Below are 72,089 nucleotides of genomic sequence, written 5' to 3' on the forward strand. Positions count from 1 at the left end.
GTCACTGTAAGAAAGATACCTATTAATCAGGCTTATAACAGTGTAGTGACTCAGTGTGGTTCATGTGGATTTGCCTACATAAAAAATATGTAGCAAATGTTGACTGTTGAAAACCGATAGACCTCAACACGTGATTGTAAAGAAGAGCTCAATATCAAACAAGACTTTGCTACTGCATGCCAAAGACAATTGTTCTTGGCACAATGCAATTTAGTATATTTATCAGTGACCTAGAAATAGATGTAGAGCCATAAGATAAGTTCAGAAGGTAAAGTAAGCTTTAAAACAGACTGGTTACTGACATGAATTTAGGATCCTGAAGAACTAGTACTGAATAAAGCAGTACAACTGGACACAAAAAAAGTGAGTCATGGCCTTAGAAGAAGAACATGCTCTCCAGAGAAGCAGAGATTCTGAAGAAACTCTAAAGAGAGGAAGAGGCTGTGGCACTTATATGAGTTCCCAGTGTAATGTTCTTCCCAGCAGAATTACGGCAAGCTAAGTTGTATGCATATTTCACACTGCTGTGAACAGCACTACCATACCCAAATACAATAGCCACAGCTTAGAGCAGGTTTTCCTGAACTGAAGGAGGCTAAAAGAAGGACCTTGAGAATGACTACAGCCTTGAAAAATAAATGCTTACATAGGTACAAGGTTTTTATTGCCTTTTAGCCTCCCCCCCAAAAAAGTTAGAGTCATGTGTCTATTATTTGTAGTTTTACTAAGTAGGAGAAAAGGTGGCAGATTCTTCAGACTAGCAGGCAAAAGATTAATGGAGTGTAATGGCTGGGCATAGCAGCTAAATGAATTCAGACTAAAAGCTGTGAGTTTAAAGCAGTTAAGGTTACTTATTAACCTTATTACCAAAGGCTGTCATCTCTTCCCAAGAAATATTAAAATAGTGATTAGAAACCTTAGAAAAGTCTGTTCCAGATAGGGAAAAATCAGAGAAGTCCAATGGCATCATTACACAGTGGATCAACTTGACTATTTTGGGTGTGAGCACATGGTCCCTCTCAAGCCCAAACATACGCTGACTCCAACACTGTCTGCACACTCTTGCACGTACACCTGGAGTCTCAGTTTTAAGACATTCCCATTCACAGCAGGGGAAGATGTTCATGCACAAAGCACCCCTTAATGTCCATCTGCCCTCTCACTGCCTGGTACATGACAGACTGACCACATTAGAAGGTGGCAAAGCTGACGACAGGATGACGTACAGAAGCCAAAGACAAACACGGTGCTAACAGTCAGCCTTCCTTTTGCAACACCAACCAGAACCTTATGGCAATTGCGCTGGTCATTTTTCCTGAATGAAAAAGATGGGGTTTTGTTGGGAAAGGTAATGGGTAGGAGAAGAAGGTTTGTTTTGTTTTTTACTTTGTTTAGACATGTTTTCTTTTAAAACACATCACCATATGGTTTCTGTGTTTTGAAGTGATCTGTGAGAGAATGGTTTTCCTACACAGGGGATGGGTGAGTTTTATGAACCATAGAAAGTCATGCTGTTCATTGGCAAGGGCTTGATTACACACATTTTTCAGTTCATATTGGAGAATATAAAACATAGCAAATGCCAAAGAGGAAAGGAGGCTGCCTGGTGTGGTTATGATCTGGACCATGACATGAACATTTCAAAATGTTCTCTTGGGAGAAAAAAAAATCTGAAAAAAACAGGCAGGGGAGCAGAGACGCAGAAGTGTTCTGAGAGAGGGTAGGTTATTTGGGAAACAGTCTTGAAGCTTTCTATAACTCAGATTAAATAGAAGAGCAGAGATTTGTGTTGCCCTTACTCTAACTTCCTAGTTTTTATATTGCATTTAAAGATAAGCTGCCTCCATGGGTGCATGTCTTTTGCACACTGCTTTGCAAATCTGTTCCAGGTCAGTTGAGGTAGGAATGACACTTTGTAGAATGATGCACAGTGAAGTTATGCTTGTTGTCTAGAGGATCTGCTCTGATTTTTCACTTGCTGGAGTTCATAATACATGGATTTTTATAGGACTTGTTCTTCAGACCAACTTAAGATTAAGTTATTCTTTGCTTTGTATATATGAGATATTTTCTGGGCACATCATTGGTTTATTTATCTGAAAATTTCTTTGCAGCATAGCAACTGAAGGTTGTCAAGACTCACATTTGATGATATTCTGGGTGTCCAGCAGAGTGGGAAATAATTTCCTGCTGCACATTACAGTATCACGTATAACAGCTCCAGTGAGATTTGCCCACTCCTTTTACACCCCACCCCCGATCCCCCTGGAGCAATGGTGAAAATGGAGTCATGATACTTAGGGATTTCCACCATTTCACTTCCTGAAATGGAAACCATAATGAAATACCATGCACTCTATAGTACTGTATGAGCAGGAAAACCAGACAAAGTCTTCCATTGTACCAGTCCAGTTGCTACTGGAGGGGATCTGCCCACTTTGGTGTGACAGGATGTACTGCATATTTTGTAGTTTTGCCTAGTGCTCCAACCCCTGTGGGCTAACCCTTTTCAGCACAAGCAATAAAAGAAGAAAACGATTGAGGCCCTTCTCTTATACCACTTTTATTTTAGGGGGATATTAAATACAAAGAGTTTCACTCTTGGTGGAAATTGTCCAACTGACTCCAGGATACTGTGTAATCATTAGGAACTGGAAAAACTCAAACTGCCTGACTGTAGTGGCTTGGATAAGACCTGCTGGGTGCATTCCAGAAATGAATATTGCAGCTGTGATGAGACTTATGTTAGGTCTCTTCTTTCAGGGTGAATTGTGCCCTTATGCCCAAGGCCAGTATAAGCCTTACGCACCTCTTGAGACCTATCTAAGCCCTCAAAATAAGCTGAACAAAGCATTTAAATGTTACATGGACCTCCTGGCCCTTTTGATGGAAGTATGTGCATTACAGGATATGTGCAAATCATTAAAATGTATGCTTTTCACCATTAGAGACTGTAAAATATATTCAAAAAAAAACTACCTCCCTGTCTTACAAATGTGTTCCCTTATAGTTTCTTTGTAAAGCATCCAAGCCCGCAGAAGTGTCTAAAATATTTGATCAGAGAAGGGATATTGTGTAGCATTTGCCTGGCACTGCAGCTTGTTTGTGTCCTTCTGGTGTTTCTCAACAGTAGCAGTATGACTGTTTGCTTCTGCAAGGAATGCAGTTGGAGGAGGAGCAGTGCAGAACAGGAGGCAGATAGATGGACTCTAGTCTGGACCTAGTGAAGTCCTGCACCTTGTACACTCAGCAAAGCGTATCTTCTGTTTTAGTTTTGTCCTAAAGAGATCCCATTTGTGTGCTCTACTTAGTAAGCATCAGTGTTAGTGGATATTTTTGGTTGAGTAACTCCAAAGCATACTCATGACCCTACCACAGATGCACCACGTGCAATTTCTTGTCTCTTCTCAGACAAAGGGCAAAACTAAGTTCACAAAATGCTCCTACATGTGGGTTGACATTACAAACGTATGTGGGAGACGAAGCAGGCTCTCCAACTTTCCCTGCTGTGGCTAAGGTTGTATTTTGAGTGAGGACAAGTAACAAAAGTTCTGCACCAGGCAGCAGTGCCACATGACAGGGCTCCCAACAATTAATGCTTCAGAGGACCTGCTAAAATTCTGTCTCCCCATGTTCAGGGCAACCAGGATTTAGATGGAAAAATCTGTGCACACAGCAACCAGAACTTGATATCTTAAGTGGTGCCGTGTATGTATTAATGCCAGGTGAGATCTGGCAATTGAATGTTTGTTTTAAATTTCTCTTTAATCTCTCTTTCAATTTTAACTTTGAAGTCTAGGTATGTACATTTTCTGGTTTATTCCTCAGATGACATGGAAAAAGATATTCCACACACAGTACTGGAATATCATTTATAGGTGTGTGAATTCATAAAGCTGTGCCTCTAACAGTTTGCCCACATGGAACTATCCCAGTCTGCATTAGCTGAGAACTTGATTAATGCTTATTTATATATATATATATTTATATATAATAATAACAAACTCATTTCATACATTTATTATATCTGCCTCAGAATTTCAGACCCAGCTATTTCAGAACACATGCAATAGTATATGCATAGCCTATGCACAAAAAAATAATGAACAAGATTTGAGTAGAGAGGAGGAGGGGGAGGTTATTTGTCTGCTGAACTGATACTGATGTGAGTTTTGTTTAGACATGGCTCATTAAAGCAGAGAGGACAGGGAGAAGCTGAACATACAGATCGTTGGGAAAATATTTAAAGGAATAATGATAGAAAGGGGTAAGGTTTAGAGGGGTATGAGTATACTCAGATTTATTTAAGCTCTGTTTTTTCTACTACAGATGTTCTTCTAACTAGAGCAGAGATGTTCAGAGACCACATATTGGCTGTAAAATTCTAGGTCTGACATTAATTAAATGTCTGCTGCTCTTCATATGAACTAGACTCCAGACTTTTTCAGGCCTTCTAGTCTTCTGAAGGAACAGCTGTAGAATACATCATGTGCATATTTTGCACTCTCAAAATGTGGTATTTTTATAGCAAGTGTCACTTTTTTATAAGGAAAGTTTAACATCTTACCCTTCTGATTATTTTGCTGCTGTTCAGGAAAGGAAAATAAATAAATAAATAAAAGGATAGTCTGATAGTATACCAACATCTGATGCTCCCTGCAGAACGCTACCTCCATTCAACATGTGTTTTTAAACAACATTCATGATAGGTTCAATGGTCACAATTACTCATTTATGTTATGGTTTCTCTGAGTTCATTTCTTGCATCAGTGAGGGACCCCATTCCACCTAGGAAATATCATTTGTCAATTGTGTCTTCTTTTCCTCCTGACTGGACAGTGTCACAATTCTTGATCAGCAAACGTGCCCCTCCACTGGATCCTGCTGTGAAGGCAAGAGATATACTTTTGTTATGTGACACATTTCTATATACTATTAATCTTACAGAATTCTCACTAGCTCCTTCTTTTCCTTCCTCCTAAGTGGATAACCTAACAGTCCGATTTCTAACCAGGGTCCAGTTTTCTTTCTTGAGTTGATACTGTACCCGCAAACTCACAAAACTCTTGTGTTGTTATACTGAAACGTCACTATTTAAAGCGCTTCCAACCCAGTTTTAACACCCCTTAAGGCTGCCTCCTTAGTCCTCATAGAATAATGAAGCTGATGTCAAATGTAAAATTTTTAGCCTGCTGGAACTCTTACGTACTTGATACATTACTTACACATGCCACTTATAAAAACATAAACCCCAAGCCAAAGGCGTCTCCTTCTCTCCCACATGGCTGTAGTTGAAGATGTCATTATTGACCATAAAGAAGCAAGTAAAACATTTGCCTTAAAGCTACATTGTTTCACACCCAAATAAATAAATAAATAAGACATTTTTAATAAGCACAACTACTTTAGGCTCATTATTTTATTGTAATTAAAGACATTTTTCTGTAAAACTGACCAGTTAAAGCAACCACAGTTGGTGGTCATAAGTAGTCATGACTTGTCAAGGACATGAAGGTATGATCTGGATACTGCCACTCAGGAGCACACCTGAGAATACCAGTCTCTGTCTTTCCATAGAATCGTAAAATTAGAGAATCACAGAATCACAGAATGGTCTGAGTTGGAAGGGAGCTCAAAGCCCACACAGCTCCCCACCAGCTCAGGCTGCCCGGGGCCTCATCCAACCTGGCCTTGAGTGCCTCCAGGGTTGGAGCACCACAGCTTCTCCAGGCATCCTGTGCCAGCACCTCACTGCACTCTGAAAAAATATTTTTTCCTAACATCTAATCTAAATTTCCCTTTTAGTTTAAAGTCATTCTCCATTGTATTATATAATTGTATAAAGTTGGTCCCTCCCCTGCGTGTAAGCTCTCCTCAAGTACTGGAAGTCTGCAGTGAGGTCTCCCCTGAGTCTTCTCTTCTTCAGTCTGAATAAGCCCAGTTCCCTCAGCCTATCTTCATAGGAGAGCTGCTTCAAACCTCTGATCATCTTCATGCCCTCCTTTGGACCCACTCCAACAATTCCACATCTTTGCTGTGCTGGGAGCCCCAGAGCTAAATGCAGTAGTCCAGGTGGGGTCCCATGGGACTAGGGCAGAGAGTGGACCTCCTTTGCTCTACTGGCCACTGCTCTTGTGACACAGCCCAGGATACAGTTGGCCTTCCTGACTGCAAGAACATACTGCTGGCTTCTGTCAAGCTTTTCATCCACCAGAACCCTCAAGTCCTTCTCCACACAGCTGCTCTCAGTGATCAGCTGTACTCCTCCCAGTCTGTCTTCACTATGTATTTTTATTAAGAAAATACTTCTTAATTGTTTGGGTTTTCTGAGGTATGCATTATTTGATGCTTAAATAAATAATTTAGGGTCTCCAAAAGTTCGGAACTGAACTCCATAGAAAAGATAATCTGTTTAGAGGAAATGACAGCCCTGAAAATGAGAAAATGTGCAGCCAAGAGGAAGATTCTCACTACTGCCTTTGCCACTGCCACATCCAGAATGAGAAATATGAAGTTAGCTCAGTTTCCAGAATCACTCAATTCCTGATTCATTTGGTAAGACTGGTGGGAAGGATACACCAGTAACGGTGATGTTGGCTCACTTATCAACCACAAACACACATCAGTGTCAAAAAGCAAGAGATAGACTCAGTCAAAACAGCTACCAGGAGATCTCCATCCTAAATGGGTTTCCAAGAGCATTTAAGCCACATAAATACACACAGTCCAAAGTAAGGGACAGTGTTCACTATGCTGTTTTTCTGGAGTGGGAGTCAAAGGCTGTACAGCTTAGCCCAAACACTGGCATATCTAGACTTCTCCAGAAAACTAACCAAAAGTATTCATTTTTAAATGTTCTTTGCAAAATGATTTATAATGAGTATTTAATTTAACAATGAGCAGTTGAGAAATAAATGTATTCAGTGGTTTTAATGCATCACCATAGGAAATCTCTAAAACGAATAGACTTGAACATTATAATCATAATGTCTGGAGTGCTAAAAATCCTGACAAGACCAAGGTAACGTGGTGGATCTGAAAGATGGTAAAAAATATCACTGATAGTTTTGTGGAAGACAAAGATTTGAACAGCTTCCTCTTGCAAGTGAGCTTGAGCCTGCTGAATGGGACTGAAAATGTCCCATAAACAAAGCCTTTCTATTCTCAGCAGAGACCAAGCTGCCCCATGTTAGGAAGCATGTTGCAACAGGTAGATTCAAAGTCAGGAATTTGCCAAAGTCTGCGTCCAGTTCCCACCCTTTGGCTTGTGTTGATCACAAGCTCATTCAATGCTGTGTTCTTGGTGCTATTTTAGAATATAATGGTGGATTTCTTGGGTTTGATTCAGTCTTCCTACACTATTATAGAAAGAAAAAAACTAGATATCCCAAAGCAATTCATCTCCTGTGCAATTATATAGAAACATCAGGAATTCCTAACACTCAAACAACAAATCCTGAAGAGGAATTAGTTCTCCAGGAGTAAGAGTTAAGCTTAATTAAGAGTTAAGTCTCATGGACAAAACCAAGGGCTGAACTGCAGACTTAATGTGAGCAGCATGCAGGTCTGGAGACTCAAGGGGACTGCATCTTTTTACATCAGGATTGAATTTGGTCCAGAGAGCACAAAACTCGTGTTGTGTCTTTAAGATAATTGAGGATTTGTGACTCTCTGTCTCTCAGTTGGGAAAGGTCAGATTTGTGATTTCCAGGTCAGAACTGTTTGACAAGGATTTAGTGCCATCCACTACTTGGGACATGCTAACAGGCTTTCTTGTTTAAAGGGAATGCTGTGACTGTAAAAAGGGTCTAAGAGGGCAAACTTGGGAGGAAAAAGAAGACAACTTGTTTAAGTGATTTATCCTTCAAGATTCTCAAACTAGAAGAGGTTTCCTCTTGTTAGATGAGGCATGATTGACCTAACTTTCCACTCTTGCACTAATGAGTTACTACATCCATTTGACATCTATACAGGAAAGACTTCATAATCCATGGGGTGATCGGCACAGGTTAATTTGCATCTTCCTGGAAAGCCTAGATCCTTGCTTAGTGAAACACAGCACTGTGGATGTTTAGCCAGCTTTTTTTTTTTTTTTTTTTTGTCTCATTTGGGAAATCAAGGACAAGACAACAGGCAAGCAGTGAGGTGCACCATTCAATTACCACTGACCATTCTAAGCAATTTTCTTTTTCCTAGGCTATCTAGCTGGACATTTGGAATTACGCTATAGCAGAAGAGAACATTACACTGGCCTCTTGTGTGCTTTATGCCTATTCATGGACAAACTAACGCATTTTTAATGAGTTTCTGAGGTTGCTATCCAAACTACATTCCTTATCCTAGATCTCATCCTTAGCACAACTCCCAAAGGCATTTGGGAGTTTGGACGCAAACATATATGTGAACCCAGGGCTTGATCAAGTCTCATTGAAGTCAATAAAAATATTGCTGTTGCTGAAGAGATATCCATGAGGCTCAAATGAAAAGTAAAAGCCATCCGTGAAAAAAGTGAGAGATGAATTACAGGTTCTTCTTTTCATCAAAACACACCTTACTCTTCTCACTTCCTCTCCCTTTTCAAATGTTATAACCACTTTAAAATAACCGAGAAAAATATTTAAATTTGAAAAATGTTGAAGAGTTCTGGATCGATGCCCAAAAAACATCAAGTGACCTCCCAAATATACGACTGAATTTTGGAATTCACCGACTCTAGTGAAGAATTTTTGGTGATGGTAAAAAGCTGAAGTGCAGAAAAACAAGCACCGTGAGTCTGAGCAATGAACTTTTGTTTGCACGTCTCCCCGTTTCCGGAAAAAAAGGGGAAAGAAGAGAAGAAGAAGAAAAAAAAACCAAAAAACCGAAGAATAAAGAACACCTGCAAACCTTCGGTGCGTTAAATATTTCATAAGCATAACCTCAGGGTGATCTAATTACAGATCGGGCGTATGTTAATGTGTAATTTACCCGGGAATATTAATTTGTGAAGCGCCCGTGGTGTGAGTTAACCCGTTCTTTGCCGAAGCGCGTTGGACTCTGAGCGCAGCCGCTGTCCCATTCAGCGCGGTGCCGGTGCGCGTTGTGTGTCCCGCGGAGGGCTGCGGTGCTGATTAGCGGCTGGGAGGAGGGGAAGCCGCATCTCTCTGTGCGTCCCGCAGCCAGAGAGCACCTGCTCCGGTCACCCCGTCTCCGCGGGACTCAGAGGCACGCGGAAAGGAAACAACGGGGATTTCTGCAGGATTTCTGTGCTGTCCCCTCTGCCTGCGGGCAGTCTCAGCGTGGAAAGAGCCGATGACAAAGTGCACCCAGACGTCTGCCCTTTGTGGTGTCCCCGTCGGGCGAGGGGATGGGGAAGGATGGAGAGGGGATCGAGCGCGTGGGTGCGCGTGTCGGTCAGCGGGGGGGTGAGCTGAGCATCTGAAGTCACTCGTAAGGTCAAAGGGAGCACTAACTCTTCCCCACCCTCCCTCCTCCTCCTCCTCGGGGGCTCGGGGTAATGGCAGCCCGCCGCAGCGAGATGACAGCTTGCCGGCCCTTAATGACAGGCTGGGCTCTGCGGGCCGCGGGGACAAAGGGAGGAAGCCCGGTGCCTCCGCTGCTGCCCCAGGGCGGGTGCAAAGCCCTCGGGCAGCTCGGGGTAGCGAGGGGCCGGGGTTCCCCTGGAGAACTGCGGGACGCTCCCACCTCTCCGAGCCCCTCCGCCCCCAGCCAGGGCTGCAGCGGAGGGGGAAACTTGGCAGGACGAGAGGTGATCGCTCGCGAAGTATTACACACCGTGCGGCTCTGCGGCTTTAAGTGATCCAAAGGAAACGCGGTGTTTTTCAGACACAAACACTTTCTGCCGGTCTCTCCCCTCCCCGGCTTCCTCCCTCCTGCCTCCCTCTCCCTCGCTCCCTCTCTCTCCTTTCTCCTCCCCCCGCCCCTCAAGTTTCTCTGTCTGATTAAATGAGAAGGAAGTGTGGGAGTGGTGGTTTTGAAGCTCTCCCTTTAAGAGGCAGCCTGCAGTGACGAATTGTTGAAATTGCCATTGCAGGATGGCATTCCGCTATAAATTCATTGTTCCACCTCCTCTCATCTTCACATTTCTCTCCCTTCTCCTCTTGTTCACATCGGCAGAGTGGGGATAACAACAACAACAACAGAAAGGAGAAGGGGAGGAGAGGGCTCGCACCAAAATCCGGGACGTTTTCCGTTTCTTCGGCTTTTTTTTTTTCCTTTTTTTTTTTTTCTTTCTCTTTTTAACCATCATCTCACCGGAGACGATCGAAGCGGTGTTTGGAGCCTGAATTTCTCCTCTCCCCTTCTCCTCCCTCTCTTCCAAACCGAAGTGGGCAAAGGAAGGAAGGAGCCGCCGGAGCCGGGGAGAGCGGAGCCGCAGCAGAGCTGCCCTCGTCCCGATGCTGCCGCTGATGGGGATGAGCCGCTGACTCCAGCAGAGAAGTGCAAGAGGAGCGGGAAGCGCTCAAACTTCTCTGCACGTCGGCTCCGAGCCTCTCTCCTCCTTCCCCTCTCTCCCCCCACCTCCGCGCCTCCCCAGCAGCGGGAATTTGGGATTTTCGGCTCTCTCTCTCCTTCCATGTGCTCCTGGCTCTTCCCTGCAGAGAAACACAAAGTTCACACGCGAGCGGCTTTTGTTGACATCCTTCCCTCTCCCGCTCACACTTGACTCGCGCTCGGGAGGCAGAACTTTCTTCTCCTTCGTCTTTTCTTCCCCCCTCCCTTCTCCCTTCTCTCCTTCCCCTCTGCCCTCCGCCGCCCGGCTCCTTTCCCCCCCCCGCTCCCCTCCCCGCCGCGACCATCACCGCCGCTCATCCCTGCTGCCGGGGGCATGCTCCCCGCGCCGCTCTCCCTGCTGCTGGCCGCCCTCCTGCCCCTCGCCCCGGCCCATCCGCCTCCACCTGCCGCCGCCGGAGCTCCGCCGCCGCCCCCCGGGGCCGCCCCGACTCCGCCGCCGCCCCGGCCCGGCCCTCCCCCGGGGCCGCCCCGCGGGGCCATCGGCGTCGTGCGGCGCCTCGACCCGACCTACGCGGGGGGCGGCAGGGCGGGCTTCGTGCTCTACGCCGGCGGCCGCCGCTTCCTCCTCGACCTGGAGCGCGACGAGGCGCTGGGAGCGCCGCGGAACGGCGGGCCGCCGCGCTGCTACTACCGCGGCACTGTGGACGGCAGCCCGCGCTCCTTGGCCGTCTTCAACCTCTGCGGCGGCCTCGACGGCTTCTTCGCCGTCGGGCGCGCCCGCTACACCGTGAGGCCGGCGCGGCGCGGCGGGGAGGATGAGGATGAGGACGAGGAGGAGGGCGGCCCGCGGATCTACGGCGAGGGCCCGGCCCGCGCCCCGCACGTCTTTCGCAGGGAGAGCTTCAGCTTCGAGACGCTGCCGGCCCGCCCCAGCTGCGAGACCCGCGGTCCTGCCGGCACGGCGGCGGCGACTGAGAGCGGGCGGCGGAAGCGGAGGAGGCGTCGCTCGGTGTCGCGGGCCCGGCAGGTGGAGCTGCTGCTGGTGGCCGACGCGTCCATGGCACGCAAGTACGGGAAGGGGCTGCAGCACTACCTGCTCACCTTGGCCTCCATCGCCTCGCGGCTCTACGCGCACGCCAGCCTGGAGAACCACGTGCGGCTGGCCGTGGTGAAGGTGGTGGTCCTGGGCGAGAAGGAGAAGGGGCTGGAGGTCAACCGCAACGCCGCCACCACCCTCAAGAACTTCTGCAAGTGGCAGCACCAGCACAACCGCCTCGACGACGACCACGATGAGCACTACGATGCCGCCATACTCTTCACCCGCGAGGTAGGTATCAACTGGAGCCCGGAGACCCGTGTGGCTCCTCGCGGGGCAGTGGAGACACGGCCGCTGTCCAGCACATGCTTGGCTTGGTGGCTGCTGCCTGCCCATGTCCTGGGCCCTGCGGTTGGGTTGTGCTGTGGCCCGGGGACCAGCACCCAGATGTGCAACTGCTGGGGTGGGGAAGCAGGGCTGGAAACCCAACATGTCATGTGCTTGTTGGTGTGTGTCCCCTTCCCTACGAGTCTGTCCATTTCGGCATGATGCTAGGACTGCTGCTGGGGCAGAGTGGTGGTGGTTTGCCAGATCTGCCTTGTACCCCTTTGGGAGGTCACATTGTGTCCTCTCCCACTGAGCTTATCATATACAACCCCTCTCAGGGAGAGATTTTTTCCACAAGCTGACCATTCTCCAGCCCATGTAGGTCTCCCAGTTAACCTGCTCAGCTGCTAGCAAAACCATGCAGGACACCATAAAAGCACATGAGACTTCCTCAGTGAGGGGGTTGACGGGCTATTTCCAGCACGACAGGCCAGCTCTACTGCTCTGAAATCTGGCCACTGCTCTGTGGTTCAAGGGTAGGGCGCGAATGGAAACCACAGGCAAACAGAGCTGCAGAAGTGGAGTGAGCTGGGCTGGTGACGAGGGGATGCAGTGTCCTGCTCTGCAGTGAGACATGAGTGTCCCAACCAGCCGTGGGTCAGAACCCACCAGCCTGAGCCACACGGAGCTGCACCTCACTCCCTGCCTGCTCACTAATTAATTGCATCGCCAGAGGTCGTTAAGGGACATTGCTGTAGTAGACATGTGGTAGAGTTTATGCAGCAAAGTTCTTCTGTAAGGCTCTGCCCTCAGCGGTCTGGGTTTGGTGTTTTCTTTTTTAATTTTTTCTTCCTCAAGTATGAAAAAAATAACGGCATGACTTTCCGTTGGTTCGAGTACTCCTGCTTTTCTACATCTCCAGAGCCTGCCAAAAAGGATGCTTTGGATGGTTTGTGGAAGGAGTTGCTCCAGAAGAGGGGAAAAAAAAGTGCCTGGCTTGCTTTTATAGCTGTAAATAGTTGAAACATTAGGTTCTGTGTCGGTCAGGCGTCCCTTGTGTAACTGGAGCCTTTTTTAGCAGTTTAAAACCCATCATTCCAATTTGCAAGCTTTCGTTTTTTTATCATTACAATCTAAACGAAAGCAGGCTACCTAGGGTGGGTCATACTGTTCTTGCTTTTTGCTACAAACATCCTTTCCTATGGCTTAGTTGGTTAAGCTTGGGCCAGAATCCATCACTCTTTCACTAGAGGGTGTGTGTCTTTGCCAGAATTCCCATTTATTTCTTTGGGATTTACTGTGGTTCAGAAACTCTTATGGTGGCAGGCTGTAAGTCCTAGCTTAATGATTTAACTTCTTTGGACTAAGGTAGGATAGGATGTGGCTTTCAAGTGCACTTGCTTTACAGATGACTATCCATGATTTTTGCAGGGATGCCCTCCTGCCAGAACAAAAGTGCTAATCAGTAACCCACTTTGAATTACTTCCAAGTAACACATCTTCCATGGGCAGGGTTACTGCTTTCAGATGGATGTAGCGCATCAACTAAGTGTCACCGTTCCCCAAGTCTCCTTCCACTCTTAAGGTGCAAATAGTGTTTTCATTGTTACTTAGGGATGTAAGCACTCTGCAAAAGAAAGGCACGGGCCTCAGTTTTCCTGGTTTACATGTAGTGCATGCAGCAGAGGAATTCAGACTAACATAATCTGTTCTGATGACTGGCTGTGTGCACAGGCACATTGTTTGGCATTGTATGTTGGGATTGGGTTCAGTAAGGACGAGACCGGAGTTTCTTGCCACATGTGTTTATGATGTTCTTTGCAGGGAATCCACACAATTTTTATATGCTTACAGTCAAAATGTCAACATGAATCTATTTGCTCATCTTGGAATGTAAACACACACACCAAAAAAGGGTTAAAGAATGAAAAAGGAGTGGAGATGTTTCCTGCAGAAAACAGCCCCACTTTGAGCTTCAGCAAGATTTTTTCCAGTTTAGCTTTTCAATGAGAGTGGCAGCAGTTGGCAGGAGGATCTCACTTTTACAACTATGTTTTGAACGTATGAAGCACGTTGCTTAGCTACGAGACGCCGAGCCATGGCTGCCTGTTTTGATGGGCTCTGAATACCGTCATGCTAATTTTTGAACATCCAGATGTCTTCCGCTAAATGGCTTGTTTTTGAGGCATGGAGTGAATGTGTGAGGTACATTTTCCATCTTTGTTTACTAACTGAGGCCACCTCAAACTTTGTGTCTCTGCGTCAACAGAATAATATTTGCACATCGTTTGTCAGCCGAACACATGTCCTCAGCTGCATGTAACTGTTTACGTGGAGCTAGAATCTCAGTTACGTGTGCCTGTTGCCATACGAGGCTCTAAAGTAATAATTATCTTTATTCTGGAGTGACACTGACTCGGATGTTGTTCTGACATGAAAAGATGCTTGCTCACAGTTCAGCACCACTGCTTCTTCCTCTTCTATTGTCATTACTTGTTGCAAGATAAATTAATAACCATTGATAGACTAAGGATGCTGGCCTCTCTCTCTTTAAGTTAGTATGAGAGGTCTAAACTACTATCATCATCATTCATTCTGGAAATATCTCCCATGCAAGGAGATTTTTAGAAGGAGGTTTACTGATGGTTACTGTTAAAACATCAGTTCACCTTTGGGCATAGTATATATTTAATTTGGCAGTTGCTTCAAAGCAATTGTGCTGCAGAGCTTAATAAATAGTAAATAAATATGTACTCGAGTTCCATTTTGGGTGATACGGGTGGTAATGATAAAACTCCTAGTGCTCTGTTTTGCTATCAGCAGTGGCAAGGGCAGTGTAACTCTGTCCCTTAGCTACAATGAATCCCAGATGTAACTACCAGAAAAGCTACGGTAACATGTCTTATTGCTGTTAAACCTATAAACATCAGTGAAAACAAAAATTATCACTAAATATTGCAGAAACTCAGTTGGGTTCCATAGCAGTTATTTTCAATTCCCCATGTCTGGTTTTCCTGGTGATACCAATCTGTTGCTGTGACTCAGTATGGCCTTTATGAAGTATGAGAGGGGTCTGACTTATCAGTACCAAGATGTAATAGGAAAGTATCTCAGTTTCAGCTAGGACATACTTGTTTTCTTCAGATTGCCTGGTATGATGTTTTGGTCCTAGGAGAGAAACAGTGTTGATAACACTCTGATGTTTATAACTACTGCTGAGCAGTGTCCTACAGAGCCAAGGCCGTTCACAGTGAAGGGCCAGAGGAGCTGGGAGGGAACAGAATTGGGACAGCTGAATTAAACTGGCCAAAGAGATATTCCATACCATAGAACATCATGCAGAAGGAGTTCGGAAGAGGGTAGGAGTTGAAGTTTCTCTCCTTTTTGCTGTGTGAGGGGCTAGCTTGGCATCAGTCAAGGGGTGATGAGCAATTGCTTGTGCATCCCCTCTTATATACATTCATATATATATATATATATATATATATATATATATAGTCATTACTATTATCCTTTTCCTTTTTTTCTGTCTTAATTAGCAGTTTTATCTCTATCCATAAGATTCACTTTTTTTTCCCAATTCTCTCCCTCATCCCATTGAGAAGGCCAGGAGTGAACAAACAGCTGTGTGGTGCTGAGCCGCCTGCTGGGTTAAACCACAATAAATGTCATGAGAGTTCTTGTTAAAGCAGTTTGGCCTTGACCGCCAAAAGAGAACATGGCTCCCCTGCTGTCAGACTGCTTTGTGGTTGAGTCCCTGACAGCAGCTGTAAATCCTTAGGTCACATGCATCTTCAGAGCATCCTTCAGAGTGGAGATGCGAGGACTTGATCATCTGGTGGCCAGGTGAGACCCCAGTCTCTGCGTGGCAGTACAGGTGTGGCTGTGTGGTGGGAAGGAAGAACTTATGAGCCCCGATCCCCCAGATATCAACACACTTTGTTCTCCATGTCAGTGAAGCCAGCAGCAAATTTCATCTCCTTCAAATGTTCATCTCGTTAACAGTTCTCTGAAGCTGGAAGCAGGTTATCTTTAGTCTTTAGGTTTCTATCAATGCAACAAATACGTGCCAGGTTATTTATCACAGCACAAAAACATATTAGTTGTGACTTGCAAACTGTACTTGAACTCAGATTGTTCTCTGCTGAGATCTTGCCTGCTCTGTAATTATCCTCGAGAATGCATCCAATCTATTTCATTAGTGACCCTTAGTTAAATTTCAAGTGAACTGTTGAGCGCATTTGGACAAAATCCAGTTCTCTTCCTTTCCCTTTCCTCCTACTCTGAATCATGTGAAAATTAAAAAATAAAAAATAAAAGAAGATACTTCTCACACTAGATGTAGGGACCAAGAACAAGTACTTCCTTAAGTGCTTGCTAGCGTCATCCACAGTAGTACCAGCAAGCCTGACTCTAACAAGAAGTTCACACTGAAGCCAAAGGCCACCGTCCTGCTTCTTTCCACACAGTAATTACATGGATCTTATGTATGTGATTTAGTTTAACTGTCAGTCTGACAGTGCTGTTGAAATTTAACAGAAAGCTTTGGATTACCTCAACTCAATATATGTTTTTTTCATTGAGTGGAGCACATGCTTTCTTTGGCTCTAGTTCTTTGTATATAAATATATATATATATGTGTATATATATATATATATATATATGTATATAATCATCTCCTCACAATTCTTAATATGTAAAGCAGATCACCATAACAATTGTCCATAAAATAGATTTCATTAATGTTTATTATTATTACTTTGAAGAAGTTGTGATGTGATATGTCTACCAGTTCTGTAGGTTTTTAACTATTTTTGTTGCAAATCTAATATATTTAGTTAATGTCCCAGGGGAAAATAAAGTTGAGTGGGAGGAGTAGTATGATTCATGCTAATCTACAGAGGCTATGCAGAGTTCCCATGCAAAAGATATCGAAGATAGGCAAATTAAATCAAACATCTTTCCCTGTTCACCAATCACCTTTTCCATAACTGATATTTTGTTTGCCCTTCCACTCCCCATGCAGAGTGCTTTATGTGCTTTTGTTATTGCTGTTGTTTTTAAATAATCTATGTTTTACATACTGCCGCTGCATTTTCTGTGTATATTTTAGAAGTACAAGTTTTTTTTTATTTTGTCCATTCAGATCACAATGGCTTAAATCCAATTTAGACTGTTACTAATGCTTCACTGTGGAGTGTCCTGGGATGACAGATGCCTAGGTTCCTTGTGTCATACAAGGGGGGAGTAAGAGCATGTCTAAGTAATCCCTCTTGTGAGGAGGTTCTGACAGGATATCATCAAAACATTGAAACTTCTTGAATTTCTCCTTACCTAGAATTCAGAAAGACACTTCGCTGTGCTTCAGATTCAAATACCCCTGACTCATCTCTGGCTTTAACACGGTAACCTGAAAGGAATGTGACATGAATTTTTAGGTTGAGCTACTTTGGTTTGGTAAAAGAGGCAGGTATCACCACTCCATTTTCTCCCAAAAGTTAACCAGACTTCATTTTTTTCTCTCAAAATACGTTGGGTAGAGTGAAGCAGTATCTCAGTGGGTCTAGCTGAAGTCCTTCTTTCTTTTACAGTAATGACTAAGCCCTGTTCCAATGCCCTTACCTGGACATTCACATCAGCAAGACCTAGCAGTTTTTCAGGAGCAGGACTTTCCATAGCAGGCTTCCCCCTTTTGCACCATTTTTGGCATGTACACTCTCTTTTTAACTGTCATAATATCAGCTGAAAGGTAAAATAGACCATTCCCTCATTACTTTTTTCTTCAGTTACTCCTTATTTCCAGTACACCTTTTGAGGTATGTCAGTTCCAATCTTGAGCTCCTTTTATCCTCCAGACATCACACACTCTTTGGGTGATACTGGTAATCCTTTCTGTTTGGTTGAGCCTTAGTCTTTCTGTCTCCTTTGTATTAACATTTTCTCCAAATGTTCTGTCCTGTGTTTTTGTGATGTTAATAAACTTCCACACACATTCCAGCGTTGAGGTTGAGTGCGGAAGGATGGATTTGTGGGTCCTGAGTATGTTGCAACTCCACCCTCCTTTTACAGACCTGCAGTGAGAACACTTGTGAAGGAAGTTGGAAAGTCATGTTTAATTCCTTCCTCTGCTTGAGGGATTTTAGGCCTACATCACCCACCTCCCAGGAGAGGTCCTTAACCAGTAGGTTATAAGCTTTTCCAGGTGTTAAGGAAACTTTCCACCTCTCTGACCAAAGCTATGTCACTGTTTAGCAAGTAATTCAAGATACATGTGGTGAGAAGGAGAGAAATCATGACCTGAAGCTGCTGACTGGAGTGCTCTGCTTAGAGCAAGAAAGCCTGTGTTCCCAAAGCATACAGAAGAGTGTTTCCGTAATTTACTGAAAGGCTGTTAAATGTAAAATAACAGAAGCAGACTGAGGAACAGCAACCAAAAATGAAATCCCTTCACCAGGTGCTGTAAGCACTAAGTGCAGTCTGGGCTATGGAAACCTTTGGCACATGGGCGGCAACAGGAGGAGCCCAACTCCCTTCACACACAGCCACATGCATACCTTCGTTTGTAGACTGTAGTCTGGCACGTAGGGCAGTCTCTTAAGAAACACGCTTCTAAATATCCTGATCCTTCATGGAAATTTGAAATTGAATCTTTTGGTCAAAGGCTTTGCTGGACCATTGTAATGAAACCAAAAAAAAAACATGCAAACAAACACAGTGATGTGAAAACTGTCAGCTGTGATTTAAATTATGGTGATGTGCAACCACGTCCAATAGAAAGTTCAGTCTTGTTGGTGTCTCTTAGATCTGATCTGAGAACATGTGTATGCTTGAGTTCCCACAGGGACAAAGATTGAGAAACACTAAGTGTCTGAGCTTTAGTGTAAGCTAAATTCTAAGCTGCTCAGGGCTGTAAAACTGTTTACTTTGGGGTCTGTCAGGTCACAAACTACAAGCCCCGGGCAGGATAGATAACTCAAAGACCAGGGGACACAGATCGGTTTTGTCCTTCTGCATTTACATTCCATCAAACAGTCCACATTGGCACTTAAATACTTGGATCCAGTCCATAGGCTCTGGTCTGCTATCAGGTTTCACTTAACAGTTTATTCTCATTTTTAACCTTACCGCACAAATCAAAGATTTTCAGGTAAAATAAATTAATAACTTCAGCAGGAAGCCACTGCAGTTATCTTCATTCATTACAATGCTACGTATGTCTGGCAAACAGCCAGCTGCTCTTGATATACTTACGAATGCCAGGAAAACTTGGCCTTTAATAAGCTGTCTAATGAACTACTGGTCTTATGATGTACAGCTCATTTTTCCTGTTGTTTCTTTGCCAGAGCTTAGGCTTAACATCTATTGTCTCCTCTGTAGCAAACTCATTTTCTGTTCATTCTTCCATTTTGAAACTACTGTAATCTAGATCAAAGGCCAGACCCTGCATTCTTTCATCAGAAATATCAAGAAACACATATTCTTAGAAGTTTCTGCTGCTGGTTAGAGGCAATTAAATGAGTGTACACGTCTGAATAAGTGACTGACTTTTTAAAATGGAAGCTACACGCCACAGCAAAATAGTTGTTGGAAACTGATTTTAAGTATCATGTGACTTCCTAAAGTTTTTCAAACTTTAAAAGTTTGAAAAATTAAGGGGACCCAAGCAGATTTTTGTTAATTGCATCTTACATCAAGGCCTGTTTTTTAAGAAAATACAATTTTCTAAGGAAATAAGAACTTTTAATGTACTCCCAGAAACGTCACTTCAAAAGAGTCTGTGACGGCCTTCCAAAACTGCTTAGGAAAACTGAAAATGTGGATACTGATGCTGTTAACAAATCATCCATGCCCAACATGTCTAGAGAAACTGTAAGTCAAAAGAAAATTTGCCATAAAGATGTAAAAGAGTGAAAGTGTCGACAGATGTGGTCTTTGTAACATCACTGAAAGTCGTGCTGTGGAGGAAGACCATTTACTAGGAAATGATGGATTAAGGAGGAAAACATCTGATAGCAAAATTTTCAGAATATTTATCTCAGAGATGCCACTTGGTATGCTTCAGTTGTGTGTGTAATATATAATATGGGCTGCTGTGAGTAGAAATATTGTAAATCATACATGGGTAAGAGAAATTAAGAATAAGAGAGAGTTGAGGACATGATAGTTCTGAGTAATCTGCCTGGTTATGGACAGTGTCCAGTCTAGCTTGAAAAAGTCATTCTCATGCAGTCACTGAGGACTGAGCTCTGCAGTGAAAACCAGAAGGCTCTGTGCATGTTCTCTGTTCAGAGCTTAGTCAGTGCACATGCTGCTCTAGTAGCAGATGAGCAATCTGTAGACATCCCTCTAGTAACTGTTAATACTCCTCTGTGATTCTCTGAATAACAACTTCACGCAAATAAGCTAATACCAGAAAATATTTCCTGTCCCAAAACCATTTACAACTCTGCTCCACTGCTGCCTAGCTGGAATTCAGTAGCTGGCAACAGGACTCTCCATGCCATCTTGCTCAGTCTGCTGGGGAGGCAATTCCAGATGTGGTCACTTAGCTGGCTGCTGGAAATGCAGTTGTATTGTATCAGTTCACTGCTTTCTGTCCACAGTACATTTTCTCTTCTCTCTTCTTCCTTATGGGGATCTCTGATCCCACACCACCACTGTACCTCTGTTTGGGGACAGCTCTTTACCCACTGCCTGTGGGGTGCTGGAGGAGCTAGTTAATAAGCAGGAAGCTTAGGGGTGACCATTAAGTAATAAAGTCTATCTGACCCAAAGTTCAGTTATTCCTAAAGAAAGCATAGAGCCTGCTTTGTTATGTCTAGACAGCTGTTATGCAAATAAGCTTGAAGGCTACTAGTAAGATGTTGAGATGTTTGGATATGTGTCATACTCTTGGAAATTATGGTAATGGAGGAACAACAACTTGATGAAGTGACTGGAATTCACAGGAAAACTGGGGCATGTAATGTGGTGTAATGTCAGTAATATGTAACGTATGAAAAGTAATCAAACATTGCTGTTTCCTTTAGTGCTTGCATATGTGCATAGCTATTTTCTGATGATTAATGATGGTGGCATAATGCATAGCTTTGGAATTTTTTAGGATGGTATTACTAACCAGCCAAAAGTCGGAACGGATACTTACTATTATCATCCTTGTTATAATCTTCCAAAATCCAGAGATCCCATCAGCTCTAAGGAAGTTTATGAGTTTGCCTGTTTGGAAAGACTGTATTATTTTAATTATAGTTGCATTGTCAAATCTGAACAATAATTTTGAGATCTGGTTGGGTCTGCTGTTATAGCTCCATAGCCATAACTATATAACATAGCATAATTTAGCTTCTTCTTGTATGCAAAAGAAAATAAATCATGCATGTAAACATTATGTGTGAGGCATATGGGTGCTGATATAATTGTACCATACTGGGAGGAGTACTTATTGGAAGTATCTAAGTGATAAAAACACCACAGGCATGAGAGAGGACCAAATGACACAGAATCTACATGTAGATACAAGGTCTCTATTAGTGTATTTTATACCATTCTTGACACTATCAACGTGAAAGTAGTTCAGACCTCCTTGATTGAGCAACTTTCTGTCTCATTTATGTGCTTTTCTGTATTTGCATAAGAATTTCAGTTCAACTGCTTGCATGGATCCAGTTAAAATTAAACAAGCATAAAGGTATCTTACTTCCTGTACAGCTTACAGTCCTCTATTTAGACCAATTATATCACCATTAAAAGGTATTTATACCTGTACTATACTCATGCATGTTTCTGAGTTTTGACCACTTAAAACTACCCTGTGTAAAAAGTACCCTTTGGTTGAAAGGGCCATACTCAGAAATGGTGCATAAAAAGGGAAATGAAAATGAACCCAAGAAAAGTAATAGGAATTTAAGTATTGCATCTTCCTTTCTGAATATGCATATCATAAACACTATAGTAATATGACTTTGTGTCATGGTTTTATGATTTTGCTATCATATCCACATCATAACATCATGTAAGGTGCTTGGAGTTAAGGAGTTACTGCTCCAGTTCTGCAAACTGCTGAATTTCTGGGTACCTGGCTCTCAGAAGAGAACTACTACCACTCCAGAGGACTTTTGCATAGGGAAAGATAAAATTGCACGCAAGTCCTGAGAATTCCTCTTTTGCTGGTCATCTCAGCAGTGGAGGTTCCCTCGCATTCTCGCCTTCAGCATTAATGTGATGCCTTTGGTTTCAGATATTCTCTCTCACTTTATTTGGCTTATTAGCTTCAATTCCAATTATATTGTATTATACTGTATTATTTTACATTCAAATAACTTATTTAGTAAAATACTTTTCCTCCTCATGTCATTGCCACTATTTTGTTTTTAGGCCCATATCCTTACCCTTTTCCCTTTTTTCCACTCTCCCCTTTCCCAGGGCATGGGTCCATGGCTTCCTCACCCCATTTGTCACAGAACCAGGCTGAACTGGCCTGTAAACCATTGACACCTTGCTTAGGACCTCTTCCAGCTTTGGTCTAGAAACGCTGCAAATGATAACATTTGACCAAGTCAAACTTAAGAAAATTGTATTTCTTTTAAAATACTTGAAAGCATACATCCTTATTCTGTGTCTTCCCATAACTTGGAGAAATGTGGGGATCTAATTGGATATCCAGATAGGACATAATGGGTTTGGAGCGAGCTCTGACTTGATTACTGTGCATTTTGAAATTTGCCTGAATTTGAAACTACTATAATCAGTGAATATTGTTGACCTGGAGCCTCATACAGGGTATCTGTAGATGGATTAATTATGAAACATTTAAGTTCTTTATAATGGAGATCTGAAGGGAAGAAGGGATGAAGGAATGAAATGAAAGAAAAAAAAAAAACAACTCAGATCATTTTGATAGTAGCAATTGATAATACTGCCTTGAAAATAGTGTTTTCAGTCAACCACAGGAGTGTCCCAAGTGGCACGGTACCAACTTTTCTTTCTCAACCAAAAAAAACCCAATATGTCTGACCAAAGCTTCCTTTTTTTTTTTTTTTTTTTTTGTAATTAGTAGTAGTAGTGGTAGTAGAAGTATCCTGGAATTGAAAAAAAACATAGTGAATGGATTCTGGAGACACTCCATATCTACAAATAGAAAATTGGCATGTGACCTAGTTTTTTGTAATATTTGAACTAGGAATCAAGGGGATTTTGCACTCTGTTCTGTCCTTGACTCCTTAAGCAACCTTTGAGAAGTACTTAAATACTTGGTGTGTTGGGTGATACATTATTAATCATCGTACTACTTGGTGGGTGTCACATGAGGTTTAATATATAACAATCATCTGATTTCTTTAGGTGCAAGTCTAAGATTTGCCTTTTGAAAAGAAAGGCAATCTATAGTTCAAGAAACTTAGGAATGAGATACTTTCTCTCTGCAATTTTTTTAAATCTTTAGTAAATAGATTGTCTCTTCTATTCTTATTTCAGTGAAGAAACGTTTCTATGGCATGTGTTTTGTGCACTTATTTCAATGCAACTTTGGATATCTGCATGTACTGCAGACATATAAATAATACTAATTAATTATAGATAATATCCAAACCCATTTAACTCAGTGAAAATTTTCCCAGTGTCTTTAGCAGGGTTTGGATTGAATAATCATGCTTTTAAACTGCATTGGCATCTTTAGATGAAAGCTTATATGACTGTTTCAATCCAGGTTCTGCTGTTTGCGAAAGGCTGGTGGCTTTAGCCTGTTGTTACTTATGGGTGTAAAAATTTATTTTAATGATTTTTTTTTCCTTCCTGGACAGGATTTATGTGGGCATCATTCATGTGATACTCTGGGAATGGCAGACGTTGGGACCATATGCTCTCCTGAGCGCAGCTGTGCAGTGATTGAAGATGACGGCCTCCATGCAGCTTTTACAGTGGCTCACGAAATTGGTATGCAGTGCCTTTTCTGTTCGCTTGCCAAATCAAACACTTGTAACAGCTGCATTAGTAACCAAAATACTTTGCAATTAATTCCAGATTTCCCTTGGTCCAGATACTCACTTGGGGATTAAGGCTGTATACATATGCACTTCAGGGTTAACTAATAAGGGATCAGAAGGCAAGTGAACGTGCACAGTAGGTGTTTCCTTTCCGACAGTGTCGTTTTTAAGCAGCAGTCGAAGTGAAAATTCAAAGGCTGCTGCTACTGTCTAAAAACGTCAATACATGTCCCTCCTGAGAAGGTGGTTGGCTTATCTATTATAATTCACACACATTTAGTGTATACTGCATGGAAATAACTCACCTTTTTGAACTGCTTGCATGCTCTATTGTTATGAAGCTATACATGGGACAATGTATTGCCTGCAGAGAAGGCTTTTGTGGAAAGGAACAAAATCTTTTTCTAAGAGCTTTAAAATTTTATGGCAAAATGGAGTACTAACGTGAATCCAGAGATAAGTGAAATAGTATTCAGGTGGTAATGCTTTTTTCAAAAAAACTGTTTGCTTTAATCTCTGTTTTAGTGGACAGCAATTTCAGGTAGGAGTGTTACTCACACAATTCAGAAAGATCTGAAACAGAATTAGTGACAGAAGAAAGTTTGTATTCTGGGACATTACATCTGGCATGATATATTCCTTGAAGGAGACTGCTGCTTTCTTGGCTATTTTTAACTTTCTAATATTTCATGACCTGTGTTCACTAGAAATACATTCAGTATGAAGGCTATTCGCTTTGGTGAGTGAGCAGCAATTTAAAAAGGGAGAACATTCTTTTTTCTTTCTTTCTTTTTTTTTTTCCCTAATATTCTTGGAAGGAAATAACAAGGAAAGGAGAACTTTCAGAGGGAGCCAGTTTCTGAATTGCCTTGTGCCTCTTGCCAAACCAAAGTAAAGTTTGCTTTGGGAGTATCATTGCAGTAGTTCAATTTTCAAGTAACTAGCAGGTAGAGCCTAAGAGTTCCATGCCTGATATATACCTGGCTCAGCAACTGGAGGTCACCAAATATGAAAAATCAGCTGGCATCTTAATGTCCAGATCATTCAACCATTAGTGAGCCTAAGCCTACAGCTTTCACAGTGCCACAAAGAAATGAGATCAGCTGTGGATAAACGGAGATCATGTGTTGAATGGAAGTATAAATATATTAGGGTAGAATGAGTCCCCAGACCAAAATTTCTATTTTAATAAACAAAATAGTTTTCTAATAAGAGAAAAAGCAATCTGAAATTACTAGTTTAGAGCATTTGGAGAAACATGCAGCAACATATCAAATGCAACTTAAAAATAGATGTGTGTAGTGGCATTGTACCTGGATGCTATAAAGCTAATAACCCATCACAAATGTGGTCTACAACTGGGACAAAAAGAGTGGAAAAGTTAATTTACCATTCGAAGGCCAGTCTGCTGGAGGAAATGCTTCTATTATCCGAAGTGATATCTACTGCTGATCGTTTATGGGCATTGGTGAGGTTGGAATCTGGGTGAAGGACCTCCTTGAGATGCCAGTGTTGGTATATTCCTGTTGTGTGAGGCAGTGGGCAAGGTGTCTTGACTACCATTCTATCAACAATAGATACAAATAGATGCAAATACGTTAAAAATGAGAGAACATAGATTAGCTAAGATACAGGTGAGGAGTACATATTGCCTCGAATTCCACTCAAAGGAAGTGTAAACACAAGTGAATAATTTTTAGTGATCTAGAAGCACTTTTTTAAAAAAGATCCATTTTCATACCTAGAAGCTTACAGGAATCCATAAAAGCTATAATTTTCAGTGTAAAAAAGGAATGGTTTGAAGCAGTTGGTTAAACAAGTATCCTAATAGTCCAAATAACTCTAGTTTGAGGTTGTTTCAAATAATATACTTTTTTTTCTTCTCGCCATAAGATTTTAAGGAAGGAAGAGTGTCAAATCACAGAATGACTTTTGTGTGTGTGGCCTAAAGTGGGAGATGCTGAGACGAAAACACAACTAAAATTGAGTGCATACTTAGATTAAATTAAAGGTCAAAAAAGGATGAAATATAAAAGTGTGGCATGGATACCCTTTAGTTAAGGACTTTGGGGAAAACTTTGTTTTATTTTGTTTGGAGACCAGATTTCTTCCTTCAATCCAGAAATCTTAATGTTCCCCCCGTCCTGTGGGCAAGGTGTAGTTTTAATTTTACAGCAGCTTAGTTATTCAGCAGAGTTTGTTTTGCAGGATAGGAGATGCCCTGAAAGATAGAAAGAGGTTCTTACAGCTCAAAGTCTAAGCTGCTCCTTTTTGTCAATAGGAGGAATGAGGTGAGTTGCTAAGCATACTGCAGTTACTGTCTGCAGATTTTAAATAACTCTTCCATGTGTGCATCTGTAGTAGATGCAGCATCATTAGTACAGACTTGATCTGAAGAAAGACTGTGTCCCTACTTTGGCTTCAAGATGATCTGAATGCTTCTGTTTCCTCTCTGAGTATTCCAAGAGCATTTTGGAGGATCATGTTTTTTTCTCTGGAATGTAACCAAAGAAAATGGAGCTGCAGCTCAACAAAGCAGGATGATGCACAACCCAAGGGTTCAAATTGGATACATGAGCAGAGGAGGACAAAAAACACCCTGCTGAAAATTGTAGGCTACTGCTTCAATTGCCAGGGTTTCTACCACATTATGTATTAGATGCTTGTTTTATTCCTTTTAGATTAAGTAGATATATTTTGACCACTGTTTTTTGATGGGGAGGATATGAATATGAGGCAACAACAGGCATGATCTCTAAAGAGATGTAAACAGAAACACAGGAAGAAATAGATTCAGCCAAATTCATAGCACTGGTTAGATGGCAAGCTGTGGAAACCAGTATATGAAGATCAGTGAGGTAGAACCTGAATCTTGCCCTAGTTTTGTGTAGTAAAATCAAGAATAATTTTTCTGATGTCAAGTGCAGAAAACAGTACAGCAAAAAACAGTATGGATAAGCATATCTTTTAGCTTTGAAAGTGACAATACAGCATCAGAATAAAGAGAGAGGATGTAAATAGTACAAATGTAACTTCTAAATTGTAGCCTATCAAGGCATTCAACCACCAATGGTAAATCCAAGTATGGTTATTTTTTCACAGGGGATGTGCTATTGTTGGTTAAGACAGTAGCAGCTTTGCTGCCAAAAAGCAGTCTTCTGTACTATTGCCTCAAATTGTGAGTTCAGCTTGATGTTGTGGCATAGAGGTGTCTTTTCTGATTTTAAGCAACAGTTTCAGGGTATGCCTCCATAGCCCTTGAGATGTATCAGAACTAGCTTAGGCAAAGCATACAAATATTCTCCAACTATTTGTTATCATCAGCCTATGGACTGTAAAAAAAATGATGCTTTGTTATTTTATGCATTTTTCTGCATCACAGAGACATCCTGTTTGATTGGAGTTTTTGTTGCTTTTACAATGCTAAATTGTGACCCAGTCTGTGCATTCCCCAAAGATGTCTGATATAACATGGTTGAAAGACACAATCAGTCAATGTCAAGTCATATTTAACATCTCTCATGGTGATCCCATATATGCCGCAATTCTTTATTTTGTAGCCAGGTTTTGTATGTTGTGGTGCAGTAGCCTTCAAAAAGTTCTGTTGACTTCAGTCTCTCCCATGCTGGAGTCTTGCAGGTTTCAGTACAAACCACAAGTCTGAAGGGTTTATCATCTACAAAAGGAAAGAAGAGTTCAGGAGAAAAGAAGTGGAGCTACTGATCATTTTATCAGTAGGCAATTGTGATAGAGAGATTTGGTGACTTTCCCAGAATCAAAAGGAAGTCTTAAGGAAAGATGAGAATTAAACTTGACTCTTGAGTTTCAGTCTAGTCCTTAAATACAAAAGCATCCTTCCTGCAGTCTATAAGCAGGCAAAGCTCCAATTTAGCTCAGTGAAAATTACATGAGTTTAATAACTTAAATTATATGTATCTTTATTTCTTTCCATCAATCTTTAAGATTTTTTTAAGAGCAGATACAGAGAAAGCTCTGCCTTTTTGCTCAGTGGTAATGTTCATTTGACCTTTTGCAAAGTTCCTATTTCTCTGTTGTGTAATCATGCTGGCATGCTATTATTCCTTGTATCCTCCTGAGTAATATGGTTTACTGATGTTCTTTCCAAGTATTTTATTTTTAGATTATAGCTTAAAATTGCTACATGGAACTAATTAAACCTCTGGTCATTAATTTTCTTTATCTCTTACATGTGACTTCAGAGCCAGAAAGACTGAAAGGGAGGCATAAAAGCAGTCTTCAAGTATATTCAGTAATTGTTGTGAAATGTACATAATAAATCATTCTCTGCATCTACCTGGGACAGCACAAGGGGTAATGGCCTTTGCATTGCAGCAGGGGAGCTTTCCTTTATGCATTAGCCAAAGTCATCTAACCATAAAGACAGTTCAGCACAGGAATGAATTGTCTGGGGAGGCTGTGAAGTTTCCATCACTGGAGGCTCTCAAGAGTCAGCTGGCCAAACACCTATGGCTTTGGGGATGCTGATCCTACCTTATGGCAGAGAGATGGACAAGATGACTTTTCAAGCTCTCTTCTCAGCCTCATTTTTTGTGATTGTGTGATGTTATTCCAACTACTTCTCCATCTGTATTACACAGCTGAACACCTAAAATCAAGGAACAGTACAGAAACTAAAACTAGAAAATAATATGGAAAGGAAAATCTTCTTAAGCTTGCCATCATCGTGTGGCGTCTACCATCACTAGAGAATGAAAATAACATGAATGCTATCAGCAAAGTGTAGTGCTTTACTAAAGAGCATTATTTTATGCAAAGAGACCACTTCAAAAGTGCGATATCACTCCTGGAGTCCTCATTAAACCATTTACTGAAATACATCAAAATACAATCAGTCTGAATTCTGAGTAGGTTCAGAGTGTTTTTTCAGAACCTCTGCATGCATTAGAGTTGTAGGTCTCTGTAGAAGAAGAGCTATGTCTACCATAGCTAACCTACGTAACTGTTATAAAGAGTTTCATGACTCTGATCCTTCTCTAGGAGAAACTGAAACCAAGAACAGCATGTATGATATTTAAGTAGTACTTTGATGTATGTAGGGGAGCCAAAAAAACTCTAATTCCATGTTTTACCACGTGTTCATTTTGTATACTCTCAAAGTAATTAAATACACAGTCATCTTTTCTTTGCCATTGCTGAACATGTAGTCCTTTGATTTCAAGGCTGTCAAGATAAAGCAGATAACAGCAAGCTTCAGATTTGTCAAAAACAGATCTTTTGTAGACTTTCATTTCAAGGGGGATACATTGCCAAGGGCATAGAATATCATAGGGACATGAAAAAATGGTGAAGGATATTTGACTTTCATATTATGTTTCTTTCATGACAGACAAAGTTTAGGCAAATATCCAGGTAATCATAATTAGGCAGAGTTGCATTCTTAAAACAAAAAAAAAGAAAAGGGAGTTGGAGTCATCCAAATCTAGTCTGATGACATACATCAGGAATATTATTTGATTCCTTCTCTTTGAACCTTTTTCAAGTTTTTATTTAAACATCTGCTAGCAAGAGTGCTTGAACTTGATTTAAGTCCTTCCCTTTGGTTAAGAGAAAAGAGGAACAATCTGAAGAGTAGGGCAGAAGATTTACATGATGTTTCAAAATGCAAACATCAGCTGTACAAAGGTTTACTGCTTAAAATTTTGACTAAAAAAACTCTTGACTTACCCAACAAAAGTATGATTAGCTTATAATGTTATATGCAGTACATAATTTTTCCACCTGCAGCACACATGGTGCTTAAAACTAACACTTTTTAGTGAAGCTGAGCCATTTTATAATGGCCTTTGTGTGGAAAAATGGAAACATGGAAGGGGGAAAGTTATGTGATGTAGAAAAATTGAATCCTTGTTTTCTAAATATGCTTGAGCTTCTCTTTCTCTACCCTGTACTTCTAAATCTGACTAGAGTAGGGATCTTTGCCTTCTTACTAACTGTGAAGCTGTCCTGACAGAGAAGGGAGGGGGCTGAGAACAAAATTTTCAAACAGGGACTTCAGGAAGCAACTTGGACACAGCAGCAGCAGTTTTCAGAGGTTCTCAGGAGTTGTTCTGATCTTTGTATATGCATAACCTCATGAAGAATTGGATTAAACAATACTATGTTTTGAAAAGTTGCTGTGGGTCACAAAACATCATAACATGAGGAGAAATAGGTAGAATTATTTATCATGATCTCTGTATCCCTAATGGAATTGAAAATGAAGCTGGGTTTTGCCTAATATTTCAGAACAGTTGTTATCAATAAAAGTTCACTTTGGCTGTGTGCAGTGCCTGAACCCCACAGCCTCCCATATTGCTTTTCCTCTTGGCAAATACACAGTACTGATATGGTCGTGTAGTTTTTGTACAGACAATACTTCAAGCAGAACTACTCTAGCAGGCAATATAATGCATTCATTCTTGCACTATCTACTTTCCTGGAGTTCATTCATTTACTGTGAGCTACAGCAAATTATACTCCTCGTGAGTTACCCTGAGTTGGACAGGCATGAAATTGAAATCACCACATCCCACTTCTTCATTAGAATTTTCACTTATATGTGGCACACAGAATAGCAAATGTGGAATGGCCCTACAAGATGACATCTTTTAATGATCAGTTGAGACGATGTGGACACAGTGGTTTCCAATTGCCTAATCTGCTTTGCCTGGACAGATTTTGTCTGCAAATTGTCTGTCTGGGCTTATGTATCTGTGATCTCCCACAGAACTCTGTTATAACAAGCCATTTCAATAGACGTTTGTTTTGTGTAAAATCTACGGGACTGGTGTGTGAATGTCTGATTGTGGCTTTTTTTATGTATGCTTCTGAAGAGGAACGACACTTCAGACTATTGTTTCTTTCAGCCTGAGGAATTCTTTTAAGCCAGAAATATTAAAAACTGCATTAGTGCTGTAGATTTAAAAGAGAGAGTGATTTTTTTTCCTTTGGTAAATGATGGATAGCAGTCAAGGAAAAGAACATTGGAAGGAAAGTTCAAATATGAGGAAAGGGGAAGAGCCAGTTTTACATTCTATGCATGTTTTTTGTAAGCTTGTGTAATTCAAAACACTGCTGTTTTGTACAAAAAAAAAACCAAAAAACAACAATTTCATTAATCATTATTGCTTAGGTTCATCATTTGTTACACAAAATTCTCGTTACTTCAAAAGGATTTCCATTTATGACTGATATCACTATGTGGCTCTTAATTACAAGCCAAGTACTTGCACAAGTTGGAAAAACAGTCCATGCTGTGGAAGGAAATGGCAATCTTGTTAGAAAAGGAGAGCGCAAGAACATTGTGCAGAATTCACGGCCTGGTGATTAAACTAAAGAATGTTGAGCCAGGAGGTTCCTGAATCCTGATTCCAGGAGATGCAGAGACTCACTGGGTCACCTTGGCTAAATCACTTGACCTTTTGTACCACAGTCGTCTTCACTGAAAATTAGGTGAAAGGCTTGACCTCACTGAAAAATATGTGCTTCATCGGCACTGAGCTTTTCTAAGAAAACAGATGACAATGCCTGTAGGATTTCTTATCATATTGTGTCATTTTGCATGTGTTCTGTGGTCAAGTTCACTGCAAGAGCTGTACTTAGATATGGTCTTGAGTTTAAGCACTGGAGATCTCTGTATGTTCACAAACAAGGATGCTTTTTTCCAGAAGAATGATCCACCATTTATAATTTAGCAAAAGCTGAGCTTCACTTGCTGTACACTGATGCTCCTTTTTGCTTTTTGTATTCCTATACTTGAGATATCGATAGAAAATTAGGTTATGTGACTTCTGTACCCTACTGACTCAGAGAACCTTTACAGATAGTCCCACTATTTTAAGAAAATTCAGAAATATCCACATTGTTGTTTCCCAGTACTCTTGGGAAGAAAATAGCTGCTGTAATGTGCCTTATAACACATCCGACATAGTTCTCATGTGCTCCTGATGTACCTGCAGAGCATTTTGTATTCTGGCATTTAGTGAAGATAGAAGTTTTAGATGACTTGTCAAAAATGCTTTGGAGTATTCCCAATTTATTTCAGAAATACATACCCTATTCCTACAAGCTACAGGGATTCTTTTTATTCCCGTTAGGGTCATTGTTTCCTATTGGGCTGCAGTAGCCATTGGCCTTAATTAGATAGTAATGGGACCTTGTGCAGTGCAAGGTCCACTACCAGGAGTGCACAAAGTGAAGGCGAACCAGAGCCCAGGGGTTGATGACTGCTGATGACTCTATTTCTCACTTGAGCATCTAAACAGAGTGAGCTGCACTAGATTCCCTTGAAGACTGCACTCCAGAACATTTTAGGATCCAGAGCCTTCAAGTTGTATTCATACTGTTTTGATAGTTTACTGATGCAGCCACACCTACTCTCATATCAGAGGGAGAAAGAAGGCTGTTAAGAAAGAATGTCAGTCCTATTATCTGGTTGGTCTTTTTGCCTTATGAGAAGGAAACAATTTACAAGGCTAGCTTCTCTTCACTTGCATGAGGGTAAACCCCTGCCCCCTCTCCATCTGTTTCTTTTACCATTTTGTGCATTCCTACAGGATAACTTAACTAAACACCATCCTGCTGGTAAATTTATATTATGTCATTTTCACTCAGTGGGAACTGTCAACACTAGTAAGATGCTTCATTAAGTAGAAAACATCAGATGATCTACCAGCCCATTCTCAATCAGTCATCGTTTTAGACAGCTGCCAGGAGCCCTTTTTCATCCTTTTTTCAGTAGCCTGGTATGAAGTTCATGGTAGTACAGAATTGTGAGGTACTAAATATGGTATCCTTTTTAAAAGCTTACATTTTAAGATTTGTGTCCCTTATATCTCTTAGTTTTTGCCCAAAGCTGTCACTGGAATTTTGCTCACATGCAGGATCACTTGAAGAATCACCCATAATCTTCTAACTTCGGTTCTTATAACAGGATGCACCCTACCAATAACCATGCTAATGTCCCGAGCAATACCAACATGTTCATGCACATGGGTGGAGAGGGGACTTTTCAGATAGAAAGGGAAGTGTCCGCTCTCTTGTTCTTGGATGCAAAAGGATGAAAGGCACAGGTGTAGAAGTATTTTGTTGCGCTCACTTATGTCTTAAAAAGAGCATACCTTAAAGATTACAGATTGTTGTGGTACTTTGGATTTTGATAATTTCTAATCAAAAGCCAAAACATTTTCAAGAGTTGTTGAAATCTTGTTATATATCTTAATCTAATTCCGACCGTAATGTTTTAAAAATAGAAGTTAGGACAGAGAGAGATTCAGGTCATGATAAGAATTAGGAATTTTAGTTCTACAAAATTATTTGAAAATTACATTCTCAGTGTTTGTAAACATACATACAAAGTTAACAGGCAAATCAATATGCATGGATAGAATTCATACATCTAATGCTTTGAACAGTTATTACCCTCACTAATATAACTGATGGCTTATTTAAAAATTCAAGTACTGTCAGAGTTCTGAATTTAGGAAACTGTTCACTACCTCTTTTCTTATGATGTTAAAAATATATTTTGAAAAATTTTAAAAGTAACAAGAGTTTCATAAAGACTTTGGGAACCTCTCAAAAAGCGTAAGTGTGCCAGGTAAGTGACTAATTCTCATCATGCTGTAGAACAAAGGCCCAGTTCAATAACACAAAGTAGGCAACTGTTAATGAGGTATGTCCTCAGTTCACCCCATTTATCACTGTGAAGATAAGAGTTACAGTGCACTCTAATTAAAGGTGAAGCCAGTAGCTCGACACTTTCTAGAAGATGACCCTGTTTCAGTTTCTTGTACTCTTGCCAAAGTATTTGGGTTGAAACGTTCTGTGTTGAATAGTCGCCTGAGAAGTGTTTCATTTTATTTATTTATTCTGAACTACAGAGACTGTCCAACCACTTCTGAGGGGGAGATTAATTTGCAGCCATTTTATGCGGGAGCTGGCCGCTTCTCTGCTCAAAGCAATGGGCTTGAAGTTTGACTGCAAGCTTCCATGTTTGCGAAGGATATTCTTTTGTCTATGTGAAGGAGGAATAAAGAAAGGAAGAACAATTTCAGTAGTTTTCACTTCCTGCAGTGCAGGAGTTAAAATCTGCACAGTCAGTACATCTCAGAGGTCCTGCAACTGAAGGCTTTTTGGCATGTCAGGGCCTTCCCTCAGCCTCAGCAGGATGCCCATTAACAGACAGATCAACAATGCCTCACCTCCAGCTGTGCCGATTCCTGCCTTCTGCTCAGTTCATGAGACATGAGAGAGGATGGTGGGCAGGAGAGAAAAGGACAGAAACTATGTCATGTTTAGGCGTGGAAGCCAGGTACTAACTAAAGCACAATAAACTCCCTGGCCTGCTCCAGGAGCATTCACATTGCCAGCTGTAGGATTTCTATGGTTTAATGTACTGTAGCCACATTGTTCCGAAAGCAGGCAGTTCAAGCTGAGTGTCTTACATATCTCATTGCAGGGGCTACTGCAAGAGCTGAAAAACATGTGTAGGATAGGCAAAGAGTTCTTTCTGAGGCTGAAAATGATGCTGTTGTTGCAAGGAAGATGCTACACTTACAAAAAATTGGTTAAGTGAATGTCATAAGCAGCAGAAAGTCTCGTAGTTGATCTTATTGATGATGCCTGTTATTATGTCCTTGATTATATGTTCCTGTGGGATTTCTGGCAGAAAGATTATGCAAGAAAATGATTCAGAGAGAATAGAGAGTGAAGTACCTTCAATAGAAAGACCATTGCAGAGTGGTACCAGAGCGTGTTAAGAAACTAGAATTCCACCCTACAACACTAAATTCTTCATATACACTCAGTCTTGGGTGGTACTACAAAATATTGAGCACTCAGAATAAGCTCCCAGATTTCTATTTGTGGATTCGTGCCCAGATACTACTCATATACTACATCAAACACAGACTCCATGTTGTAAAGTTGTTCAGACATACCTGGTTTCATGAGCATGGTGGTGATGGGTTGATGGCTGGACTGGATGATCTTAAAAGTCTTTTCCAGCCTTTATGGTACTATGATTCTGCCTTTTAGAACAGTTTTCCATCTTTTGTTGTTCAAAATAGTACCAATTCCAGTGACTTAAAATGAAACTTCATTTTCACTAACAGGTCCTTTTTCTTTTGTTTCACAAACATGCTGCAGTTAAGTAATTTCTTGCAATGTTACAACTATGTGCTCTCTTGGGACAACAAATGCAAAAATTCTTCCTGCAACCTTTAAGCATAAAAATTGTGTCAGAGAAGGTTGTTACTGTGGGACTGAGGTCTAATCAGCATGGCATTTTCATGCTTGCTGGACTAACTTTATGCAAATGCTTCTGATTAGTTGATTGGAATATTCAAGTGGATTTTGAGGTAAATCACAAGAAACTCCAGAGCGACTCAGCAAAGCAGTGTGTTTGTGGACCTGATTTAAGTGCAGAACCACACCGTATATACAAGGGTCAGCAATTCAGCAAAAGTTAGCGGACGTGTCTAAAGCCCTTTCCAGAAAATGTTTGCTTAAGTTAGCAGAAAAATTGCTACAAATGATTATTTAATGTCACCAGAGAACCATTCTAGTTTTTTTACTAGTAGGCATATGTTGAGGTTCATTAACACATTGTCTGTGCTTCTCAGATATGAAGTATGACCTGGTGCCATTCATTGCATTACAGTGAAGGCAAGCATAATGATAACATTATGTAGAAAGGCAGCCAAAACCAACATCATCTTCATATTTCCTGAAAACTCTTGTCGTTGGTGTATTTAGATTTTGGCAAAGTCAAAGGTAGTAGTCCTCACTGGCACAGTAGCTGAACATTCATTAAACGTTTAGCTTGTGACATTTCCAGATAATTTGTTCAATAGGTTAGAAGCGATGCACTGTTTATTTGGTTACTCTGTCAGAGAAACAAGTGTCTGAAATAATAATTATTCTGCTCTGCATCAGCATTTGGCTTAAATTAAAAAAAAATGCCATCTCCTTAGAACACATATTTATGTAACACGATATCTTATTGAAACTGAACGCACACACTGCCTTTCCACTGCATGTCAGTGCAGAATAAAAGTAGCATTAGCTGGCTCATACTGTATGAACAAAGGAAAGTGTTTTTACCTACCAAAAAAACATAGCCCAAATTGTACACATAAAATATGTCAGTCATTAAACTTGCCTTCTGTATAAGAATTTGAATTGTTATGTTCTTGCAGGTACGTATTTGTGAATGTAATAGTGTGACACAGCAATAGTAAATATCAAAAAGGAAAAGTCTGCTCCAAAAGTAATGCCTCCTATTTTATTATATTGATCCACAATGTCAGAGGTGGATGTTGGTGACATGGCAGTAGAGATTAAACCTTCCCCCCAGTATTCTGTTACATTTTGCTGCCATGTGAAAGATGGCAGCAGAGGGGCAGTCTGACTGAATGGCATCTGACATGAAGGTGCACATGAAGCGAAGGCATGGAATTCCTCTATTCCTCAAAAATTACACCTGCTGGCATTCATTGACTCTTCCTGAACTTTTATGGAAACCAAAGAGCAGATGTGAGTACAGTGAGGCAATGTGTGGGGCGTTTCAACAGTGGCAGCAGTGATGTGAAAGATAACCATGTATAGCTGTCCCACCACAGAATGAAGAGCATCTCGATGAGCTCATCCACGTGGATTGGTGGATTACAACCAGGGAACTGCATATGGAGCAAAATATGAGCTCCAGGGTGTTGGAAAAGATGGTGGTGATGTTGGAATATCGCAAAGTTTGTACCAGGTCCCTTGAATGCTCACACAGGAAAAGAAAGACCACTGTATGCAAATTTGCCAGGACCATTGAACCAATATAGGGCTAAAAGTGACAGTTTCCTGGATCTCATCATTTCTGGTGACAAGATGAGGTGTCACCACTATGAGCCAAAGGCAAAACGGCAGTCCGTGAAGTGACATGTAAATTCCTGATCAAAGACAAAGTTCAAAATGTAGCTGTCAGTGGGTAAAGTGATGTTCACTGAATCTTGATACATGAAATAGTGTGGTCATTCTGGATTTCCTGGAACCCAGAAAAACCATCAACTTTGATCACTACATCATTCCACTGACTTAAGCTGAAGGCTCAAATTTCAAGAGTCAGGGCAGAGGAGAAGACAACCTTTCTTGTGCAACATAGCAACTCCAGTCCCCATACCAGTTTGTAGACCTCGGAGTACTTTGCTGATCTCAGCTGCACTGTCTTATCATATCCACTGTATAGTCCAGATTCGGTGCCTTCTGACTTACATTTGTCAGGGATGATGAAAGACGGACTGTGGGCAACATTTTCCTCCCACTGATGCCATCAGAGCAGTGTTGAAATAGTAGGTCACCTCCACTAGTGCAGATTTTTACAAGCATGACATGCAGGCTCCTGTTTATCTCTGATAAAAATGCGTAGTTAATGGGGATTACTGTGTTGGGAAATAGCGTTTTGTAGCTGAGAGTTTTCTCTGTCTAATAGTGTTATTTTGCTCTTTGTATCAGTTGAAATTTCCATGGAAATAAATAGGAGGCATTACTTTCAGTACAACCCACTTATGAATTCTCATCATACATGAGTAAACTTTCTTGCTAGTCTTTTCTTCAAACAGCTGTATTTAAATAATACTGGTCAACATCTACATATTAGAGGAAGACAGCAGAAGAAGAGAAATGCTTGCTTCATTCTCCTTCCCACCTCCCCTCCAGTAGGAATTTGGAAGCAGTGAAAGTAGGACTGGCTGCTCTTAGTCATCATTGGTTCAAATGAGATAACAGTTCAAGATTCTCTTTTCACATCTTCTGTAGCTACATCCTCAGATCAGGAACTTAGCATCATTGGAACAGGGCTGCGAGAAACCCTTTCCTAGTCTTCTCCAGCCTTATAGCATACTCAGATAACTACTTTCATATCATGGCATAGTCAGATAACTACTTTCATAGTCTCAGATACAGCTAGACAGTGAGTGCTGCATTTATCTTCTTCCTCTTGGACTCTTTCAAAGCAGATGAAAACAACATATCATAGATAAAGTTTGTATATGGCAAATAGATTTTTGCTGATTTTCTACTTTTTTCCAGCCTGTATTGTAGGCATTATTGTTTTTACTGTTGTAATGGCTGTTACTATGGATATCAGAATATGCAATTCTGCCATCAGTATTCATTTTTTTGTCTCCTTTCAGCTAGTATACAGCAGTTATACTAAAACATAAAGCCTAGGATATGTAGAAGACTTCTAGTTATTGCTGAATAACGAAATGTGTCTCTTCAGCCACACAGGCTATTTGAGTGCATCGTATTTATTTCTCTTCAGTGACTGTGATGGGTGGTCTTTGCCTTTATTAAAGCACTCATAGTCTAACTCTGGATATTTGACTAACCATCTCATGGGTGAGGTTCAAGACAGTGAATACTAAGTTCAGGCTTGAGCTCCCTGCAGCTTTGGTACCCATTCAGGCTTCTACCTCTTGCACAGTAAACTGACTGTTACAAGTCACTGTTTCATTTAATTTATTCATTTTGTTTCTATAGGGCACTTGCTTGGGCTTTCCCATGACGACTCCAAATTTTGTGAGGAGAACTTTGGCTCCATGGAAGATAAACGCCTCATGTCCTCCATCCTGACTAGCATTGATGCTTCCAAGCCTTGGTCCAAATGCACATCAGCAACTATAACAGAATTTTTTGATGATGGTCATGGTATGTATTATCACACCTTGCATCAATTGCGTGCCATTTTTTTTCTGATACATTTTTTGAATATTTTATGTAATCTTTTTTATTTCTTACTTAAGATATCTTGAGACTATCTTAAAAGTGCTTGCAAAACCAGGCAAAGATCTTCAAGTTTGTCAGTCTCATGCCCACTTTGTGTGGTTCAAATCCAAGAGAAAATAAAGACATGATGGAGTGCATGATGGAAATAATCTGGTTTGAGACACAGAGAGTTTCAGGCTTTTTAAAGTACAAAATTAATCTTGTCTTCCCAAATGCCACAGAGAATACTTCTAACAGAGGACAAAATAAAATTCATTTTCCTCACAGAAATTAAAATGGTTAATATGGTCCACTTAGCATTACACTACAGGTAGGAGCAGAGGGTATGTGCTTATATCATTAACAGAATTTATTCTGTTTATAAAGCCATTATATTTATTTTGTTTATGTAGAAGGGCTGAAAACAGGTATTGAGACCTCTCTGTGCTGTCTATGACAAAAGGCTGCTTCTGCTCCAGGAGCTTACCTTCAACTCATGTAACTAATATTTGTTAAATATGTCATTTACCCTTTGGACAGTAAGTACAAAATTTTCATTTTTTCCAACAGGTAGTAGTATAAAGTATAGTCTGAACTCTTAAATGAATTTTAAAGTTTTCGTTGTGCTTCCAAAGCAACTGCAGTTTCTTGAGCCATTCAAATTCCAAAATGCTGAGATAAAAATGACATAATTGAGTGAATGGATCAAGTTGTTATGGTAACTGAAATACTTATGGATAAAAAGTATGATATGTCTGCTGAATGTAAAGTTTTTTGCTTTTAGGTATTTTGCTTGCTAATTTCAATACTCTCTGAAATATTTTCTTCTGTTTTCTCCTATCTGGAGAATTACTTCTTTTTTTTTTTCTCTCAAGTTTTATTAGATTCATTAATCTATACTGTCCTGTTTTACGGTCCATAATTTTCTGGCACTGACTTCATGTTACTCAGTTAGTTTCCACATGTGAAGAGACCTTTCCTTTTTGAGTTTAATTGCATTCACTCCTTTTTGTCTTACCTGAGACTTTAACAATACAAATTCCCTGGAGTAAAAAAGTGTGACCCCTTAGAGAGTGCAGCTATCTCAGAATCACTGATCTTCTGTTCCTTTCTTCTCCAAACTGAAGTGCTGTATTCATTTTTCCCCTTTATTATGATCTGGATTTTTCTCTCCACTATGCATCCAGACAACTACTTCCTCCAATAATAATGATAGACAACATTTCTCCCATCCACCTCGCCTTTGGAAAATTTGGAAATTTGGAAAATCTTATTCATGATGGAATGTCTCTCAAGAAGGAAGTAAGGGGGGCTGTAACAATCTGTACTACAAGTGTAAGAATGTAATTCTGTCTTTTTTTCAGTAGAAGAGGGTAGGAGCTTCGAATTCTTCAGAGCTCCATTGTGGTCTCCCTGTTCAGCACGTGTTGACTTCCTGTACAAGAAGTTTAGCACTCCTCCATTTCTGACACTTTTCACAAGCTCATGTATTCTTTGCTGCACAAGAGGTGCTTAGGATCTGTCAGCTTACTAACAGATAGGTTAGGGTATATTGCCATTTCTGAGACTCATGAGTAGTTACCACTTGGTCATGTAGTCCCAGAGACTTATAAATGGTACGAAATAATTCACAGGAAATGTGAGCCTCTGGTCTTATCTCCACATTACTTTTATTACCGGTGTTACTGGTATGCTTTTAAAAACATAGTGTTTAGGAAATGTGCTTTCTTGATAGACCCTCATAGACCTTGTCTAAATTACAGTGTTCCTTTTCTGTTGAAATTTATCGATTTTTAGCAATCATTAAGTCAAAGATTTGTCTTAACAAAGTACAATCTATGAAATAAGGATGAACAATGATTTAAACTGAAGTTTCTTCAAGTTATTATGCTGAAAGTACATGTTATATTTTAGCAATGGAACACCTTTTGGTTTTTTTTTCTAACCAGTGAATGAATCCATAGCTGTAATTCCCATTTGTAATGTGCACCGAGTATACCAAAGCCCAAAGAACCCTAGTAGAGTATGACGACACCTTTCAGGCTGCTTTGGACTGATAATAAGACAGTGCAAATGTGCCATATTTCCATGTTTTTTTCAGAATGAGCATGTGTCTGCTTTTTGAGACACAGCAGATTTGGTGGGAGGAAGCAGATAAATGAAGTATTTCATTTGCTGCTCCTTATGACTAAGCAAAATGAAATGTGAATGTCCAGAAACTTGGATCTGTGAGCACTATTTTATTATAAAACAGTCAATATTTTTTCAAACCTTTAACTAAGTTTCCTAAATTCTAATTTTGTAGCAGCCTTTTGAGGGTGCTGAGGATCCTATTTTACACATTTGGAAAGTGATGTTGGGATGTGGACTCATCGTATGCAAAATTCACGTGCTTAATTCCCATCATAGTGTGGAGGGATCTAAGTAATGGCATCAGAGATTCGACCGATGCCTTCAATTGTATTAGTGGTACTGAATTACTCTTATGTGTTTGTACTAACTAGTGAAACATCTGACTGCTGACTGAATTGCAGATGTCATCATTATATCCTCTTATGGTCAGCTAAATACATTTCAATAGAAATGCCTCATCCAAGGTCAACCAGGAGGTCTGGGAATGATCAAAGTGCTGATTCTCAGTCTCCTGAGGCCCACTATGAGAACTGTAATCATCATTGTCATCATATCATCATTTATTTTATACTCATAAGGTGACTCCAGACAGCAGCTTGACGTTTAGGAAGAAAATGCTCAATTAGTGTCCAGAAGGCAGTGACATTTATTACCATCTGCTTTTAGCCAACCCTTTATAAGGTACTAATTGCCTTTATTGTCATGCCAACCACTAGACCGTGGTATGATTGCTTACAGTTTATTGTGTTTAGTCTAATTGCTTGGTGTTCTTTGTAACCTGTAAAAAGGCCTATTTCTATTGTAATTAATTTATATCCTGGTTATCTGCTTCTTGCACAGATTTTATTCTCCCTTCCAAGGCCATATTGCTCATAACACTGAGGAGACAGAATGAGAATGAGATGGCTTGATTAACATTGTCATCAGTCAAGAATGTTGCATTTGTCTAGGGCACCCAGATGTTCTTTGATACTCAGGACAAAAAGTGGGAACAGTAGCGCACATATGCTCTGTATGCTGTGATGTAGTGAATTGCTGTTCTTTGCTTTTACGTAATGTATTTTTGATAGCTACTACAGCCAGTGGTTTCTTTTTCAGAAACTCTCAGAAAAGAAAAAACACATCTGTGCTTCCTGGCTCTTCACCATGTCTTTGATGTTTTACTCTATTAAAGAATTTGAATGCTAGGATACTATTAATTTTCTTTTTCATGGTACTCAGATCATCAATTTGCTTTGGTGCATCTTTTCTTTAGTAAAGATGTCATTGTAATCCAGATTAAAAATAAGGCTAAGGTAAATCAGTGAAGAACAAATAGAACAACAAGTTTAACAACATGATAGTTTTTTGGAAGCAAGAGATGATGAAGAAAGAATTCTTTCCTGCTTTGAATAGTTGATCTTAGTCATAAGAGTAAAAAAGGGATAATTGCAGTTCTGGAGGGAAAACACAAGTCGTAGAATCATGGGGTATTTGGTTTGATTTTAATCCGTTTAGCGTAAATAGAGACATTTTTAAGAGATGCTTTTTTTCACTCATGATCCAACTGAAGAATACCAGTATAGGTTGGAAAGTTATATAAATTGTCATTATTTTGGCCAAGGATAAGTGGAAGTTGCCAAGACCACATACCCCTTTCATGGGGTGTAAAATAGGTTACTTTTTGTATAAAATTTATAGCCCTCTTCAAACTTATTCCAGAAGTAGTCAAGTATCATTCTTTACAATGGAAGCCCAGTCTAGATTTACCACCATCACTAGATTTGATATTCATTTTATGTTTTTCCTTTGATCTGTTTGCTTCTGTGTGTGTGTGTGTGTGTGTGTGTGTGTGTGTGTGTGTGTGTGTGATTTTGGAGGGGATGATGTGTTCATTTATTTGTTTTTAAGTGCATGGTCTGCATTTTGTAATTTTTCAGACTTTGCTTTAGAAGCATTACCATTTGTGATGTTCTGGTTCAAAATTCAAATGAGAGCTTTGCTTACTTTATCAGGACTCCTTTTGATCATTTTGTAAAACACAAATTGGTAAAGTGGAATGTGTTCTGAGTCCATTCAAATAGATGAAAATAGAATGGAAGGGACCTGAATAAAACTTATTTGCAATTATTTTCTTGGATTGGAAATAGCTTGACACCTGGTATGCTGCGGGGAGAGACCACAGTTGCAGTAATATGACCTCATACAAAGTCTAATGACACCTCAGAGAGTATTTCCAATGACATCAGCGTCCTTTGAATGAGGCTCATTGTCATTATCGGTCTCCCTAATTTGAATGACAGATTTGCAGCACTGCAGAAAAAGTAGATAATGAGTAATGATAGGTTGAATTGTTCTTTTAGGTAACTGTTTGCTGGACCAACCAAGAAAGCAGATCCTGGGCCCTGAGGAGCTTCCAGGACAAACCTATGATGCCATTCGTCAGTGCAAATTGGCATTTGGATCCGAATATACAGTGTGTCCCGGGATGGATGTGTGCTCTCGCTTGTGGTGTGCAGTTGTTCGTCAAGGTCAAATGGTGTGTCTGACTAAGAAGCTGCCTGCTGTGGAAGGAACACCATGTGGAAAAGGGAGGATCTGTCTCCAGGGAAAATGTGTTGACAAAACCAAGAAGAAATACTACTCGGTAAGTTACCAGCTGTGACTCCAGGGAACTTTAGAAGGCGTAATCCTCAAAGTAGGAGTGAAAGGCACTTTATTTTGAAAGTCAGATTGAAAGCTGCTAGTTTTTTTTAGCATGTCATTGAAGTGTTACTGGTGAAGGATACAGGGAAAATGCTACTGAGTTTCAGGAAGCATTTTTTCTTCTTTAAGTTTGGAAGCCTACAGTCCTGGAAAACTGAGAGCATCGCTTCAGACTAGAGGGCACCTATTCAATAAGGAAAGTGTCAGGATGCGTGGAAAGATTGTCAAAGAACAATTCACAGCTTCCTGACTTCTTGGCAATGGACTCTGAGGCAAATTAGATATAAAAACTTAGTTTATGGCCCTCATCTGAAAGTCTCCAGGGAGGTAATTCTAGTGAAGAGGAAAATTGATGAATTCATCCGGGATATGATTTCTAGAGCAGCTAAGTTTGTACCTACAGTGAAAGAGTTCTTTCTGTCAGCTTAATACCCCTGAAGCATCCCCAGGCTCATGAGAGTCCTCAGGCCTAGAACTGACAGCTCCACAGTCCAGATTCTTTGAAATTACCTGGAAAGGCAAATGCACTGCTCTTTCTGTTATACCTACAGGAGAGATATGGCATTGTAGAGCTTTGTGAATATATTTACAAGATGCAAGAGTCATTCAAATCAAGCAGCAGCCTTTTTATGACTTTTTTTATAGACTGGTATATTTCTTTGTGCAATATCTGTTAATTGTTGCAATATGCTAAAGAGTCAAACTAGTGGAGTTGCAATCTGTATCTGAAAGCTCCATCTCTTGCTAGTATTCTTGAAATGTTATGTTGTTGTTTCAGAAGGAGCTGCTTCTTCACTTTCACTGCCCAAATTTTTTTATTTATGTGTTCATTTCCTGCCTTTAAAACACTCTGAAGTGCAGTCTGATTCATTTACAAAGTCAAAATTGAAGCAACTGCTTAATCTTGTTAATGTAATTTGGGTATATGGTGAAACTATGGATATTTTGTCATAGTTGTAGCATATGTATGAAGTAGATAATTGGAAACAAAACTCGTCATCGTAAGTGATCATTTTATCTTATCCTTTAGAATTCAACATTCAGATCCCTTAAGAATGCTCACATTTGTTAATTAGATCTCGTAATACAGGGCAATATCTACTTAGAATAATAATTGCATTTATTATTCATAGATATTCATATGTTCTGGAGCCAAATCCTCTGGAGATGGTTTATGGGGCCTGTTAGAGGCAAATCAGTGCCAAATCAGATGCCATAATACTGCAGATAAAAGAAATTAATTTCAATGGTAGGAAGAAGGTTCCTAACACCTTTTTATCTGTGATAACATGACCAAGGAAACACCTTCGCTTGGGGAAAACAATAGCAATGCCTTTGAAATCTAGCACTTATTCACACTTGGATAACGATATCCTTACCTCCTATTTTTTGTATGTTTCAGGCATCAAGCCATGGTAACTGGGGGTCCTGGGGACCCTGGGGACAGTGCTCCCGTACGTGTGGTGGGGGCGTTCAGTTTGCTTATCGTCACTGCAATAACCCAGCTCCTAGAAACAACGGCCGGTACTGCACTGGCAAGAGGGCCATCTATCGATCCTGCAATGTCACACCCTGCCCTGCAAAAGGTATGCTAGCTGCTCCAGCTGCTGTGTTCCGGGATAGGAAATACTGAACATCTACTGAGAAAGGAAACATCCAAGATTTGTTGTAGTTTCTCTAATATGTGCTTTCTGAGGAAGATATTCATCACTAATGCAATATGATAGTTCTTCCCTTATACCTCATAAGTAAAGGGCATCAAATGTAAAGAAATTTCAGTCCTAGAAGGTGAATCATAATGCTAACTTCCGTCCTTCATGACTTATTGTGTCATGGAAAGGTTTCCAAACTTTAAAATATGAAAGGATTTGAAGACCTATTCTAAGTAGAGAGGTGCAGTATCATAACTTAAAAAGTTTTGTTAAAAAGAAATTGGAATAATAAGTGTGCATAATGATATTCGCAGCATGGTCTGAAATAGTCACTCATCATGTGAATCATTCTACAGCTAAATCTTTTCGACAAGAGCAGTGTGAAGCAAGGAATGGCTATCAGTCTGATGCAAAGGGTGTCAAAACTTTTGTTGAATGGGTCCCCAAGTATGCTGGAGTGCTTCCTGGAGATGTTTGCAAGCTCACCTGCCGAGCCAAAGGAACGGGATATTACGTAGTATTTTCTCAAAAGGTAATGGCATCTCCAGTCATGATTTCACGTTCCAGTTAAGAAGTGTTCTGTATCTTAAAAAACCCTTCCCTGTAACAGGGGAGAATGCATTAACCACGTGATTTAAAGATTTAACTATGTGATTAGATGTAATGGTTACATTCAATGGTTAAACATTAGGACCAGAACTGACCTCTAAAATTAGACAAGTTTTTCCACACCTCGATATGTGAGTCCATAAAAATATGGGCCTGCACTCTGCAGTAGTTTCTTTTCAGTCGTGGATAAGGGACTTCTCCCTGGACACTCATGATGAGTCTGGGGCCTTCTGGATGAGAGAGAGTACCACAAGTAGAGTATACGTTTTGTCATGAACGATGTTCAGGAATTCAGGAGTAACTCATACAAATGCAATTATTAAAATTTAATTTGCCAATTAGCATAGGTGCGATTTGTGGTCAGTTTGTTATAACAGATGCAATTTGAACTGAAATATCACCCACACTTTGCAGTTTTCTGCCTCTGTTATGAAAATATGTGCATTAATAAGGAATAAAGTGAACTAAAATGCTCAAGTGAGAGGCAATCTACAAGTACTGTTATTATTAGCAAGATATAACCTCATCATTACAGTCAGGGTCATTTTAGTGCTTTACTGCCACTGCTTTCATCCCTTTAGTAAATTTAATCTGCTTTAGCACCGGGAGTGCTAGAGAAACTCAGTCTGGGTTGCCAGGGTAGTAACCCATTCTGTATGGATAACACAAATAAGGTTTTTTGCCAGTCAGATTCACAAAAGCAATTTTTCTTTTTCCTGTGGTGATTTTAACTAACAGGCATTTGATTACTTAGGTAACTGATGGTACTGAATGTCGGCCGTACAGTAATTCAGTCTGTGTCCGGGGAAAATGCATCCGAACTGGTTGTGATGGAATCATTGGTTCAAAGCTCCAGTATGACAAGTGCGGGGTGTGTGGAGGAGACAATTCAAGTTGCACAAAAGTCATGGGAACCTTTACCAAAAAGAGGTATTAATCTTAAGTAATAGTAAATGTATCTTGTTGTGCAAATAGTAGCTCTACTTGTGTGCTTCCTTTTTCTCTAAATGCAATTTACTTGCATATGAAGATTAAGCAAAAGTGTACATTGCCTGTGTTTAATTGAACTGACTGGCCTCTTAACAGTACCCTGAAGCTGCCAAATAATCACCTGACAAAACACTGAACCCAGTTCAATTCTGACATAATGTACCAGGGAAACAGGTCACAGGAATTCTCTAATGCACACTATCTTCTGCTGTTTGCCACCCTTGCTGTGCCAGGTAGTGTGTGGCTCTTAGAGGAGAGAGGGAAGGGAAGACAGTGATTCAACAGAATGCTATTGGTGTCAGAGGTATATCTAGGTACATCTGAAACTCAAGGTTTCCTGGGTGATGCTGTGTTGGCAAGGCACATGCTGGGAATGTGTTTAATATCATCTAACTTCAAATGACAACGAGGACAGCCCACTTGATTTAGTAACAGATTCCTTGCATAGTTAGCAAAGAGAAGCAGACAGCATTAGAGCACAGCTGTAAAAGTAATCCTCAGTAGCTGAGAGGGATTATACCCTAAAAATGCCTTTTCACACTGCTGAATATACATGCAGCTTAGGTGACTAGGCAAGATGTCAAAAGTACACAGACCTATATGTGACATTTTCTATATCCCTTAGTATTCACTGATATGATACTGCTCTCCAGGTGGACAAATATTTTTTTAAGTTAAAATATTTATAGTAGTCATCCGTAAACCATTTTTCTGTCAGAATTCAGCTTTTAAATATGGTATAACTTAATACAAGTAAAACAAAAGCAACTTCTCCATGGTTTTTCCTGTCTATACAAAGCAGAAGAAAGCTTTGTACTAAGATTACCAATGTCAAGTAAGTCTGCCTTCTGTATGCATTCTTGTTTCCCTTAAGGTTTGTATAAGAATTACTATTTTTTAACCACCACTTACAGAGATTCTAAGGTCTCGCTAGACTTCTGCAGTGACCTGCTCTCAGAAACTTTCAGTTGAACATTTATACTCGATGTGCAACATCTTTTAAAATGTACATAAAATTCATGTCTTACAAATTCTTACATGGCATGTGAAACACCACGAGAAATCTCATTCCTAAAGGGACCTTTTATTTCTATACATTTTGACACACTGAGTAATAGTAGTCCAAGATTTCTTCCTAAATGAATTTGTTCTAAAAATAACCATAAGCAATCTTATTTCTGGTAAACCAATGATTATTCACCTAAGGATGCTGAAGCACATCTTCCAGAAAGAATGACTTTCTATCCTATTAGGTAATTACATAAACCAAATCTTTTCTAATTTATAAATATTGAAGAAATATTGAATATTAAATGTTGAATGAAAATTATGGAATGCCTGAACGAAGAAGACTGTGTGTAGTAGTAACCCTTATGTTGCAGTCCAGGTATTAGCAAAAATACTAAAGGGACTCCAAGAATTTTACTGAGGCCACATTTGTAGTACATGTATCATTAGGAGCAGTGAGATTCTACTGTAATTATTCCTAACGTCTTACTCCTCAAGTCATGGCTTTAACTGAAATGAGACCAGTTGGAGAGTAAAATACTTATTTGACCTTGGTGTATTCAGAGAGTTGTTTCACTTAGAAAGTAATCAAGCTGTAAGTAACAAGGCTAGTAAAAAGTAACCCTACTTTAAAATAGTAAAATCCTAATTGTCTGTAAATTATTCTTACATATAAAAAGGCAGTGGCTACAGCGAAATTATCTTAGTCCACTGAAAAGGAGCAGCCCCCACCTTCCTGCCCACTGTAAACCAGACCGCAGCAACCCGAACATTAAGTGTGCAAAGAAACTATTAAATGTGCAGGAGGAAAACTAGTGTTTTTCCATTGAAAACAATTGAGATAACAACATTGCTTGTGCCTTTTTCTCTTAAAAAGATCAAAAATCCAATCTTCTGGAAAACTTTCCTAAGAACTTTTTCAAAGGGCTGTAAAGTCAAATAGTCAGAAGTTGGGTAATAGGGGAATTAAAGCTGCACATGCTTCTTTTTGCACATGGGATGTTGCAGAGAATGTTGCATTCTCTAGCATTTCTTTTAATTTTGGAACAAACGATTTTGTAACTTTAATAACGTGTTTTAACAGAGTTATTTTGGCAACTGTTAAGTAAAAGTATTTCTGCAGTGCTGTGGAGCAGAGTCACCCAGCCTGTTATTTGCACAATATTCCTTCAGGTTTATAGCGGTGATAAATTAACAGAGTTTTATTAGTTGTTGTCCCGTAACTGCTTGAAATAGCATGGGAATAGCACAAGCATTTAATCTGTAGTCTCTACTTGTGCAACCAAAAATTTGCAGAAGTGTGCTCCTCTGTTCTTTAAACAGTTCCAGGAGACTGTTGCTTTCCTACATTGCATGTGTAATTTCTCATTTTCTCTATCTGTTTCAGCACCAGACACTTAAGATATGAGGTACTTGCGGAACGGTTTTGTCACAGATTTAGAAATGAAAATAAATGTTTCCCAAGACCAGCTGGTAGCCTATAGCTATGTATAGTGTTCAGCCTTGTTCTCTGTGTATCACTATGGTTAAAACAAATTACATACTAGAGATAGTAAAAGCTCTGGTACACTGCAGGTTTTGAATGCTTGTCACTTTCACCAGAAAAGTGAAATATCTCTTCCTAAGTTTGCATTAAAGCATTTCAGAAGTACCTACTAAGAGAACTTTGTGCTACAAATGAAGCATTTGAGTGCACCTCCTATTAGACACTGAACAATTAATCTTCAGCTTTATGAATTTCAAAGTAAACAGTTTTTTTCTCAGTGATCAAGATTATTTTTATATGTTCCCAAGGTACCTCTATCCAGCCATTACTCTGCTCGTGCTTTCCTTAATCATGATAGCTAGGACAGTGAGAAACAGCTGTAACCAATGCATATCTCATTATCTTTCGTTGGCACGGAAAATGTGCATCATATTTCGTATCTCCCACCCTTTGCTGAAGTATATAAACTATCTGTTATTTTTCATTACTCTTGTATCTGACTCATGTAAAATCATTCCTGAAGCTGAAGATTAAGCAATTTGAATTAAGTGAAGTAGAAGTTTCTTCAAGAACATAGCGTTACAAAATACAAATCATGGAATCTGATTAAATTAATCTTAGATGTGCCTCAAGCCAGATGGATTCAGGCCCTGAATGAAAATGAAGCAAGATGCATCTTCCTAGTGATTAGGCTTCACAGTAAGATTTGAGGTTTATTTCACAGCAGCTACTGAATACTTCCTTTTTTTCCCCTCTGCAGTAAGGGCTACACAGACATAGTGAAAATCCCAGAAGGAGCAACTCACATCAAAGTTCGGCAATTCAAGACTAAGGACCAGAGCAGGTTTACTGCCTACCTGGCCCTGAAAAAGAAAAATGGTGAGTACCTTGTCAATGGAAAATATATGATCTCCACTTCCGAAACAATCATCGATATCAATGGGACTGTCATGAATTATAGTGGCTGGAGTCACAAAGATGATTTCTTGCATGCAATGGGACACTCTGCCACGAAGGAGGTTCTTATTGTCCAGATACTTGCAACGGACCCAACTCAGCCAGTGGACGTCCGTTACAGTTTCTTTGTGCCAAAGAAGCAAGGGCAAATAACCAACTCCGTCACTGGCAGTGGCAGCAGCAGCAAAGTAACTCCACAGCTCACGCAACCCCGGTGGGTAACGGGGCCGTGGCTTTCTTGTTCTCGAACGTGTGACACAGGATGGCACACCAGAACTGTCCAGTGCAAAGACGGGAATGGAAAACTAGCTAAAGGATGTCTTCTCTCTCAGAGACCGTCAGCATTTAAACAGTGCTTGCTGAAAAAGTGTTAACCTGTGGTTGTGATCTTCTTTAAAAGAGGTTTGATGAAGCCATTGTTGACATACTGGTATTAGGTCTGCCCTGACAGAGAGAAGCAAAGGCTTCACTGTATTTACATAAAGTCTCAAGTTATGGGCAGAATCTGCCTATTTGGACCAAATGAAGATGTGCACTGCTTTGAAAAATAGTAGGGTGACCTTGATCTGTTAAAAAAAAAAAAAAAGCATTAAAGTTGTTATAAGCCCTCTGTGTCTGCACAAATATAAAATAAAATAACGAAAAAGAAGAAAAACTAGCAAATGGAGGATCCTGGGATATTTGAAGGTTACAGAATCATCTCCCCTTTTTCACCTACCTCTAATACAGTATGTCCTTAGAAAATGTCACATGTTCCCATGATACCACAGAAGCTTATTTTATACTATTTTGTAAATACTTTTCCTTTGGTATGTCACTTTATATCACTTGGTTCTACTAAAGAAAATCAAAAGACAAGCTATCTAAGCAAAGTGGTTGACCAAAGTATATCTGTAGCCCTTGTGGACTTGGTCCTGTCTTCAGAAATGGCTGCAGATGTTTTACTGGAAAATGAAGAGCTTGCTGCTGGTTTTAAAAAGTAATTTGATTTTGACAAAGGGAAATGCGTGTTTGTTCTAGGGATTTCCTGATAGCAGATCATAATTCTATGGCAAATACTATTGTTTCCACCAAGAAATTCTCAGAGGAGCATTGCAAGTATTTGCAGACCAGGGATCCCCACAGGGACATTGCTCAATTACCAGCACCATCCGCAGCTCCTTACCATGTGTATGTCAGACATGCTTAGAAGGAGGATTTGTCTGCGGGAAAGAATTTGTGTACCTTTTGCTTGGTAAATCTTCCACTAGTTCCAGCTGTGTCACAGCATGAGGTCCCTGTTGCTGAACAATAGCTGCTAGCTCCTTCTTTCCAAAACACAAAGGCATACTGTATTTTGTAGAAACTAGTTAGAGAACCAAAAATTACAGGTATGATAAACAAGTGTCTTCTAACTCAGATATTCTGAGGCTATGTTCGACTGCTTTCTCTGTTATTTTCTCTGTGGCTTCCACCTTGAATCTAACAATGTGTAATGTACCTACATCTTTTGAAGAGGCTATAAAGGTCAAAAACACAGCAAGCAGTTAATACTTTATCACTGTTTTGTCCATCGTGTCTAACTCTGGTATTCATCTTACCAGCAAAAGTTTGTAACTGTTTTGTCTTTTTTGTTTGATTTTTTGTCTGTTTGATTTTCATGTTTTGTACATCTACCACATTTGGGAGGAAGAGGTGTCAGTAGGAGGTCAAACCACATCAGGATGTGGAGGACTTGCCCAACATCAGTAAGACTGTTTCCACAGTACAGGCAGTAGCTAGTAATAATTGCCCCTGTACACAGCTTCTGAATCCCATTATTGTCTGGTGGAGGTCAGTGAGTGAGGAAGGACATTTCACCATATGCAGGTAACAAGTGGGGAGGCCTGGCACCAACACTTGTTAGAATGGCTTCCTTTTGTATCAGCGCATTTTGAACTACACACTAAAATTGCAGGTACAAAGTGGTAGGGCTCTATCCATCTTTTATTTCTCAGTTTGTCCACACAGGAGAGTGCAGGAAGATTTTCAGATGCAGCTATGACTCAGTGGTACTTAGCACTGCACTTCCCCAGGCTCTTCAGAAAATCCAGTCATGAAATCAGTAAAGAGATCTTGTTTGTGTCGCAAGAAGGGCAGGTCTCACTCCAGGCTGACATAAACATGTTTTTGCAACTCTGGCATATTTGTTTGAATTCTAGAAAGCATGTGATGATTTTAAAACAGCACAGAGTTGCTACATCTATGAGTGGAAACCTGGAGAAATATCTGTTTTTGTACTCTATTCTAAGTAAACACCAATAGAGACAGGGCCTCCTTTTAAAAGTGAATTACAAAGGAATGTTATTAGTCATCTTCAGCTTTCGAGAATGGTGTGACCTTCTAATAAAAGTGCAAAACATGGATCTTGAGGAAATTGACTACTTAATAACTGATGCCACCCTAAGAACTTAAATCAAGTCTCTGAATATTTGCAAACTTCTGGAAATGCTTATGCCTTCTCTAACTTATGATTATGTTTGAAGTGTCTTATTTTCCTTTCAAGTAAACTGATTTTTATTTGTATAAACACATGTTCTAGAACTCTCAAGGAAGGTCATAACAAGTAGAAACCATCACGAGCAGAAAGATAAGGAGCATAGATTTGACATTTGTCTAGGGCTACAGCTGCTTAATTAATTAGTATTTAATTTTCCTGTGTTGTATCAGAATAGAGACAGAATGTGCAAGTATTTGTGTTTGCATTATAGAAATCATTTATTACATAGTCAACAAACTGAGTAAGGCTTTTGGATGCTATTCAGACTCCAGAGGAGTAATACCATAGACGGGTACAAATTTAAATTTTCTTTAGATCAAGACTATCTTTTTCAAAGAAAGAGTCTATTTATGAAAAGTAAATACATGTGAGAGCGAACCACTATACTGATTTTTTCCATTTTCACCAGTGTGGTAGTGAAGGAAATGTTCAAAAAGAAGTTGCCTTTATGTAAAATCATAGAATCATAAGATTGTTTGAGTTGGAAGGGACCTTTAAGAGTCATCTGGTCCAACTCCCCTGCAATGAACAGGGACATTTACAGCTACATCAGGTTGCTCAAAGCCCCATCCAGACAAATGGAAAGGGAGTAGACCAAGGAAGCCATCCTAAAAGTGTAAGGTGAACTAGGGCAGCCTGCTATACCCAACATTTGCTTTTTAGCTGATCTTTGTAACCAGACTGCAATTCCCAACCTTGCTTTTTTGATTTATAGCTATTTCATGTAACTGATGAATGAAAAATTGGTGCAAGGTATGTGAATTTGTCATTATAACTTGTGCTCCAAACAGAATTCCTTGTTGGTCATACAGTTACATCATTGCTTACATTACTACTGAGTCTTGCCAAACAAGATTCATAAAATGCTTCCAGTGGAGGCACTGTCTCAGAAGCCCAGAATATAGAAATAAACAAGTTTCAGTGTTAAATTCACCGTAGACTTTTTGGGACACATCTCTAGTGCCTTAAATTGGCTCCCCTTAGAATCTGTGGGTTTTTTGAACATCTGCTTTTCAAATGAAACAGTCTGATTAGGAAAAAGCCTATCGTCCGCAGTTGGACTGTATACAAGAAGTTCTGCCCTCCTGTGGAAACAGTTTTATCACAATTGGGAGAGGGAATAATCTTGTGGATTAGTTACAATTGTAAAAAATAATAATAAAAAAAAAGCACAGCACTGAAAAAAAATAAAATAATTTATTTGTTTTTACGACTAGTATGTGAATGGATGTAATGAAATTATTTATTCTTATTTAACGAAAATATCAATTGTGCAAATTCTATATTTAAAATGTTTGCTATCATCTCTGTCTCTCTTTCTTGCTCTCTTTTAATTTATGCTTCAAATTTGTGTTGAAAGTGAGTTTACATAATGTATGGCACTGGTTATTTTTTGTTTGTTTTTATTTAGAAAGCTTTCTGCATGGAACAGGAGTATATGTGTATACATGTGTGCACACTGTATAGATGTATATTCTTCTTCCGCTGCCATCTTAGAGAAGTTCATGATACCTGATGCTCAAAGCTCCTTGTTAACACTTCAGTTCTAAAACTTCTCAGTCATAGAGGTCTGTGGCAAAAGAAAACAAGCACGCAGGTTCTAAACAACAGCTTTGCTTCATGAAGGTGTGTGCAGTTTGTGCTCTACTCCTTAGTAATTTACCACTCAGGTTGGTAGGAGTCTTACCATTTGCGCCAACAGGGGCAAGCTCAGGCTTGCAGTAAATGGGAGTCCTCTGTATGTGAATGAAGTTTCTCTTAGTTGTCAGGGTGGCAAGTGAGTACTCTCTTATGCAGCTTCCAATATTTAAGTGAAATCACTACGGAGAAATTATTCTGTGTGCCTCTCTGAAAATGCAGACTAAATGATGTACGATTTGGTTTATGCAAAGTGAACCATTAAAAAAGCTACCTTTTCAATCTTTTCACCATTTATATACTTATATATCTATTTATTATAGCTATGAAATGTCAAAAGCACAATTTGTAAGGCTTTGCAATGTTTTTCTGTTTTATTCTAGCTCTTTGCACCACGTCAGGCAGTGAGACACAAATAAAAAGCCAGCCAAGCATGCAGTCCCAGTATTTCCATGAAAATAACAGTATCTGATTACAGTTTTGGCTAGTCCAAATTCTGCTTAGCTCCAGGGAAACTCTACTGGGCTGTGAGGTAAAAAAAAATACAATATAGATAAACCCATACTATCAATTTACTTAACAGTACAAATTATTTTTCTAGCCACTAAGGGTAGTTCTACAGACGGCAAAAAATCATAGTTGGATTTTCATATTTCATAGAACTATGAATAGTTCCAAATAAGCTATGAAAAAGTATCGTCCTCATCAGTGCCCGTATTCACACATGTTACATTCCAACTCATCAACTCATCCTCTCTACCCAGTGCTTGCCACTGTCCAGGCCCTACAGGACACCCACAGCCAACCACAAGGCTTCAGATGAAGTTATGATGGTGATGCTTCCTCCATTAAAGCCCACTCAGCACACCAGGAAATGGCAATGAGCCTTGACTTTGATGACCTTTGGGGCAGGCTTTAAGTGAGACTTGTACAGCTGAAACATTGATAACTGTGGGTTTTCAGCAAAGCGTTCAGGTGGCTGTTACTCCTCATGTTCATGAAAGCTGTGCTGTTCTTTGTCACTGAGGAACATGGAGCCCATGGCAAGACACAAAGATTCTTCAAGCCTGGGCCGCAATTTTCAGAAAAAGAAAAGAAAAAAGAAAAAAAATAGCAAAAACAGAGTTACCAATTTTGAGGCCTTTATTCCTTTTTTTAATTAACTGATTAGTTTTTATAGAGCTGCACCCATACTTGTCATTGGTAACATTTACAATAGTCTTTTTTTGTTTGTTTGTTTTTTTACTGTGGGTACAGAGTTTGTACAGTAAAACTAGTTCAGCATTCTTGTTTGAAAATGACATTGCCAATGCAAATATTTCTGGTTTATTGCAAGTACTGTTAATGACATAATCTGAGACAATTTTTCAGGTCCTCAACCGGTATCTCATGACGTAGCTCTGGGGTTTACAAGATTGTATTACAAGTGACAGTTTTCAGTGATAGCATGCAACATTTGAAAAGCCCCAAGGACATTGTTAATGTAGGTGAGTGGCTGGAGAACTTCTCTCCAGACACCCTGTACCAAACATTTGATATAGTGTCTAGCCACTCTGCACGCTGCAGAGTTACCAGAGCGAAATCAAAACTCTCAGTGTTGTTTGCCCTGAGATTTGTCTGTAGAGCCTCACAGTAGATGGAAGGATATTTCATGCATTTCCACATGCATCAGCTAGAATCCTACATAGTCTGTGCTGAAACATATAGGTGTACACATCAAACTTAACTGTGCCTCCATTGCAGTGTGTGGGTTTTTTGTTAGTGTTTGTGTATACATGTGTATGTATAAGCATATCTACATCTGTATACAAGCAAATGAGTATTTGGGTCTCTGTTAATCCCATTCACAGGGCAGAATAGTTACACTGGTTTCAGCTGGACCTATGTAAATTCAGAGTAACTTCATTACATCACTTGTCTTCGCAGGAGCTGCTTCAGACTCATACCACTTTAAGTAACAGCATGATTTCTCTTTTTAATGTATAGGAACTGGTTTACACAATTTATTATATGAACTGTGAAACTTTCAGATAGTTTTATCTTATGAAACGTACTCCTTGACAGTCAAGCATATATGCATTGATAAAATCTCATGAGATAAAGGAAATAATATACTCCAAATAAGTTGGTGACAACGTGTTACCCTGTATAGCAATAATTAAGTTTCACTTCTATTGTCAGGTCATTGTGTAACATCAGATAAGATAAAACGAGAGGTATTCCAGGGAAGATGAGCAGGATAGTGCAACTTTCCTTTTTCCTTAATTTATTTCATGTGCCTCTTTGTACACTCTGTTGGTGTCACTTTGTGCATTACAGATAACTTGACTGAAATACCAGTACCCTTTGAAAACCAAGATGTGTCACAAGACTTTTTTTTTTTCATTTTTCTACATGACTAATCCAAGAGAATTAACAGTTTTAGAGCACTACTATGTCAGCCAGTTTACACCATAAATAATGTTACGCAAAACATTAATTCCTTTGAACTGAATTGTACAAGGTCTACACTGTACTATGACACGTTGAAGGCCAATATTTTGTTTTGTAAACTATTACATATGTATAATTTACCAGTTGTAATCTTAAAACATTCGATTCTGTGATTTCAGTTAAAAGTAATAAACTGTATCATAGGTCCAAATACTTGCTTCATATGGTGTATTTGTGGGCCGTTGTTTGCCATACATCTCCCACTAAAAACAGAGGAGCTAAAAGACACTGAGCTGACTGATCCCTAAATTAAGGCAGAAATATTATTTCTACATGTAAAGACTGTACTTCGTGCAATATATGGCGGGGTGGAGTTTCTATGGATTTGTTCTTGTGAGTCTTCAAATACATTAGAAAAGTGAAGAAAAACAGCATTCAGCGCCTTTCCAAAAACTTAGAAATAAATTTGTCTGCTGCCATCCAACAGAGGTAGCATACACTGGTGATCTCCTGAGCCTGTACAAAGCCCCCATGAAACACGAGATCTGTCCAAAAACATCACTGGGCAGAATTAGACAGTGGATGAAGATAGCTGGAATTAGATTAATAATCGGCAACATAAATTCATCTAAGAGTAGTAAAACTCTGCCAGAGCAGGTGGCAGAAGTGTATGATGTATAAACATGGTACTACAGTGCATATATTCAAGGCAAGATTAAGGCTATAACTAAGGAGATGTGTCTGGTGAACCAGAATTGCATATGCACACCTATAGCTCTTAAGATGTGCTAGTTGATGGTTGGACTAGATAGTCGTGGAGGTCTTCTCCAGCCTTAATGAATCTATGATAACACGACTTTCTAATAGAACTGGATTATTATGAAATATAATTTTCATGCTGATCTATTACACATCCTTACTAATTCCATAACAAAAAGTTGGAGTTCTTCTTGTTCCCTAAAATGATGTGCTCTTTCCAAAACAGAAATCGAATTCAACTCAAAAACTATGTCTTATTACAAGTTTCAGTCTGATCTATTGATTGTTAATATTTTTATGGATTTTTGACTTTGCCTTTTTAGTTTATTAATTTATTTTGCTTTACAAATTCTAAACAGTGTTGATTCTTATTTATAGAAACCAGTCTTTTCCTACCTAGAAAAAGCTTTTGTTCCTGGGTTGCCCCTACTGTGGCAGCGAAGTTTTACATAGTGGCCAGTACCTAGAGAAATAGGCCCAAGGCCTTCAGAAATACGTGTCTAATAGTCTGTTACACTACATACTGATTTACACTATATAAGACTGGTCACTGCCCATCAGAAGGAATACAGTGTTCAATATCAGTGAAGGATGCAGTGAACACACTGTACAAGCATGCAGTTCTACCATTTATCCTGCCTAAAAGGCTTCGGGAAATGATTCATCTGCTCTACACTCTACTCAACAATAACCAACTAACATGTTTTCTTCCTCCCCTGCATTTCTCCTCAGCCAGGATCCTGGGGCAAAGTGAAAACTGCACCCACTCCTCATCATCCCCTGCCCTCCTGCAGGTAGAAGTAGCAGTTGTACAAACTATACCAGAACTCTGTCCTCTGCTTTTATGTATTTTTCGTCTATGGCAGAACTCCATATCTCAGGAATGCTTCAGTGCCTCTTCTGTATGTTTTTTTCTGCAGTGCAAGCTGCAGTATTCCCAAGTGGCTGAGGCAGGTCTTATCTTCCCAACATTATGGTTTTATTTCTCATTTTACAGTTTGCAGTAGCTCAGAGAAAGCCATTACTGTGAATAGAAATCCATTCCTACACAAATCATACGCAGCACAGACAGCAGTATAGACTTCCTCAAACATCCAAGGCTGTCATAATTCCATTACTGTGCAGAGACTGTTCTGTATCAGGAAGATGAACTCATTCTCTCTTAATGCATTTTCCATCTCTTTGTAATGTGACATTTCACCTCTTCAGGAACTATACAGAATTACGTACAATCAGGGAGATTTTTATTCCCAAGACTCTGAACTTCTAGACCCAAATCTCATTTTTAGGTTAGGATACAAGATCCATTTGGCCAATTTTAGACTTTCAGCCAAACTGAACCTTAAAAAAAAAAAAAAAGAATTTTGGAGACATCAAAATATATGAAATAATTAATCAAGACAACATTTGAGATTTTCCACATTGCTTATACTATTATCTTGCTCTTCTTATGCTATGCTTTATATAATACATTAATCATACTTACACCACCCAGCATTCGACACTGACTCAACAAGAGGATTGAAGAGAAAATGTATGGGGAAAAAAATTAATAAAATCCAAGGAAAATTATTATTTTCTATGCTTCCAGAAGCAGGGCAGCAATCTCTTTTCCTTGATTATTCTGATAAAAAATACACTTAAAGGAATATATTTCCTTAGGAAAATGCTTGATTGTTTTAGCAATCATGAAACCAAAGAATTAGATCATTAAAGTGGTCATTGCATCCATTGACACAGAAGTCTCACATGTCCAAATGTTGCAGTTTTTTATTCCATTGAAGATTCTTTACTCATCTGTCCTCTCTGTTCCTCTTTCCCAGTAAGACTTTACCTAAAGGATCTGCACCTACAGTACTAAAACCACACCCTCTGATTGCAGCAGCCCAAGTTCTGCTGCTCTGACCCACATTGGTAGCAATGCTTTCAAGTAAGCTTTGAATGCAGCAGGTTGGAGCCAGAGGGGCCATGTCCCAGCAGGTGAAACTGAACTCACAGACCCTGCGTATGTGCAAGGACATGCCTATCTCCAGCACAGCCAAGTGCTTCACGCAGGTGTGCACCATAAATATACTCTTTTTATAGCTGCAGCTCTGCTAGCCACCTTTCCCCTCCCCCTTACACGCTTGTGGTGTTATTTTGAGAGAGTGCGGTCAAGATGGACTTTACATTTCTTGCTCTGGAGGCACTGAGGCTCTTGTTCCTTTGAAGCTTGCTTGCCCAGAGCCGCTCACTTGCAGAGCTGAGATCAAAATAGCTCGGGCACTTGTGCCTGCTTACAGAGCACTCAGAGCTGAAACTTCCGTTGTACGCAGAAATGGAGCGCAGTGTGAAGCGAGAGGCCTGGCAGCAGGTGCTCTGCCTGGCCCCTCTGCTGACGGAACCAGGTGGTCTCACGGTGACTGATAATTTTGTTTATTTAATAATCGAAGGCCACGAAGCCCTGATGAGATTTGCAGATGTAAATCTCGCCCTAGCCGTGTGGATAACTACTGAAGGGCACACGCATGGATTAGACCCATGAAAGTTTGTGCAAAGAATGTGAAAATTGCCCTCAACAGGCGATCCAGCAGAGGTCGGCTGGAAACGGGCCCCCACGCAGCCACGAAGCAGTGAAGGCACCGCAGAGAAGCGTCTGCTCGTAGACCAGAAAGTCATCTGAGAGGTGAACGTTGCCCCAGCACCATCCCCAGCAGCATCAGGTAACTCACATCTTGAAACAGTTGAATCCTGGCGACCGGCCACCGCGGCAATTGCTGACATGGCAGCTTCCCAACGGGCTGGCAAACGAGCTGCGCTACCTAGTAAAGGTGGTCTGTAACTACAGGGTAGCGAAAATTATACTGGAAACTTTCTGAGCACTTTAAAGTGGTCGATTTAAAACAGGACCCTGCCCACTGAAAGTGGTCCTTTCTGAAGGCCTCACTGTACTTAGCCATGGTTTGTCCAGAAAAAACAGCGTTACATGCATTCTGTGTGGGCTGAGAGGAATGTTTTCACACTAATATTTATGTGGCATGCAAAGATCTAACAGCCATCCAGAGGGCTTTCAGGCAATATTTCATTTAAATATATGCTGCACAGAACTCCCAGCTAAAAGCATGTGAAATGGCAGACTCTGCGGGGGCAAGTCAAGCCACAGAGAGGACGCGGATAGTGGAGACAGCCTCTGTATGGTGAACCACCGGCTGTGAAGAGATAGGCTTTTTTGATAGGAATTTGAGCTATGAAAAGATTTAAGGGGAAATTACCAACTAGTCTGGCATTCAAATGCCAAAATACACAGTCAGACTCTTGGCCATACAGGCTCTTCAAAGGGAGAAGGGAAATGGCAGGACTTCTCTGTGTAAAGCTCGGCCTCTTAATGTACACAGGAAACCATCAGCAAAACACTAGCCCTTAATCAGGTTAAAAAGAAGCAGTGAACTGAATTATTATATTAAGAACTTCTCCTTTGGAGAAGAGGAGAAAGAACCAAAGGATGTTTTACTTCTTTATCCATCAAAATAATTATTATTTTAGGATGAGTCCGTTATGTATTTTTGGCTATATTTTCCTCTAAAATAGTTTCTTAAGGCAAGGCAGAGACAGCCAGAACCCAAGGCAAACTGTGAGTTTATTATGGAACAACTTTTCCTCCAAAAGGTTTCTACCCAGCTTACCCTGCAGAAGGCCTTCCCAGAGGGATCCCAGTCTGAGGCCCTGGAGCCTGCATGTTCTACTCCAAGAGCCATTTCCTTTGGCTTTACTCATAACGTTTATGTAAATCATCACCTGGTTTGTCTTCAGAGCTAGCCAGATTTCTAGAAATCTGTAAGAATATGTAAAAGAGACAGTTATTTCTTATTTCCAACTACAAAGCTACAAAAGAATAAAAGAGAAAAAAGATCCAAGAGGGAATGATATCTATGAACAGAATCTCTTGAATCTTGAGCCTACATGTAAGAAAATAGTTCAGAATAGAGTAATTTCATACATGATTAAATGTACCCAGTAAAGGGAAGCAACAAAAAAATTAGATTCTATAAGAATACATACAGATTTTGATTAGAAATACTAGATGAAGAATTAATAGATCCATTATTTATGAGACTCTGGATATTGTTATTAAAAAAAAATGAAGATTACAGCCAACATGGATTTATAAGTTTAAGTATTTCCTTCAGATTTTAATAAAATAGTGGTTAACTAATTTAATTAGCAAAGTTCCTACTCGGGTTGGAGCAATTGTAATTATAATATGTATTGCAGTTCACAAATGGCTGAGAGTGTATCACTCATTCTTGACGCACTTGCTAATATAAAACTTTATTTTAAAGCAAGCTGTAAGTAGACAGGCTAGAAAGTTCCTTTGATACATGTGCCAGCAGGATGCACTGTAAGTAAAATACCTCACAGACTGGGGTTTAGACTGAAGCTTGATTAACTAACACCCCAAGGCTCTTCATGTCTCAAGACAAAGCTGTTGGATGAACAGAAAGGGCGTGTGGGAGCACTCATCCTCTCTGCCAGACCTCAGTAGGTGCAATGACACCACAGGTAGAAAAGGCTCACTGATGGACAGACTCATGGGTGCTGATCTCAAACATGCATGAGAATGAAGGTATAAATGCTTGCTGGAACCAATGCAGGGGGATGATTCCAGTTCACCTGACTAGTTCAGAAGGGTGCTGTGAGTAAAAAAATAGCCTGGTCATCGGGGACACATCTCAAAGCACTGCAGGAAAGTAGTTAGAGGACCACAAAAAAACTATGTTGGTACTCATATGGCAACAGACTGAAGTTATTTTAGCAGTGTTAAATATTTTCTGATTCCAAGAGCAAAAAAAAAGAAGTGCCAAAGCAGTGTGCCAGTGACAACAATGTGTGGTATAATGTTGCGGATGAAAAACCTTCCGCTGGGTTTGACCCAGTACAAACCACCTCTGTAGAAAATCCCGGAGTCTACTGCAGTAAAATTCAGATGCATTAACCAGATGCATCTGTGCTTTTTATCTAAGTAGTACCTGCCACATGAATCCAAATAAATATGAAATTATGTCTATGCTTAAGGCAGAGTCCTTAGCCTTGACTTAAAACATAAATCACGTCTTCAAATCGCTTTGATGAATTTGTAAATCCCATCCTTAAAGTTTTTGCAAAACATATATATAAATATATATGCATATATACATACATTTCAGCATGCTATTTAACACCATACTGTGAGTCTAGCCAAGCCTTGAAATCCCACGCAAGGCAAACTATGTTCAGTGCTCTGCCTGTTTACATATTTTTCTCCTCTATGTACCTCACAAGCCAATGCCTGAATATAGCCCAAAAAGCATATGGTTAGTGTGCACTCAGCAGACCACATTCGGTATCCTGTCACCCATTACCATGAACTGATAGATTCTACCAAGATCATTAATAATAGCATGATTTCAAAGATGTTTCTTTACTTAAAGGGTTTTCTTTAATGGTATAGTTGTTATGGCAACTGCTTCCTGCCACCTCTGCTGCCAAAAGCCACAATCTGGCCATGAAAAAGAGCTCCTCCATCCAAACACATTTTTCAGTGGACAGCAGCATTCCCTGGATGGAGCACACTCTTTCTTTCCCTTCTGGCAAACTGGAAGCCAAACAAAATCTGTAACAAATGTGAGCAGAGAGTGAGGAATTAAGTGAACTTCTTACATATGACTTGTACGTGTTTTTACACGTACATATAAGGGAAAAAAAATCAGGGAGGGGTAGGAGAGGGCAAAAAAAGCCAGCCACCTCCTAAGGGCTGTTCAGGGAAGGGAAATGTTTTCCTTTCCTAGAGTACATGCTTGGGATTCAAACTCTCTCGAAGTCTTGGAATAACAGTAATTAAAAATTGGTGAGTTAGCTCCCCTCCTCTCTCAGTTTTATTCTACCTTAGAGGTCAGTGGCAAGATCTTTTAGATCTACTGTACTTCCTGTATGATGATCAAAGTTTGCTTTGTGACTTCAAAAATAAAGCATTTCTACTATTTACTACTACTGAATCTCTGCTATAGTGAGCTGGCCTTTCTAGTCTTGACACAGAAAAATTCTTAAGTTTCCCATTTGAGAACATGGCAAAGCCTTTTAAAAAGCTTTGAAATTATCTTTCTGAACAGGATCTAAAAATATTATTTTTCCTCCCTGAGCTTAATTCCATTGTACAGTTGTATGTAGCTTGCTTGTCTTTCCATTGCCCATTAGCTGTGACCTTCTGCCCACTCTGAAAATAATTAGTGCATTTTCCAGCTGATCGTCGGATGATAGCATCATCTCTCGTTTTGAGAAAACATTGTAACAGACCAGCAGATAGTCTTTCAAGCCCCCACACAGAGAATGAATACAAATGTAGAGGAATATCAAAACATGAAATGAATCAAGAGTCATGATAATGGTGAGATGGATCACTCACAAACAAGCAGCTCTCTTACAGACTCAATCTGGAAGTTTTTGTTTGGTTGTTTTTTTCTTTGTTTTTTATTTTGTTTTTTTTTTGTTGTTTTGGGGTTTTTTTTTGCTTGTTTTGTTTTTGTTTTAATGTAGTGCCATCAGTGTGATATAAGCCACTTTGAGATTTTTAGCTTGGAGTGAGAAGATAAGGCTTGAGTTCTGGTACTAATCAGGTTTTGCACTCGTTGTCATTAAAAATTAGTAGCTTCAGCCTACAAGGTATTTTGCAAATAAATTGCAGAAGCACAGCCTAGGCAGCATAAGCACACAAGCCTGAAATTGCAAAAAATAGAGGGGAAAGTAAAGTAACCTCAGAGACAGGGGTCCAAGTTCTGCTCACACAGCCAGAAATGTACCATAGATTGCTGGACTTCCAAACAGCAATACAAAACAACTATTCTTCCCCTATCAGGATTTTTTACAGATGCTCTCAGCATCAAATTGATCCCCTTGGTTATTTTTTTATTCAAATCTCCTCTTGCAACTGCATCCACAAAAGCAGTTCCCTATTGCAGATGGGAACACTAGTTCTGCCTAGCACAACTCTTAAAGTGTCTTTAAATAGTCAACCCTGGAACCTTTACAAGTTAGCAGAGAAAAGCAGACACTTGGAAGGTGCAGTATTTGTGGCTTTTGCCACTGATGTTAGGATGAGACTAACTGTTCATGTTTCTTCTCTGATGTCTATAAAGGAGTAGAAAGTTGTCCCTAGGTTATTGGACGTGGAGGAGGCTTTCACCTTTGATCAGATGAATCCATCCCTGGACTCAGACTGCTCTACAGACTGCTTCATGGTTCAATGCTTGACTTTTATGTAAGTTGCTCTATGAAGACAAACACTGCTGTCATAAATTATTCCAGCAGTACGATCTCTGCCAAGACTGTATCACACTGTTACACTTCTTAATTTTTTTAGTCCAAATATACAAAACTGTAGCAACTCTTTCATAGTCTTTCAAAAATCAAAAGTAAAAATGCTTTTGATATTGGTGTTCATCTCACGGACTTTACAAACTCTATCTGAAATAGTCTTTATAACTGCTTTTCTATTATAGAAAGAAAATACAGTAAATGTCCCTAATAAATGAGATGACTAGCACATGACAAATGTGTACTTCCTTCCAGTGACAAAGGGATGTGGGATTCATATGCACACAGCTACAATGCACATGTCTGAAGTTGACTGAGATGAATCTCATTCCAGGTCTCAAAAGGACTGAAAGAGCTTGGGAGCAGTATCCTGTTTCCGAAGAGTTTTCAAGTAAAAATTCAGCTTCAAATGCTATAATTCTTTCCAAAACTTGACTGGATGAAGGAAGATTTGTTCTGCAACATTTTTTTTCAGTGAGCTACCATTGTGAGAATTCATAACGTTCCAGTTCAGATTCCCTCCCTGTCATCCCGCCCCCTTACCTCCTCCAGCTCTTACTTCACTGCAAAGTTGTCCTTAAGCTTATGTAAGAAACTATACATCCTCTTCGGTGTTCAAAACTCCTCAGAATTTACATGTTATGTAAATTACAGTGATTGCCAGAAAAATTCTTTGCTCCCCGCCTCCTTTAAAATATATTTCTGTAGAGTGATCTCATTTACTTCCTGTTACTTGCAGGATTTTAACTAATATGACACTGCTTAAAATCAAGTTATGAAGGATTTGGAGACACACAAATCTACCTACTTCATTTAGTCTTGGTACACTATATTTAAGTATTATGTTACTACAAACCTTTTAATTACTTAATTACAAACCTTTTAATTTTTTAATTATTGAAGTATATTATTAATACTGACTTGCAGCCTAGTCCTATCATAGTATTAGATTTAATAGTAGTCAGCCCTTAGTTACAACAAGCTATGGTAAAATGTAACCACATACTACCTGAAAACTCCTTGGTGGCTTTTAACACTTTGCTGTGCAGAATCTCCTTCTTTCAATGAGTAAACCTCATTTTACTACAAAAGCAAAGAGAACCTAGCTCCTCACCTATTCATTCTGTATATTTCTCCTCTCTCTTCTTTTTTGTCATTTTTGCCCATGGTGAACAAACATAAAGTCCATTAGTGTTTCCGTGTCTATGCACAGCTATTCTGCAAGTGCCACTCAGTTCTGTTGAATAAATTCCAGTTCATTTCCTTAAGAGAACCTCAACATCCTCACTTCTATTTTTATTATAATCAAATGATTATGTGAGTCAAATGCCTTTCTCGAACTGTCAAAATAAGAAATATATATATATCTCCTAACATAAAACCTTGGCTTCCATTTCTGAGCTGATACAGCCAACTTAAATGCCTTTAAGTTCATGAAAGAATAGAGAACTCCATGTTTACAAGGTATCCATTCTGGCTGTGGCAGTAAGAAATGCAGGAGTGAGCAAGATACTGAAGCTCACAAAAGGACAAGCGTTGGAAAATGCAGTGAAAGAAGCTTTTGTACCCAGGCAGACTTTGTTCAGTTCCCACATCTGTCCCAGTTCCTGGGATGTTTCTTTTATATCCTTCTACTTCAGCTGTGGGTTAACAGGCAACCACATTTAAAAGAGAAGCCTCAAAACACAGAGGAATCAAACATACGTGGAAATCAACAAGCTTCTGAAATCCTTCTGGTACCCAAATTATTTCTGCCCTAAGCAAAGGTGGTGTTCTTGCAGTTGTGTTGTTTACTGTTAATAATGTGGTATTTGATTACAATCATGAAACTGAAATCATAGAAAAAAACTAACTCAAGGATGTCAGGTTTCTTCCTCCAGCACTTCTTCTGAACACTCTTATCTTTAGGGCTTCTTGTAAATTAGATAGCAATATGAGTTTCCATAGGTTGATAAATATGAAAGGGAATTTTTCCTCCTTCAACTATTCCATCATAAACTGGAAGGTGACTAGTAGAAACACGTCTTGTTCTTCTCACCAAAGACCTACTACACTGACTTAAAAATCAAAATCATTGGCCCTAGATGTTTAAAAAGGTAGTGACAATAGGCCAGAGTTTTCCCTTGCTAACACTTGCTATTCCAAGCGGCTCTGTTTGCATTGGTGAAATGACTTCAAATTACACTCACATAAATAAAAGCACTTCTGGCCCAATAACCACATATTTACCAAAGTCAACATATAGCGGTGGCATCAGTAGCTCTGAAATAATCAAATATTTTAACTGCAGTGCCTGACTCCTGAATAATTTTAGTGCAATTATGCTGTTCACCAAATGTCACACTGTCACATTTACAAAAATATGAATGCTTTCATGTGGGTCTAGAAAAGTAGTATTTACAGTGCAAAGTTTATCTGCTTATATAAATGAGTTTTCCTCAGTTTTCCTGTCGGTCTAACATAGAATTATCTACGAGAATTTCTACTTTTGCACACAAAATTACAAAATTAAGCTAGCAAACTGATCTTAGTGAGTGCTCTTAAAAATGTGAGTGTGCATGTGTGGATGTATGCTCCTGTCCCAGGTAGAGTGACTAAAGGTTGTTTAGTGCCATCTTTTGGGTGGTCCTAATACTACAGAACAGCTTATTCAAATTACACATTTGCTGTCAGTCCCTAGCCACATATTACAGGTTTCATCAGTGTGTAGTTGAATGTCTATTATTGGTTTTTGTTTTTGTTTTTTTATCTAGATTACAGATCTCCATAAGATTTTGCTTCCTAATGTGTATGAGTATTTGAAGTACATAAAGAGTATAAATGTGTAAGGAGTAAAGAGTATAAAAAGTATAAAGAACAAATGGATACAGGGCAGAGTTGAATGGGGGGCTGCACTAGTTTCAGTCTGTGCTGGCTGGGGGTACAAGAGTGGGATCCCTATTTGCTGCCACTGGGCCAACCAGCCAGAATCAGTGGAATGAATACAACAGATATGACCAGTTGCTACAAGTGCCACAGAGGTCAACTTTACACCCTCTACCTGGGTGAAAAAATAGGCATTTAGACCTCTCCTGGCATGAATGTGTTGTGGAGTTGCTGGGGATGGACAGTGCCTCTATCAATCTTGTACCAACTTTCAGAATTGAGGGAAAAGTGGCTGAGGGGAGCCACCCTCACAGTACCTCTTTGAAACAGGACTGTTATTACAGTTTCTACAAGCTCTTCTAAAGCACTCCTATGGTGTAGCTGTATTCATGTATTCTTGCAAAATCAATTAAATTTCACCATCTACTTAGAATGTTTGGTTCATGATAACTGCAAATTACTCTGATAGACAGCAGACACCTACGTAACACTTGAAGTCGTCTGCTCTAATTGTTATTTTTTTTTTAATTTTTCAGGGGAGGTTTCTTTCAGTACATGCCCTTAATTATGAGATTTTAGTCTTCTTCCAGCATCATAAGGCTTCTAGCCTTTCCATAACCATAGTTAAGTGAATACCGTACATGGCTGAGTGGCAATGGTCAGATGACAGACAACCTCAATTTAACAATGAATTGCAGGGAGTGTTTGCATGCTGAATAGAGAAATCCCCTAACCCTTTCTTAGCATACAAATCTCCAAATCCCCAGCTGAAAAATATTTTCCAATTTAGAAACACTGTCTTTTTCCAACTTGGGCTGATGTTTGTGCTATTTTACATGATAATTATCTATTTATCCCAGTCACACCCTTTATCACCAACTTTCTTCCATCTGACTCATAGCATCAGACCAACTGTAAACTCAATGAATTATTTATATTCTATCTTTAATCTATATTTCTTGCTAGCTCTAAAAATATATCATATGCCGAACATTAAAAAAAATCAAGCATTCAAAAATCCAACTAAACACCTACACTGATGCCATAAAATTAAATAACTACATGAAATACCACACCCAGGAACCCTCATATGTGATAACTTATGACAAACTCTAGCCATAAAACTCTGGGGTTTTTTACACATGGTCTAAAATAGGATTAGATGACAACGTGGTCAACTGATTTCATCTTAAGCAAGAACAAATTCAGTGGAATGAAGTATGCAATTCTTTCCACAGGGTTTCTTTTTCCTCTAATGAGAACAGATACGCCTTTAAACTACTTATCCCAATGCACCCCAGAATTAATGTGCTAGCTGGCTACTCCCCATGGAAAACCCCCATTTCATGGATGATAGGGAAAGTACAAGACTTGGAGATAGCTGTGCTTAGGGTATCCCTTTGCCAGCAATGCATGCACACCATGAGCAGGTCAAGGTTCATACCATACTCCCTCACTATCCCAGAGACAGCACAGACTGAGCCAAGGGGATTATTCAAGTGTGTAACATTTATCGTAGATATTTACAGCACTTGGCCTTGAAGTCTAGAGCACCAGCTGATCCTTTTTTGCTAGCTGTTATGCTTGAGATGACATATGCACACACTGCAAAATTTTGGACAAAGCAGCCTCCAAAACAAAATGCTGATGTCTGCAATTAAGCTTATCTCTGTGTGGAAATGCTCCCTAGGCATCAATTCCAAGTCCAAGTGCTTGTTGGAAGCTTCTTGGAGGTGTCAGAAGGTTTGCATTCCCCTACTCTTGGATAATCAAACACTGCTCACAAGCTTGTTTGGATGTTGATATAAGCCTAAGCAGGGTGTTTATGCACATATATTTCATAGCATATTAGGGATATGTGTCTGGAAGACATTTCCTTCACAATGTATTCCTTCCTCTGCTGTAATAGGAAGTAGATGTGTGTTATTCAGTTCAGAAATTCATCATGCTTACTTTTACAGCCATCGTGTTCTTTGCTTCCATCCCTCCTCCTGGAAAAAATATTTACACGTGTACTCCTATAGAGAGCCTTATCGTGAAATTGCACCTGTAACGGTCCTTGTAGGCTATAGGAATGTAGTCTCCAACATCAGTAACCTGATGTCCTTTCACTGGCACTAGTCATCAAAAGCCTGGCTTGTGGCCAACTACCATTTATACCACTCACTGCTACAGCTTTTGGTACTTCTCACATCACAACTGCACAACCAAATGATCCACGTGGGAGTTAAAACATGCATTTTTTTCCACAGTTCTTTGCAGAGTGGCAGCAGTCAAGAAGAATTGCAGTGTGCTAAGAAAACAGCATGTACCAGGATGCTGCTGTGGGCTGAGGGCTTCCTCCTTCCAGCCACACACATCAAAGTCCTTGAATGCAAAAGGGATGCTCAAATGACAAGTCAATGGGCCTCTGTTCAAGTGCAGCTGTCCACCGATATGTAAAAAATACTGTGGGATTAGAGCCACAGAGATTAACATAAAACAGTAAATGCTGGCAGTTTGAGTGGCGAATATTCTCTCCTTAACTGACCTTTTCTTTTCTGCCCTCCCTGAAACAAACAACAAGAGTCAATGCTGCCACTAACAATTTCTGAGTTTTCAGCGACTTATGTCATATTTTTAGTGTTTATAGTTTTCCAGCTTGTTTCCCATTCAATGTTTGAGTTTCAGTCCTTTTGAAAGGATAAAAAGAGACTGGGTTTTTTTGGAAAGCTTTGAAATGTGCATTAATAAAGCTGGCAGTGCCCTCTCAGTTAACTTTGGTTTCGCTTTTTGTCTTATTAGCTCTTTATTTAGACAACCTATGTTAGCTCATACATTTACCATATAAAGCAATGACAGCTCAGTTAGCATCAACAGAACATAAATACATGTTTTTATGAAGTGGATTTTATTTTTACTTTTTGCTAAAATACACGACGATGCTTTGTTTTTTAAAGGTGTGCTGCATGTTACAGCTGTGTATATTTGTGCAGTAGCTAGTATTTTTACATTACTTCCCTTTCATAAATGTTATTGAGCAACAGAATGGAGATTTTGAATGTTTAAGAAAGAAAAGCAACGCATAATAACACAGATTTTATATCTTCTAGATGGTCATGAACTGCTTTATTTTTTTATGTGTAAGAACAAGTCCAGGCTCACATAGGAACACTCTTATGGGACTTAGGACTCAGGGAAGGGATCTCTCTAACTGCTGTCATTATGCTGTTGAAGATACGTGACACACAACCAGCTTTCAGGACATGGGACGTCAGTCCCAGAAGCTCAGAAAGTCTTCCCAGTGAACATCCCTCATTAGTTCCTACAGGACTTCTCCAGACTGCTTTTGGACTTAGGCCAGAAGCAATTCCAAGCCTGAAACAGACTAGAGTAAGCAAAAACAGCTGGAGGTCACCCTCTTGCCTCTTCACCCACTAGCATTTTGTAAGGGGCATGAAAATGTCCCTCAGCACACTGCTGACCCATGCAGAGGCGGCTGCAATCCAAGGTTTCTTTCACAGCTTGGCAGCATGGCTGTTCCAAAGAATGCGGGGTTACCTCAGCTGTGCTCCCTCCATATCCTAGGGAGCCACATGCCAAACCAGACATCAGACCCAGCTCTCTTTCACAACAGAACAGAGGATTGCAGCATGTGATACCTGTCTTCCAGTTAGGATCAGCTTACGATCAGAAATGATGGCTGAATTTATGAAGATATGAAATTAATTATTATGTTGAAAATATATACCCTGTGTGAAACTACAATGCATTTTTATGTCCACAGTATTTTAATCATGCATAAAATTCACAATACTCTAAATAAAAAGGAAGTGGAACTCAACAGAATGAGTCAAAAGACTGATTGGTAGATACATGCCCATGTATTCCTAGAAGACTCAAAACATTTCAAACGTGAATCTTTTCTCGATGAACCTGGTCATATATCTAAATTTTACCTAAAGTACAGATCTTAATTTTAAAGCACATATCTGACAATCTAAACCATTCAGTCAGAGAAGCTGTGACTTCATCATGACACTCATGGAAACAGAATGAATCTATGACCTATGCTCCCTGATTTCACTTCTTTAACATCCCAAACTATAAAATAACCTGTGACAAACTATGTAAAAAGTAGCTGGCAGAGCGAAGGCAGGATATCAATAGAGGTCCCAATAATCTCTTACTAACATTTGATCACATGCTTATGTGCCCACGGGAAAACAAAGGACCTGTTTATATGGGTACTGTGAAGGCTTGCAAAAATTTGCATTAAAACCAGGGTAATATGTTAATAACAATAAGTGGAATCTAAAAAGCAGTGATGTTTTTCCAGAAGACCTACTGGTAACATGAATGAAAATACAAATCTGGGTATTGGTCTACTAGGACTTGTTTATTTCTGGCTGTGCTCTCTTATAATCTCTATGGTATAAACTGACATATACAGAGTATGGATGGAAGGACACA

General features: G+C 39.8%; 2 protein-coding genes across 2 annotated transcripts; one reads left to right on the plus strand and one right to left on the minus strand.

Annotated features, from left to right (window-relative positions):
• Positions 1-9,052: 9,052 nt before the first annotated feature.
• On the minus strand, positions 9,053-11,983 carry LOC136051410 (uncharacterized). Its single transcript, XM_065740854.1, has 2 exons — positions 11,557-11,983; positions 9,053-10,595 (listed from the first exon to the last, which is right to left on the minus strand). Exons 1-2 carry the CDS (start codon positions 11,981-11,983, stop codon positions 10,246-10,248), a joined length of 777 nt encoding a protein of 258 aa, XP_065596926.1. The 3' UTR covers positions 9,053-10,245.
• ADAMTS5 (ADAM metallopeptidase with thrombospondin type 1 motif 5) lies at positions 10,797-54,889 on the plus strand. The gene is made up of 8 exons (XM_065741820.1): positions 10,797-11,782; positions 23,618-23,750; positions 38,354-38,521; positions 43,054-43,337; positions 44,799-44,982; positions 45,405-45,580; positions 46,412-46,587; positions 49,902-54,889. The coding sequence occupies exons 1-8, from the start codon at positions 10,829-10,831 to the stop codon at positions 50,470-50,472; spliced, it is 2,646 nt and encodes an 881-aa protein (XP_065597892.1). The 5' UTR covers positions 10,797-10,828; the 3' UTR covers positions 50,473-54,889.
• Positions 54,890-72,089: the final 17,200 nt, after the last annotated feature.

This window comes from Cyrtonyx montezumae, unplaced genomic scaffold (genome assembly GCF_038088225.1).
Source record: "Cyrtonyx montezumae isolate F1298 unplaced genomic scaffold, pur_monq_1.0 scaffold_3, whole genome shotgun sequence".
NCBI lineage: Eukaryota > Metazoa > Chordata > Aves > Galliformes > Odontophoridae > Cyrtonyx > Cyrtonyx montezumae.

Excerpts from the sequence above, each read along its gene's own strand:
- ADAMTS5 (XM_065741820.1), top strand. The coding sequence starts at position 10,829 with ATGCTCCCCGCGCCGCTCTCCCTGCTGCTGGCCGCCCTCCTGCCCCTC. Across the intron at positions 11,783-23,617 it reads CCATACTCTTCACCCGCGAG|GATTTATGTGGGCATCATTC; the intron begins GTAGGTATCAAC and ends CTTCCTGGACAG. Across the intron at positions 23,751-38,353 it reads TACAGTGGCTCACGAAATTG|GGCACTTGCTTGGGCTTTCC; the intron begins GTATGCAGTGCC and ends TTGTTTCTATAG.
- LOC136051410 (XM_065740854.1), bottom strand. The coding sequence starts at position 11,983 with ATGTTGGGTTTCCAGCCCTGCTTCCCCACCCCAGCAGTTGCACATCTG. Across the intron at positions 10,596-11,556 it reads GCGAGGCGATGGAGGCCAAG|GGAAGAGCCAGGAGCACATG; the intron begins GTGAGCAGGTAG and ends GTTTCTCTGCAG.